Source organism: Mercenaria mercenaria, chromosome 19 (assembly GCF_021730395.1).
Source record: "Mercenaria mercenaria strain notata chromosome 19, MADL_Memer_1, whole genome shotgun sequence".
Taxonomy (NCBI): Eukaryota; Metazoa; Mollusca; class Bivalvia; order Venerida; family Veneridae; genus Mercenaria; species Mercenaria mercenaria.
The window spans coordinates 29080983-29153071 of record NC_069379.1 but is presented as its reverse complement, the minus strand read 5'-3'; the positions used below and the strand labels follow the sequence as shown (position 1 = coordinate 29153071).

The 72089-nt window shown below is 34.5% G+C and overlaps 3 protein-coding genes and 2 long non-coding RNA genes across 5 annotated transcripts; 1 reads left to right on the top strand and 4 right to left on the bottom strand.

Annotated features, from left to right (window-relative positions):
* Positions 1-19482: 19482 nt before the first annotated feature.
* Positions 19483-24504, bottom strand: LOC123542733 (uncharacterized). The gene is made up of 3 exons (XM_045328716.2): positions 24345-24504; positions 22258-22380; positions 19483-20721 (listed from the first exon to the last, which is right to left on the bottom strand). The coding sequence occupies exons 1-3, from the start codon at positions 24391-24393 to the stop codon at positions 20540-20542; spliced, it is 354 nt and encodes a 117-aa protein (XP_045184651.2). The 5' UTR covers positions 24394-24504; the 3' UTR covers positions 19483-20539.
* A 5966-nt stretch (positions 24505-30470) lies between these two features.
* On the bottom strand, positions 30471-33699 carry LOC123542219 (uncharacterized). Its single transcript, XM_045327934.2, has 3 exons — positions 33541-33699; positions 31938-32066; positions 30471-31314 (listed from the first exon to the last, which is right to left on the bottom strand). The coding sequence occupies exons 1-3, from the start codon at positions 33578-33580 to the stop codon at positions 31133-31135; spliced, it is 351 nt and encodes a 116-aa protein (XP_045183869.2). The 5' UTR covers positions 33581-33699; the 3' UTR covers positions 30471-31132.
* A 2192-nt stretch (positions 33700-35891) lies between these two features.
* Positions 35892-46834, bottom strand: LOC123542627 (uncharacterized). The gene is made up of 6 exons (XR_008368669.1): positions 45940-46834; positions 45533-45588; positions 44983-45105; positions 43605-43775; positions 43326-43496; positions 35892-36777 (listed from the first exon to the last, which is right to left on the bottom strand). It is a non-coding gene; the product is annotated as an uncharacterized LOC123542627 (long non-coding RNA).
* A 12470-nt stretch (positions 46835-59304) lies between these two features.
* LOC128551125 (uncharacterized) lies at positions 59305-64980 on the top strand. Its single transcript, XR_008368632.1, has 2 exons — positions 59305-59734; positions 61352-64980. It is a non-coding gene; the product is annotated as an uncharacterized LOC128551125 (long non-coding RNA).
* Positions 64981-65195: 215 nt separating this feature from the next.
* Positions 65196-68167, bottom strand: LOC123542629 (complement C1q tumor necrosis factor-related protein 2-like). Its single transcript, XM_053531562.1, has 2 exons — positions 67812-68167; positions 65196-65758 (listed from the first exon to the last, which is right to left on the bottom strand). The coding sequence occupies exons 1-2, from the start codon at positions 68134-68136 to the stop codon at positions 65346-65348; spliced, it is 738 nt and encodes a 245-aa protein (XP_053387537.1). The 5' UTR covers positions 68137-68167; the 3' UTR covers positions 65196-65345.
* Positions 68168-72089: the final 3922 nt, after the last annotated feature.

Genomic DNA, 72089 nt, shown 5'->3' with positions numbered 1-72089 from the left:
AATTCAGGTTGGAATCTGGTTCATGTGAGGTCAAAGATTAGGTCACTAGGTCAAATAAAACGAAAAGCTAGTTATCTTTCCAGAGGCCACATTTATGACCGTATCTTATTGGAACTTGATCTGAATATTAAATCTTGATGATCTTAAGGTCAAGTTACAATCTGGGTCAGGTGGGGTCAAAACAAGGTCATCAGGTCAAATTAAAGGTAATATTTGTTGATAACCTAGAGGCCACATTTATGATTGTACATTTGTATCTTCATGAGTTTCGATCAGAATGTTAATGTTTATGATCTTTAGGTCAAGTTCAAATCTTGGTCATGTGGGGTCAAAAGCTAGGTCACTAAGTCAAATCAAAAGAAATGCTAGTTAACACTCTTGAGGTCAGATTTATGATCATATCTTAATGAAACATGGTCAGAATGTTCATCTTAATGATCTGATCTTTATGTCAATAGGTCAGATGAGCAAAACACGGTCTTCAGGGCCCTCTTGTTTAACAGAAATTTCAGCTTTCTCAATCTTTTATATAGTATTAAAGCAGTGTTGCTTCAGCTGTTTACCTCACTGAGAAAAAAAACCCACTAGATTTCCTGACAGACCCGGTGGCTCAAATCTGGGGAAAGGGCAGTATGTTCTCTGTGATTATCAACAAACGGCAATACATGTAAGGTGTTTTGTCCTCCACTCTGGCTCATGTGGGAAATTTTCACCTTTTTAAGGCAAACAAGTCAGAAGTTGTGAAGAAATAAAGAAAATTGCTGGTCGGTATATAAGAGTCAATTAGAAGCTATTTACAAATTTTTGAGTTCTTCTACACTTACGAAAAGTATTCCAGACATGATCAGTATTCGTAGTGAGGACATTTGTGACATATATATATATATCTGTAAAGCTCAGACAGATGTTACATGTAACATTAAATATTGACCCCGTAAAAATTGACCCCATTGATCAAATTTAATGTTGAAATGTTGGTGGGGGTCACTTCTCAATGTTTAAAAAGGACTTTTTGATCAAAATTCAATGTTGAAAGGTTGACAGGGTCAATTCTTAACGTTGAAAAGGGACCCATTGGATCTATATTCAACGGGGTATGTTACAGAGGCATTGCATCTAGCTTTTAGCTCAACTGTTGCTAAAAAGTATCTTATTTTGTTTGGCAAATTGGTATTGTGGCGGTACTGATCACTTTCAATAATAACTCTATTTAACAAGTTGATTCAGTTGATGTCTTTCTCTATTTTGGTATTTTGATTGATTTACAAAATAGTTTAAATAAGAAATGTAATTTTACAACAAAAACCGTCTCAAAACTTTGATATTCATGCATGGAGTGTTAAATTGGGCAGACTTTGATTTATCATGAAATATTTTAGTTTGCACATGAAAGAAATCAAATGCAATTTGCTTTTAAGTGTATTTATCAAGTTTGTTCGACAGAAAGAAATAGTTTGTCTTAGTAAGCAGACAAAAACAGATTTTAGAAATGTTTGGTTAAATATTGATAAAGCTTTGTCACTTTATATCAGCCAGGATATATTCCCTCCATTCAGGGTATATTCCCTCCGGTGTGTACAATAAAATGTAGTGATTGACGGCTAGATTCCCCCCCCCCACCCCCCAAACAAAGGATGTAAATATATTCAGTTTTATCGCGAGTGTTTATATTAGAATTAATCATTTAGTTTTTTTTTCTTACTTTTTTGCGCAAAATGTCTGTATATATAATTACTTGTAGCAGTATGTGATGTAGATCATACATTTTAAACATAAAAGCTCCATTTTAAACATACCGGTAAATCATTTGAATATTATTATGTTAGGCAGAATTATCAAAAGGAAAAAACATTCCATGATGCAAATGACACTGAAGCCGCGAAAGAACACGAAGAAAATATTAAGTTCTTGGAAGGACTGAAGTCGTATTCCGCTTTTGTAAATCAATAGTTTTAACAAAAAGAGACAGAAAGCAAAAAAAAAAAAAAAAAGCATTCATCCTTCCACAATTGCCGCTATATAATCAGTAATCGCATGCCAGATATTGAGTGAAATAATTGGATGGATTTCCGAAATTCAACCGGGGTCTGATCAAAACAAACTTGCAAATCAAAACAATGCCTATCTAGTTTCTCTACGAAAATGAAAGCACAGTGCGTAAATTTGCCTATTGTTTCAAAATACACTACAAAGAACACAACGAGTAAAGTACATTGTATGTAAATTGTTTCATCCCAAACGCAAATTTATTAACTATAATGAATTTAGGTATGATATAGTAATTGATTTTCTAATATAAATAGACGAAGGATAGGACCTGTTATTGCTAAAGAAAAGGGAAAAAATATAAACAATACAGAAATAAAACCACAATTAAAGAAAAATGTGACAGCTTTAAAACACGCTTGTTACAATGTGTTGCAATAATTTGGTTATTTGCGATACAGTCAGTCATGCGCGTATTTGATAAATCACACGGTTGGTAGTATGCACAAAACGACGACCTTTTCCGACTTTTGTTCTACCTGTACTTCATACACATTAGTGACATTAATTAAAACGCCCTGGGCTTAAGGTAGTGAACCTGTAATGACACTCGGCAATTTCCGAGTTTTCTTGTAATGCATTTCGGCATACCTCGGACGTAAATGTGGCTTAACGCGCAGATGATTTTCCGTAAAAAAACGGAAAATGCCGGAGTCACACACGGAGAATACGTTATTTACCGATTGCTATTATCTGTTCCTTTACCTTAAAGTCAATAAAACTGTTTTATGGTTAAACATTTTATCATTCCCTCAAGGACGTGAATATTATCATACAATCTTGCAGAAATTGTAAACAAACGTGACAAATAATGATCTGGTATCCTCCAGTTTCTCCAGTTTTATACTATCTTACGATATTTCGTATCAGCAATATAATTAGATTTTAAAGTGTTTGTACAAATATAAACGATTTAGTTATGGTTTAAAAATCAAAGAATATTAACATATTGAAATATGGGACACTTCTTTTACTGCCTAAGCCTTCAGTGTATCAAAGTCATGTGATAGAAGGTGAACTTCATTTTAACGATACTTTTTGCTTATATCTCATATAAACAAATAGATATCACAAGGTTTGTTTGTTAAAATGAGGTAATAGGTTGCAAATATATTAGGCCCAGCACAAAATATTTGATACACTCCTTAGTAAACATAAATTACTCCATAACTGGATGATAAAAACTGAAGGGTGTAGAAAAAGGTTGTCCCGGTTAAGCAAACAGCTGATTATTTTACTAAGAAGTAAAATACAGGCCCGTACTATTTACAAAAAAACTACCTATGATTGAGCATTGGGTTTACAGCTTGATCAGTTAATATGAATGTATGATATTCGGTGCAAAATTAGCCTTATAGAAACATTTTTGGAAGAAATGATATTTTTCACATATTGGTAGGCTACTTGCAGATTTAAAAACACATGTATGCTGCCATATATCTAAATTTTTTGTTTGTTTTTGTTTTGTTTTACAGAACAGTAGTAGAATAGTAGTTGAAGTTGTATTGTACAAATGATAATACAGGTCGGCCATAAAATGTGGGTGTTGGGATCAATTAAAGATGACATATTTGTTTATATTCAATAGTTGAAAATTTTGAACATTGTTTAAAGAATAAATTGTATTTTCTGCAATAAAAAATCTGAAATTAACAAAATTTCTGTACCAGCAAGAAAACAACATATCAGAACGTAGAATGACTGGAAAATTTTACATTTGCCACTTTCTGTTTTTGGCTATGCGGATCTACTTTTCATATTGGAATGAATGTTCCATGCTCCATTTATATATTCGTTCCAAAGACATTTTTACAAAATACATTAAATGCAGCCTTGACATAACTCAATTTGATTTTGCAAGCCTGGCTGCACATAACCTTGTGATTACAACACTCTACCTTTAAAATAAAAAAAAGACATTTGTGTCTCTTAATCGCACCAGTGAGACAGCTCATTTTCGTACACTTTGTAAGATAGTTTTTGTTTGTTTTATAGTTAAAACAACATGCCTGCACCTATACATCAAATGCCATTTAAAAAAAAAAACACGTTTAGTAGAAAAAATAAAACAATTCCATTAATTTGAAATTTAATGGATATGATATTTTTACAGATTGTCTCATCTTCTTTCAGCCAACTTTTCAGTCGTGTGTATGGCAAGTCAATTGTCCAATAATTACGTGAACCGAAGTTCACGATCGAAAAACTAGGATTAACGATCGATAAACTAGGTTTTTCGAACGTAAAACTAGGTTTTTCAAATACTAACCTATATTTTCGAATGAAAACATCAGATACCGGGCGTAAACCCAGGTTTACGTTCGATAAACTAGGTTTCTCGATTAAACTATGAATTTCGGTCGTTATCCTATGTTTACGACCGTAAACTTGGGTTTACGAACGTGAACCTACGTTTACGAGCGTAAACTATGGTTTACGACGTTATCCTATGTTTTCGCTCGTAAAAATAGGTTAGTATTTGAAAAACCTAGTTTATCGAACGTAAACCTAAGTTCACGCTCGTAAACCCAAGTTCACGTTCGTAAACATAGGTTCACGCTCGAAAATATAGGTTCAGGTCCGTAAACTATGGTTCACGGTCGTAAACATAGGTTCACGTCCGTAAACATAGGTTCATGTCTGTAAACCCATGTTCACGACCGAAATTCATTATTGATTCTATAATCCTAATATATCGACCGTAAACCATGGTTTACGTTTGATAAACTAGGTTTCTCGATTGAACTATGAGTTTCGGTCGTTATCCTATATTTACGATCGTTATCCTATGTTTACGCCCGTAAACCCCGGTTCACGCTCGTAAACCATAGTTTACGAACGTGAACCTATGTTTACGACCGTGAACTGGGGTTTACAATCGTGAACCTACATTTACGAGCGTGAACTATGGTTCACGGCGTTATCCTGTGTTTTCGCTCGAAAATATAGGTACGTATTTGAAAAACCTAGTTTTACGTTCGAAAAACCTAGTTTATCGATCGTTAATCCTAGTTTTTCGGCCGTGAACTACGGTTCACGTAATTATTGGACAATTGGCTTGCCATATGTGTGTCTTAAATTATCAAATGTTACATGAAAAACTAGGCTGATTTGATAAATAGATACAGTCAAGACCTTACTGCACCACTACACTATAAAAAATACCGTAAAATATTACGGGAAAAGTCCCGGCAGCTGGTTTCCAGGACAGTTCCGTAAATTTACGGGCCGACTGTAACAGTATTAACCATAAAATAACGGGAATACTGTAGTTACTGCGGTACACAAAAGTTACAGTCTCCCCATAAAAATACGGTCCTGTCCTGGAAACCAGCTGCCGGGACTTTGCCCGTAAATATCTAAAATAACGGTTTTCGTAGTAACTGAGATATAGTGAAAATGTATCAAAATTAACCTGAATGTCTAAGTAAAAGGGGACATTATTCATGAAATTTTGGTACCAGAGTTATGGACCTTGTGTCATATGATGTGTGTGATAAGGTGGAACAACTATTTTAAGTTTGATTCAAATCCATGAAGTAATAACTGAGATAATGTGAAAGTGCATCAAAACTTCAACCTGAAATTCTAAGTAAAAAGGGAAGATAATTCGTGAAATTTTTGTGCAAGAGTTATGGCCTTTTTGATCATATGATGTGAGTGATGATGTTGAATAACTGTTTTATGTTTGAAACAAATCTATTTAGTAATAACTGAGATAATAGTGAAAGTGCATTAAGTAAAAGTATTCTAAGTAAAAGGGACCATTATTCATGAAATATTGATATCAGAGTTACGGACCTTGTGTTATATGATGTGGGTGATAAGGTGGAACAACTATTTTAAGTTTAAATCAAGTCCATTTAGTAATACTTTAACCTGAAATTCTAAGTAAAAAGGGGGACGATGAGGAATGACTATTTTAAGATTGAAACAAATCCATCATTTTTTTTTTGTATTGAGTAGTATTGGTTTAATTTATCATTACTGTAACAGTAAAAGGTCATGTGAACATAACTTTTGAACAAATTTGCTGTCTGTTTGTTGTTGTTTTGTTTTTTCTGACAGTACAATTCTTCAAAGGCTGCCTCCAACTTATTAACGCACATACTCTGCAATATTAGGAATTCCCTCATGGGCAAGTACTACGGTTGTTTTCTTTCACAGTAGCTACGCGTAGCCGACCTTCCAGCATGGTTACGAATGTATTTGTAACGAACCCGAGTCCACATTTACCCACGTTACTCATTCAAACACTGCAGGTTTTGATGTAAATATTGAACGCGACTGTTTTAGACAATCAAAATCCAGACAGATGCACTAGTATGTATGTCTTAAAATAGTTTCTTCCATTTATACGTACAACTTTCAAACTCAAATCACAAAGATGGCAACCGCGCTATCCCAGAATACACGCCGTTCCAACGTAATCATACCGTAATCATATACTACGGCCGGTACCCGTTAACTGTTTAACCGTAAAAACCATTACATTTTATGGTATTTTTTACAGTGTACGTTATCATTGTCAAAAGCTGTGACAGGCTAATGCCAAATTCTTACATTATTTAAACTTTCTGTAGTAGCAATTCCTTACCTTACCAGTATTCTTCGAGTTCTTTCCAGAATGAGCGTGTTATTTGCAAGTAACTTAACACAGGAATCGATCAGAGATCTGGGACGAATGACCCTAAACATACAACACGCACATTTTACTTTTTACCGGTAAAATATTAATACTGTTGACGCATTCCACTTTAAGAGGCAACCAATGTCTTAATTAGTATTGTTATATGTTTTATTTAGAAATATGCTTACTAAATATCTCGAGTGTGTGTGCGTGGGTGGGGGGGGGGTTGTAAACGCAGCCAACTGGGTAATTATGTATGAATACACACCAACGTACTGGGGATAAGCCTCAAACCGGGGAATTCCCCAGTTCATTTTAACAATACCACGTTATTTCTGACCTTCAAATTAGTCATCTCTCGAAATTTGAGCTTATTCTGATTCCCCGGTACGCCGGTTCTGGTCATATACATATCTCACACACAATCTGAATTTTACAACAGTGTGTATCTTTCGTCATTTACTGCAGTTCCCCAGTTTACCTGTATACAACTCGTAGTACATACACACAAAGGTTTAAACTATTTTCACTAATTTAACATATGTTTTCGTCATTATAAGCTCATGAGTGAAAAGATTATGTTGATTAATTCATCAATTACCAATTAAATATCCTTTTACGTTCACAAGACAATATTATATATTTATGTTACCGCATATCTTTTCCGGCTTATTGTGTTATGCGGTTTTATTTCTGTATTAATGACTTGATTTGACAATATTAATGTAAAACTGAGAATATTATAATACACAGGAACACTTCTCAAAGTATACATTTTATATATACAATTTATGTATATTCATCGCATTTAACAAACTTTCAACTTCAAGCGCGGTGCTGAAATATACTAATTCCTTTTGAATTACCGTGCTGCATTTGAAAAAAATAAATGTAGTATTACCTCCAAAGATGTTCATATAATCAGCTCATAATGCAATTACCTATGTAAATTCAACAGTAATTAGTACTGCAAAGCCAGATAATTTTAACACAGTTTCATTATTTGTAAAAAAAACAAAACAACATTTGTACATTAACTGATTGATATTATTTACTACAGATCAAAGAAAAGCATAAGAGGATCTGACTCCAGTACGTTTAAAATACTGATTAAGAACACGTGAAAATTATAAAACCTATACCATACAGTACGACGTTGCCCCAGAGTGGGACCTGTACACAAATGGAAGAAGAAGAAGAGTAGGTAGCTAACTCATGCAATTATCTTAACACAGGATTTCTATGCTATTTGCGCGCTGATTTTGTTCAACAATCGCAATGTGTTGAAATCTATGATGTAAAAATGTTTCAACAAAGCATATATGCTCTTATACATGTTTGAAATTATTGTATTGTACGACGATTCTAGATAGGTATAAGTGTAGATATGGCATACAGTTATCTAAACGTGATGTTGTTTTTTTTTCAACTTCAGAGCCGTAAAAGTTAAATTTGATCAAATCTGCGTTTAAAGAAATTTTGTTTGACGGAAGGGGACGACCTCACTCAATTGCTAATCATGTTAATTCGGTAATATATCACACCGTTTGTGTATTATGGTAGCATTAAATTTTGGTAGTTTAGGGGAAAGAAGAGCAACAAAAAAGATTGTTGATTGAACTGACAGTGATGATGAAACCGAAAAGAGAACAATATACAGATGAGTTTCCTAGGTGTCAGAAAATGCAAAATGCAATGTATTGAATGAATGCCGATATTTTTTATTTCTCATTACACAAGTAAAGTCGTTAATGGGAACATAAAAACAGAGACATTTTATTGCCGGGCCCGTAAAAAAATGTTGTAAAAGTTTTTTATTGAACCGCCTCGGTAGCCTAGTGGTAGAGCGTCCGCTTCGAGTGCGGGAGGTCGTCAGTTCGATCCCCGGCTGCGTCATACCAAAGCCGTAAAAAATAGTACTAGCAGCTTCCTCGCTTGGCGCTCAGAATTAAGAGGGTAGTGCTAGGACTGGTCAGCCCGATATCAGTATAATGTGACTGGGTGGGGTTCATGTCACGTGTCTACTGCGTGATATTCCAGTGAGGCAGCACTATAAAGTTGGACATTGTGCTCACTGCTACAAGTAGACACCGTCATTTATATGACCGAACATTGTTGAAAAAGACGTTAAACCCGAATACACATACACAACAGATAGCTTGCAGAGAGAATGATAACAACATTATTCAGTTTTACATAATATTATTCAGTTACGTGGACAAAATTCAGGCGAAAACATCTTGGCATATACTTTAAATATGATTTTAATTGGAATACTGATATTAAACAAGTTTGCAAAACGTAGCATCATATATTTGATGATTGTACAGAATCAGAGGCTTTGTTTTATAAAGCATATATTTAAACGAACCTGGATTACTGGATAAAACGTCTATAATTAACACAAACAAAATTACATGACTTCAAAAACGGGTCTGTAGCACTGTTTTTGGTACTGAATTTTAAGGTTTTGATCAAGATTTGATAAGCGTCCTTTTTCCTGAAGGCATGTTTTATGTTTAAAGTGTCGACTGGTTTTCATACTTATTATATAAATGAATCAGCAAAAGCACACATCCTGAACTGCGTATATCAAATGCGAACTGTAAACTATTTAAAGATAGTCTTATATTCCAGGCAAATTGTATTGAATTGTTTGCCGGTAGAAATCAAAACCTTATTTTCATTACAATGTTTTAAATTTAACTGTATAAAATTGATCGATGGATGAATGGATTTTAATGCTAACTCCATTTCATATCTCTTGTTTTATGCATATATAATTTCTTTGATTTCTGTTAAATATTTGTTACTATATTATATACTATGTTTATTTCCGTCTCTTCTCTATATGTACAAATCATAATACAAAACAATAAAACCATTCCTAAAACACAGTATATAGCCGCATTTTATAAAATAGATACAAGAGACTGGAATAAGTGCACACCAACACAATTACAAATATACTCTTAAAATAGCACATGTAAGAAACTTTTAAAATAACATAAAATTAACATGGAAAACATTCACAAGCACTTACAGAAGTCAAATGGTAAAGAATACTTATATTAAGTTGAAGCCACTGGTTTCCATGTTAATCCTATACAATAAGAAATTTACATAGAAAAAAATACATATGACGCTTTAAAATGTTAAGGCAGGTTCTTGGCAGACAACCTTATCATATTTAGATTAGTAAACAGGAATATTAGCTTATCATGTTTAGACATATTTGTAAAATTTCTATCAATGCTTACAGCTTTGTTAAACTGTTTACTGCGATCAAATTACTCTTCATTCTAATCCAAAGCGGGGCCCCAAAAGAAGAATAGATTAGCTAAATGGGACCGCTATAAATTGAGAATTTACTGACTTACTTACTTACGTAACTGACCAACACAGTTTAACTGACCAGCACAGATCAAGATATTCCCCTTTTCGCCTAGACAATAACCCGGCATCTATTAGGAGTGCAAGTGCATTTATCATTAGTTTTGACAGTGCATATATATGCTTTACTGGTATATACAGCATTGAAATACTCGTTTTTGTTCTCGGAAAAATAAATGTAATATAATCATTAGGATATGAAAGTATATATTAAAACAACAATAATACCAAATGCATTTAAAATACCTATTCCTGATCTATGGTGGCTGATTTCTGCCATTTCGTGTTGGCGTGTTGGCGGGGCGAAACACGAAAACACGTGTTTTCAAAAAGTATTTCAAACATTTAAAGGTAGACACGCCCTGACCCACCTACACAACTCGGCTCGCCGATGCCGCCTTCATTCTTTAACTGTTGCCACTCCCCGCACCCCAATGAAATATTTCTAGAGACGGGTCATACATACACTTCGTATGCTTAAAACGATAACTGACATCTGACGTATTGATGTACTGTTTTATAATCTCAAATCTCTTAATGCAGCTTTAAGGAATATAATTTGTAAACTATCCCTATAATATATTTAGAAACTCAGCACACAAAATGTCTGCTAGTTTGTTTCAAAGAAGATAATTATTGCAAAACTTGAAAACAATATATTAGACCCTATGACAAAGAAACTATTCACTACTCATGTGCATGAGGGTTGTGCACAACATTTCATTACTTCATGGTCAGAATTTATTAAATCAAGTATGTTTTATGTCTGCTTGGTTGCGCAAGGTGGGCGTACTTTCAGTGTTGCGGATTCCATTCAATGTAAACTCCGATTAAGCAAGTATAATGGGACATGAGGGGTGTTATATATTTCAATACCACCCATTATTAGACTTAATTAATTCGAGTCTGGTATTATTTTCTTTGCTTGCAAAGGTTCTTCTAAAATATTTCATTCAACCGGGATTACAGCATATATTTGTTTTAATTTATATCAACATCTCATTGCATGTATACTCAAGATCCATTACATGATACAGCTATTGCAGGCTTTGAATAGTCTGCAAGACACTTAGGCTATAGAAACTGGTAAATATGAATTAAAATTAATAAAATTTCATCCGGGTAGACGCATTTGCACAATAGAGATTCTCTTCAGCGTTTATCCGTATATAATATTTCTAAATTTCATACGTCAGTAAAATATTGTGATTTGTATGGGAAAACAAAATAAAATATGTTCTAAAGGTCGTTTGCAACCGAGTGGGTAGATGCGTTTTACAAAAGTTTCTGTTTTCAATGAAGTGAACAAAAAGAGTTAATGATCTCGGATTCTGTTTTCAATAAAGTGAACAAAAAGAGTTAATGATCCCGGATTCTGTTTTCAATGAAGTGAACAAAAAGAGTTAATGATCCCGGATACAGAGTTTATAACTTGACAATTATCAACACATTTCGAAAATGATTGTCGATGGCGGATATATGCTTAAAGGGTACATTCATGAGAAATAAACCTCGCTGTGTGAAATAGTTTCGCTGTTTTAGTATTTAGTCTCACAAAAGTTTTCCTGACAAATGCAAAATTGTGACAGGAGACCATGTATTTTAGTTCTAGTACGTTAGAAATGCAATTACAAAGAAAAAATATGAAATTTGAATTGAGACTACTCATCATGGGTTAAACAATAAAACATAAGACTTTTTGTTTTCAACGTTGCGATATATTTTTAATGACCTAAGTTATGTTTTCAGATTTTTTCAGTTCAGTTGATTTGTGTATGTTCGCGGTCCTTTTTTTTTTATAAAAATACGGCTTTAGATTTTTCAGATAAATCATTATACACAAAACACATTCTAGCAAAACATATTGATTTCTACTTTAGAAATATGTATTGTTTGACAACTTGCACTCATTGTTATAACCAGGTTACGCCTGTTTACACCTAGCTTTGGATTCGTCTTACGCCTGTTGATGAAAACGTGGCAATTAAAACGGCTTAGTCATTGTTACTCCTATGGTCCCGAATTAAACGAAATTTACCAAATATTCAAATTAAAATGTTTAATAATATCTAAAATTAATTCAGTATCTAAACGTGGAGTCGGTATACCAGTGCACACCACAATAAAATATACATATAATAACATATAAACCTCTACGGACAAAAGGCACGCTGAAAATGGGAACATCGTTTAGAAATGGTCAGAAACCTTGAACAGTGAACAACCTCACACTTAAGGAGCTAATAATCAAGAAACACATTAACAAAGCGGTAAACAAAAAAAAAAACCAAAAAAAAAAAAAAACAAGTGGGCACAAAGAACAAACAAGTTGGGCACCGTCTTGCTTTGCTTTGCGTGTTTCGTGCGTGCGTACGTACATGTATATTTGTATGCGTGGACCTTTTAGTGCAAGAATTTTGCACCTCCTGTAAAAAGGATGAAGCCTCGGTGCCAATACACCTTTTAAATTCTTAAGTTAACATTAGCTGTCTCAGCATGGGTCATTTGTTTTTATTTGCCTCAGGAACACGCTCATGACCTTTCAAGATTACTTCTTTGACATCATAATTTGAGCTTTGAACTACAGACTGCACGGCCTTTGCAAGTGATAACTCTTTGTCATAGAAGACTCCAATTTTCCCATTGTCATATAGGATTTTTAGCTAATTTTTAAAAACGCATAACAGTGTGAGGAAATAAATAACGGTGACTACCGGAAATCGCTGCTAAAATTTCATATTCAATATGTATCGAACTCGAGTGAGAGCTAATTATACATAAACTATTTACAAAAATAAACGCAATAAAGGCAACTATATGACAACTAATCATAACTTTTAGCAGCAAATACCTTACCAGCAATTACGTACCTTATACGCTGGTACTGTATTACAGTTTATAATAGTACATGTATATTGATAACCGGACCTCAAGCCTGCCCAGTACGGGTTGTTTAGAGGTCCGGTAATCGGACCTCTAGACTCCGGGTCTAGAGGTAGCCACTTGTGGATAGAGATGGGCATTTTTGAGGGGGTTTCTTACTTAGTCTAGTCACCCTGTATTCAGTTTGACAGAAAAAAAAGCAATTATAATCTACAAACCTTTTAAACTCTTGTACTACTTCATGGCTTCTGACAAGTCGGTCAAAATGTTTGCACATCCGGGCTTAGTCTAAATAATGAGACCTCGGGTAGACTGATTTTACATTTTAATATTTCGCGCTGTCTACCTAGCGGATGTGGATATCGACCAGTCAAAAAGTATAACGATATTCAACTCGCGAGTACAATTTATTTGGAAAAATCCGGGATAGGCTACAGTCACTCTGTTGACATTTCTAATCAACGCGTCCATCCGGACAATGGCGCTGTCTAAAACATCTTGAGACTGTGACACTTCTAGTGACCTGTTGATCGATCCCATACAACTCGAACTCGCTCATGGAAGTTTCCGATGTCCATTACTTTAATTTGTCATTATTTGATATTAGCTGGCTAGCTTGGGGTTTTTTTTGTTTGTTTTTTTTCAGTCTATCGCAAATCGCGCTCAAATGAATAACAAGCTTTCTCATCGGTTGATAGAAAAACAATACCCTACCATAATATACTGCAATCGGTTAAAGCCGGGTAAACCGCATAATGCGGGTAGTATTTCACGCACAAAAGGTTCAAAACTGTTCCAGCGCATCTTGCGTTGAAGGCACCGCATATTGCGGTTTATATACCGCATGATGCGCTTTTAAACCGCAGAATGCGGTTTTTGAGAGTTTTGGACCAGTTCGTATCCTCTATTTACTAGCTAGTTCCTCGTTTCAACTATACACACGCACCCGTTTAGTTATACACTTGTACCTCACTAATTCCCCGTTTTGTTGAAACACACAGTTCCACATTTCGCCGATACACAAACACCCGGTTTGTTACACATTTACCTCAGTTGGTTTAAACACAAAATTCCCCGTTTTGAATGTGAAAAAAATTCATTGCTTAACAATTGAAGATAGCTTTAATCTAAAGCCTCGGATAATTTAAAAATAATAAGAATAAGAGTTGATAGAAATATGAAGTTCCCAGTTGGTAGGTTTATAACTTAAATCCCCAATTGGTAGCGTTTACATGTATGTGTGTGTGTGTGTGTGTGTGTGTGTGTGTGGAGGTAAGGGGAGTGGGTATGAAGGGTTCTCATTCGAAGAGTTTTACTGCAAGCTGAAACAAACCAACGTTTACAGGTAAGAAGGCTTGATAAAATATTTTCGAATCAAGATATGAAATATGTTATACGAGTTCAGGGATATTGCTCTAAGTTAACCAAAAGTGTTTCCGGTTTACGCACAATTTTCATCTTTTCTTTCAGGTACTCAAAACATGGAGATAAAGAAAAAATTCGAATATGGCAATGAAAATAGTTTTATGCTTGCTTTAATTATAATTATGATAGTAGCTACCCAGATTATAAGGATCTCACAAAAACTGCATGCCTGTGTAAGACAGGGTTGTCCCAAACCTAAGGGGCAGCGTAGAAGTTAGATTTCTATCCACGCTGTACCGAGATTTGAGAAATCACCTTCCTTAGGCAGTCATTTTAGATCATTTTCTTTCATTAACACGCTGTTTTCAACGCATTTAATGCGCGTTTACTTATAGGCACATCTTGGCACGTGGTGTTTACTTGGTGCTGTTGGAATTGATGGCCATTCATTGTATGTCTTACCTCTTTATCTAATTATATTGGATAAAACTATCATGATAAGAAATTGCATATTGGTTTCTATCTTGGTCATATCGGATTAACCTAGTGGCCTACCCCTCAGTTTTTATCATAAAAAGTCACCTTTTACCTTGTTGATGACAGAAATAATGGGCATGGCGATGACGGTGAGAAATATTTTAACGTTATGTTTGGGGAAGCAGAATTGCTGAAAACACCAGAAACACAGCCATAAGAGGACACTAACACGACAAATACTTATGTCGAGGCGGCAAGATAATCCATCGACTTTCTGCAGTTAAATTGCCAACAAAATTCTAAACATATATGTACTGGACAACACAGTATTTGTTGAAGGAATTCGGTTGGAAGTTTTTGGTTTTTAAAAGTTAACCGTATTATTATTGTCGTCCATGTACCACAAGTTTGCATAGAAAGGCATTTTGCAGCAGAAGTTTGCATTTCGAAGGAAATGTAATGTAAAGACGGAAAGTGAATGGCCGCAAAAGTGTCTGTCCAGGTATTCTAGTACGTACTGTGAATGTTCAAATACTTCTGTTTTTATGTAAGAATTATAGGACCACATTCGTAACAGATCGCATTTGTAACAGATTCGTACGTATGCGATCGCATTCGTAACAGGTAAATTGTGTTACGAATGTGTTTGTCCAACATGAGGGTTGACATGAGAAGCACATATGTATCCTGTTGAGTTTTACTGCAAATGTTCAATCAATTGGTTGTCATCGCAACATCATTAAATGACTGCCATAAGCACGATCACAAGTTAGCGTCGTCGTCGTCGTCGACGTCAATGACATCATCAAATTATTTGAGCCGCATCATGAGAAAATGGGCCTTCGGGAATCATCGAGGCTTTGCGACCAGTGTTGGCCCAGATCAGCCTGCGCATCCGCGCAGTCTAGTCAGGGCCCACACCGTTCGCTGTTATTTCAAAGAAGGCTTATTCTACCTGAATATGAAATTTTCTGATCCTTTTTCAGATACAAAAATGCACAGGTCAGCCTAAATATACACTTTCCGGAAATTCACGAACATGTCTGAATGCCAATTTTCCTGTGACGTGGCTCAATATTTATTATCATTTCTGCATCCGCTGCCACTACCACTATAATATGATTACAACTTCAGCTACTTCTACTGTTACTTCGACTAGCTAAAATGTAGACCCACATGCTCAGGTCACTGGTTCGAACCCGGTGGCGACATACATTTGTAGCTATCTTTCGTCATCCAGAGCTTTTTCAAGTTGGGTGACAAACACGAAGTTGCCATGTCCTGGGACAAATTATATACAACTTTTCATGGACGGAGTCGTTAGCCTTAAGTCTAGGAGGGCCCGATCTTGTGATGCGAACTAATGTCAATGAGATTTTAAGAAAATACACCTTATTTTTTGATTACCCTCACACCACTGAGTCCGCCTGTGAGGTTATAGGCCTTCTTTTAATATAATCCCGCCGTGAAATTGCGGAGTTTGTGCGTTGGTGCAGTTATATTAATGTTCTTGTCCTTGGTATAACTTGCCCATGCATTGTCAAATTTTCTTATTATTTGATACAAAAGATCAGCATGGATAGAAGGTGTGTTGCGATCATAATCCATGTTGCTATATCCAACAGTGGCGTAGCGTGATCAGTTTAGATGTTACTCAAGGGAGTAGTGTGGGGAGAGGAATCCCCTCTTCCGGCGGGGTCCGGGGAGCCTCCCCCGCCGAAATTTTAGAGCAAATAAAGAGAAATGGTGGTTTCTGGTGACTTTTCTCATCAAAACTATGCTTCCTCAGTTTTGAACGCAATATTCACACATTGCCTTTATTATCGTTCCGTGAACTTAGATTTTATATTTCAACCTAAACATCTGTCACAAGACTTTTGTCTCGTATCATTATTTACTTGATTTCCAAGGATGTAAGTTTCGAAAATCAATGTTCATGGCAATGACGATTGTTGTATTAAATGCAACTTGTAAACATGCAACAGATGGCTAAAATAACCTTGGTCTAGAAATCAATATAATGCTTACAACATTTTTCTTTAACTGCAATATCTAAAAGAGAATTTACCGTAAGTGCTGGTTATAAGCGTGTATTACATATGTGTATCCTAGGTTTAAAGAAATCGAGGTATTACCGTATTTCAAAGGTATTGAAGTATGGGATGTATAACTATTTCTTGCGTTAAATAATTTAATTGATGTATTTTTTTTTTCGGCAATAAAACTTGGTTTCTCTATACTCCCCCTTCCTACGACGGAGTTAAGTAGGTTTGAGTAGGTGCTTCGCAGCATAATGACCCGGAAAGTATATTCATAACGTAGAAATTAATGAACTGACAGTTTGTATGACTGATATTGAGTGTTATACTATGGCAATGCTGACAACAAAGCCTAAATGTTAATTTATGACTTTGTTCTTTTTGCTTCCATTGACGCTTTGATTATGGGATAGATAATTTATTTTTGAGCGTAGCGATTAAGGTAATAATCAACAAATAATCAAAGCCTTCGAGTGGTTTATCGTCTATTTTACCTAGGCTCAGAGTTCAGATGCGTAGGAATTGAACCACGAGGGCGTTAGCCAGAGTGGTTAAATACTGAAGCATCTGAACCGTGGTAGATTAGACGATAAATCGCAACATTTCCTTCATTGTTTAACTGGAAATCAAATCCAGCCATGTTAGAATGCTTGGGAATTCATAATTGTTACAGCCACAGTTGTTTATTCTTCTGAATTTTACTAGTGATGGACAATTGCTATTAAGCAAATTGTTCTTATGATCAATAGCAGCTATAGTATATATGCATCTGAAATCATATGTGTATTTAGAACTTTAAATATATTTAGTTTTAAATAAGTATTTACAATAACAAGTGCAAGCGGAGCAAGAAACAACAAAATTTAGAAATTTTGATAAAAGAGCAACAGCAGTCTGCCGTCACAAAAAAAATTATAACGAAGTCAAGGACCAAGACAACAGCATACTCATATGCTTTGACATTGTCCCTACTTCCATACCTCCTCCTGATCAGTTTTTTATTGCTTCTATGGAGTTTTTCGCCTTTTTATTTTTATTTTTTGGATCTTAAAGATACTCAGGTGAGTAACCGAGTATGGCACGCTACGCGCATGTCCAAGATCAAGGTCACAGCTCCCCACTGAACTTAGATTTGTTTTGTTATTTGTTGTAATATATATGTTTGTGTCCGGATCATAACTCGCTTTAGTCAGATTTCCAAATACTTTGGTACAAATAATCGCCATATATTGACAATCTGTACTAATCATAAACCAAGTCACCAGTGCAAGGGTCAAGGTCACGGTACTTAGTTCAACGTTGATGTATTTCGTACGATTAAAATTGGAACTAAGACAACTTATTGAATAGTTGAATAGGTATTAAAACTTATGTCTTCCGATAGTTTGTAGATATTGCCTTTGCTATTGCTTTTGCTGGTACATGTAGTATCGTGCTACTATGAATAGACCAGTCATGATAACGGTATTCTTGCCAATTTAATTGCCAGATAACGACCCAGTACCAAGATATTAACCTGACCGGAAATATATCTCTTATTAACAAGAGGGCGTCATGGCCCACTATCGCTCACATGAGTAATATTACACTATGCATGTTATTAAATCTGCGATTTTTGCCATTTTAGGGTCCATAACTCTAAGACAAATAGCGTGATATGGCTACTTTTCGCGGGAAAAAAACAAGATCTTAATGATATATAACTTCAATGCTAGTTTGGTCAAAATCAAATAATAAATGTGATCTCTGTCATGTTTACAATGCTAAAATCAGCAAATTTTGTCATTTTAGGGGCCATAACTCCAGGACAAATGGTGCTATATAGCTGGTTTTTGCAAGGAACCGACATGTTATAGATGTATAACTTCTATACAAGTTTGGTCAAAATGAAATAATAAACATGGACTCTATTTTGTTCACAAGACTAAAATAAGCGCGATATGGCTGTTTTAAAAGGAGGCGAGGTCCTATATAAGTTTAATAAAAATCAAATAATAAATGTAGTCTCCATTGCGTTGACAAGGATAAAATCAGCATTTATTTTTTGCCAATTCAGGGGCCGTAACTCCAAGTCAAATGGTGCAATACGGTTGTTTTTGAAAGGAACCGAGATCTTATAGATATATAAGTTGTGAGCAAGTTTAGTCAAAATAAACAAAAAATGTGGTCTCTATCGCGTTCACAAGGCTAAAATCAGTAATTATTGCCATCTCAGGGGCCACAACTCCAAGACGAATAAGGTGGTATAGCTGGTTTTCGAAAGGAATCGAGATATCATATCTATGTAAGTTCTGTGCAAGTTTTGTCAAAATCAAATAATAAATGTTGTCTCTATCGTATTCACAAGAAAAATGTGAACAGACGGACGGTCGGACGACGGACGACGTACAAAGGGTGATCACAGTAGCAGTTTTAGAAAGTCTCTATCGTATTCACAAGAAAAATGTGAACAGACGGACGGTCGGACGACGGACGACGTACAAAGGGTGATCACAGTAGCAGTTTTAGAAAGTGTTGTGATAAACGTATTCTGGTTGTGATTACGACAATTCGGTCGAATGTCGGTACTTAGTGCCAACATGCAAAACTTGCATTTTGTTGCGTAAATACTCTATCTACAAACTAAATGGAAAATGACAAACAAAAACAAAACTTTATAGAAAAGATTTAATTGTTTATAACAATCATTAGAAGAATTGATAGGTGGCAAAAAGCGAAAAGAGATTAAAGCTCTGTATATTAAGGGATATAAGTATCGATGTTTTATGTACATGACCAAATACAAAGTGTAAATATCAAAATCAATAAATGGATTTCTTAAGAAAATGTTCCGACGACTTCTTGTTCAATAGAGGGCCACTATCACTTAATCCAGAAAATATCATTGTGAAGAAATATTTATAAGCTAATCTTTTGACCGAAAAATATTGAACTTTATACTATTAACAATACGTGAACGAACAATGGTGATGCTAAACAGAATGATTGTGTAATGGTACATGCTTTGATATATAGGTAGCTCTGCACGTTTGGATCGAACTTTTTTCTACAATGTAGAATTTGATTAAACTCTAATTTTTCAAATCTTCAGAATATACCTAGAAAATTCAGCAAATAAAAAGATAGGGTCGTTCGCTTGATTTTTTGCTACACTGATTTGAAAAATACGGACCTCATGCTATACTTCATTATGGACGTCTATGGGAAAATAATAACTTTCATAACATTTTTGCGAATATAATGTTTTCCTCAATGTAGATTTTGATGAAACTTCTCACAGTTCTGAATAAAGACCAGGCCCGTAATTTGGTGAAATAAAATGTTTAGTCCGTATGCTAATTTTTAAGACATTTGACCATGATTAAAGTGAACCGGACATTTCACGTTAATTTTAAGATTTTATTTTGAATTATTCAACGTGTCATATGTTTTAATACCATATTTTGACTTTCGAAATATAGCAACAGTGCCATTAAAATAAATTTACTCAAAGGTTGCGATTAAATCATATTAAAATGATTTTCATTTCCGTACGCCGAATCCAGGCTTTATTCTACGTTTCCCGGATAAATGACGTTTCGCCATCACTTCAGGTTTATTAAACGTGCAAAACTACCTTAAAGCAGATACAAACAATTCTATTCATTATATAATCATTGTATACTTGTTCTGTGCATATTGATATACTGTTTATAAGGTTAAAGAATCAGAAGACGTATTTATAGACACTCATGACGACACACACAATGGTTACAAGTATGCTGACTCGGGACAGGTATCGCTCCGATGCTCCATTACAAAGTTCTCCTGTACAGTAGCAAACGTTTGCGCCAGAAATTTCTTCGCAAGAGTTTTTTTCTAAGGCAGGTAGACAGTTTCTTACTGCCGCTAAGAAAAAGATAAATAAACGATAGTAAATGGCCTTATACAATTTCATACAAGGAGCACTTAACTATGATGACACATAAACAAAATATAGAATTATTCAATGAAAACATCTAGTTATAAAAAGTAGCTCTAAAGGGATTACAATAGATATTCAATTTACACACTTGTGTATCATTTAATAAGTGTTTAACAGACATGTAGGACTTTAATCATTGGTCAAACCTACAATAGTGTGTGACTTGACAAACCAAGTAAGTAGGTTTGTAATCTTCTTTGAACATTTGCTTGCTTTTGCTGCGGGTCACCAAAAGGCGGTCTAAGCCACTTAGTTACCAGCCATTGCATATACAACAAAAGAAGCTGTACCGGAAAAATATTATAGACGGGTTGCTCCAAAAATCCAACAAGTACATTATGCAAAATACAGAAAGGGGGGTGGGGGGTAGGAAGGGGTAGGGGTATAAGAAATAGGGGGTGAGGTTGGGGCTGGATAAGCGGGGAAGTGGAACAGCGATGAATATCCAATGTCTGGTAACTTTCCAAATTCAGCCCAAAGTGGAAAATTATAATGGCTAAAACATGTTGTGTTTTTAGGGTAATGAGATAGCATTTGTTTGAGGGAATCATTAAAACGGTCCTTATAAATAAAAAAAAAATACTTTCAAATAAAATTTTGCAGTTTGATTTGTAATACCCTTTTTTCCGTTTCTATCGATATTTATACACTAAAATATGTACTTATATATTAAAACTATACTCAGAAATTGTTCATGTTTCAGTTGAAAATTATAGTGATATGTTAAATTAGTGTAATGGAACCATGGAAATGTAAATTTAACACTGGTCTGTTAACGGAACATAAAAAGGGGTAATACTGTAATTATTTCAAGCGTCAAGAAGTGATATTTCTTTAAATAAATGCAAATAAAACAATCATTCTTCTTACTTTATAAATAAAATGTCTTGAAGCTAAATTAAACAAGAAAGGTACTTTAAATATCTCCGTTGCAATAGTAACTTTAAAAGTTATGATAGGTAGATGTTTTGATAATAAAAAGAATGACATTGAAGCCGTCAAAGAAACCCTTGATCATACATTTAAAAATGAGAGAAAGTACCTTCAAAACACAAGCCCCACGGCATATACATATTAAGCTTACATTATTAAATTTCTAATGAAATATTTGTCTCAGTCGTGTTCTCTTTGCTGTAAGAGGATATTACAGTGTAGGGTGATAATTTTTATATTGACTGTACACCCGTATATTTTCGCTTATAAGACGTATTGTTGGACTCATATTTACAGTTCAGAGAGTCGGGAGCATCTTATAAGCGTTTACTACAAGGAAATTAAAAGAAAAGGAACAGATTGCATGTCCGGCGTCTTACAATCGAGTGCGTCCTATAAGCGAAAATACACGGTACTGCATAATTCCAAATCTTCAACTGTAGTAAATAACTTCCAGGAATTAATAAAGTATGGAATTTTCATCACATCTAAATTATCAAATACGATTTTTTTTCCGAGTAACTTACTTCCGTCCTTTTCAGTTTTCATACACGACCCACTGCAATCAACTTTGGACACGCCATCGGCACTAAACGGGTCGTCACAACCAGTGAGACAACTATAGCACTGCAAAGCTGACACTTGCTGGACTAGAATTGAAAGAAGGATCCTTGAATATATTTCGCTAAGCTTCAATTTATATACTATTAGTCGGATAAAACGCTCATTCAAAGCTTATGTTGTATTGTTATATGTCGTGCCGATTTTAAATAAAACTAATACCATTTTATCTTTTTATCTTATCTCATTTTATGTTATTTTATCTCGCATATTTCTTCCATAATTAATGACAGATTGACCTTGAGAATAGTCATGCAGAAGCTAGAAGTATATAATAAGATCAATTTAATAAATTTCGCCGACACAGACCAAAATAAAAATAAAACGTAACGTAAACGTTATTAAATCAATACATACTACATTGTATATTTATCTTTGTTGGGTTTAACGTCGCACCGATATATAACGACTTTCCAGCTTTGACGGTGGAGAAAGACTTTTAATTATTTCATCACGGGCGGATACCTGGGTAGAATCACCAACATTTCCTTAAGCCAGCTGGACGTCTTCATAATATGAAAAATTAAACGTCCCGGGTACGGCTCCAACCCACATCGATGAGGCCTCAACAACGGAGGCCAAAGTGTACGTAAAGATGTATAATTCATGAAACGCATGTACTAAAAAAATTCTAATCTGCTTGTCTGTGTTAAAACAGACTACGTGCGTTGACGTCATGTTTTTGTTGCGACCAAGAAAGAGCGCTTCTGTACTTATTTTACTGTTTTAGATTAAGGGCATATAAGAATCGAAATAGTTTATAGCAAGACCGCGTCCTCGAAAAATTAATACGGAAGACGTACAACCGCCCATCGTGCATTAATAGTGGTAAAACTCTTTTGCTTTAAATTATTTCTTAATTCAGCGTGGACGACACAAGCATAGAAAGGCACATTGTTCGGTTTCGTTTCGAATATTCTCGTTAAGCTTTCAAAGATACATAAATACCGACAAGCGTTTGTAAAAGTAATGATCACATGACGTAAAAACCATTAACGATTAGGCGATATTTTACATATACATGTCTCATAATCGACCTCTTCCTGCCTGCACAAATGTTGTTACTGAGAATATCATGCAAAAAAAAAAATGAACAACAACAATAAAAACAAACTAACAAAAATACACGCAGCAGGAAAAGATGAAATTAGCGCTATTTCTGGAGAGTACTGTATATGGATTCGAAGTTCCGGATCATTTAAAAAATGTTTAGTTACTTGGTTTGTTGATAGTTTGCGCATAGCCTCATCTTTGTACTTGTTGATCAGCAGTCCATACAAAGTAATAAATCTCAAGTTACGCTATTTTTTTATTTTCTTAAACTGATATAATGCCTCGTATGATGCGGTGAAAATTTTAGTTATAACTTCTGGTGCTCTGAGATCATAGAGTTCGTTTAACGTCTGTACAACACATGAGCCGTGCCACGAGAAAACCAACATAGTGGCTTTGCGACCAGTATGGATCCGCGCAGTCTGGTCAGGATCCATGCTGTTCGCTAACAGTTTCTGTAATTGCAAAAGGCTATGAAAGCGAACAGCATGGATCCTGATCAGACTGCGAGGATCCATACTGGTCGCAAAGCCACTGTGTTGGTTTTCACATGGCGCGGCTCATATACAAGCTGAAGCTTGTGACAGATATGCATTTTTCTTTACCTCTCTTGATTGGACTTAAACTGGGCTTGTTTTTATAACGTTTTTTTTTCATTACGTTCCATGTTTTAAAGGGTTAACCGATATAATTAAACGCTGTACAAGTTAAACTGCTTTGCTTGAGGCTTGACTGTGATCAGATCCTTTACGAAGCTGAAAATTTAAATGTTCTACATTATGCAGGCAACAAGATTATACGAACGAAATAAATACAGGATTCCGGCTAATGAGCTTATATTTTTTTAACCTGTGTTTGATTAGACGCTTATTAATTTCAGTAGTTGAAAAAACTTAAAGTTAAAACGTCTACGATTATTAAATGGAAAATAATCACTTACCAGAAAATATGAGCAAGCAAACTCCAAGACTTAGTACAATTTTCATCATTTTTACTAGCGTTTTATTTAATATAAAAAAGCGATGTTTATGCACCAGAATCCGCCGCAGTAATAACGATAGCGTTAGTAATTTTGTAGGTTGGCCGGGTGGGAGACACTCATGCAGAAAAATACCAGATCACAATACATTAGATACTGATGCTCTTGCATACCTGACTGAACATGACCCTGTATTTTAGCAGTTAAAAATGAATAAATTTTGCTACAAACCAAACAACCTAGACATGTACACTTGTAACAGATGAAAGACACACAAACATTAAAAACTATACAAGTTATCATTTAATTATAAAAGCTATGAATTCAATGAGACAATATAGGGTTATATCAATATAACTTTATCATATGAATTACCGGGCTGAAAATAAATCTCCTTATCTCCACCATTTGGTACTGGGCCGATATTTTTCAATGAAAGTCTATATTTGGTTTGCTGTAATATTATCAGATATGCATAGATTACAAGGAAACTTGCAAGAAGCTTAAATCACGATCCTTCAAAAGCTCAGCAGCATGAATATGCTATAGACAAAGTTGTAGCCAATTAAATATTGTAGTTCCAAAGTCTAGGTACCAGACTTAAACGGCCTTTGACTTTAGAGTATTTCTGAATTTTGTATGGATTGGTTTTACGAATATTTTGTGCCATTGGATAAAAGATAGTAAAGTTTTTAGCTATTTCTGACAACATTTCCGTGCATTGGTTAAATACTGTTCTTTTTTGTGAAGTCACCTTGCTTGATGTTACCTAGGAAACTGACAATTATTTATTATTACAAGTTAGGTCACTAGGTTGGTAATACGATTTCATCTCCGCTGCAGTAGCCCCCCTTTGTATAAACTTCCTCATAAACGTTTAAACGTAAGAGGCCTTTGGCTAATACATACATGTATGATTAAAAGTGAGCGTAGAAAGGAATTTAACTGACTATTTGATGTAGGGAGTTATTGGGTGTTGGTCACTGGTCTTACTATTTGCATTTCTGGCTATAGCAGAAACCTTTTTAGATTTAAGTTAGTAAAAACAGAAAGGTGTGATCAGTATGAATAACCCTTAGTAACACAAATGCAATATACTAAGATATTTTGTATGGTGATAATACTATGAAAAAAAAATAGAGATGTCAACGTTCCTATATTCCATCAGAACTCATATGAGCCGCGCCATGGGAAAACCAACATAGTGGGTTTGCGACCAGCATGGATCCAGACCAGCCTGCGCATCCGCGCAGTCTGGTCAGGATCCATGCTGTTCGCTAACAATTTCTCTAATTCCAATAGGCTTTGAAAGCGAACAGCATGGATCCTGACCAGGCTGCGCGGATGCGCAGGCTGGTCTGGATCCATGCTGGTCGCAAACCCACTATGTTGGTTTTCTCATGGCACGGCTCATATGTAAGAGGTACAGATTTACCACTAAAGTTTTGACGCGGTTTGTTATAATTTACTAATTATGTTGGGTCCGGCCACACATTTACTCAAGAGACAATCACATTATAGACATGTTTTATATAGGAATGATTGGCATTGTTAACAAAACAGCGATTCTGGACTACATGTGAGATTTTATTTTGCTTACATTTATTCTGCACTCATTACATAATGATGCAGCAGAAGCGAATGTTGTCAAACACTAAGTATGTTAGGGTTGCAATTAATAGTACTTATGGCTCCTTTTAAAATTCATCAATCCATAGATTATGCTATTTTTGACCAATATATATAGTTTGATAAACACTTTTTTTGCTATGCTAATGTCAACATTTGAAGAAAAATAATAAGTAAATTAATTTCAAAAGTCATGTAATAAAACACTTATCGAAAGGTTTGCCGGTCAATAGGCAACATTTCGGAACTCAGGCAATAGTTTTGACCAATAAGTCATTCAATATGTTTATATTGAAAACTTAATTTATATTCGAAAACATTTTGAAACATTTCACATAGCATATATTACATCAACATATTTCAATTATGTGTAGTATTTGCTACGAATAAGAATAGCCGAATTATTTTTAAAAAAAAGTATATTTCGCTAGGCTTTATAATAATCTTATAATTATAATTGTTATGATTCTCATTAAACCTTTGCACCAGGCTTTGCATTTCCAAAAGATCTTCTCAGAAACTTTATTTGTATCAGGTTAAAGTTTTGGTCTTGTATTTATTATTAAAAGCATTTTTGAAAGATTTCCTCGGGTTACTTGGTACAAAGCGCACATCTCTTTGACGGTACCAAAATGACATCAAGTAAAAGAGGCGAGGCCGGAGTCAATTCGATCAACTTTGCGAATGTATAATGTAAGACTACTGCAAATCAAAAATGTCATTTTGTATCACTTGGTTTAACGAAAAAAAATGAACCAACCTGCTGGACACTTTTCACCCTGCAAAAGAAACATCAAGTGCATTGACTGCCCCTTCTTTAAACAGGAAGCCGTGGCATTACCTTTAATTTCTTACTCGTTAAAATGTCGCTATAAAGAATGCTGGGTTCTCAAGTTACAGTATCAAGGAGTTGAAAGTGTGAATTCTTTTAGAGAAAACACTAAAACAAATAAACACGTTAGCTTCATCAGAGAATTCGTAACTGTTTAATTAAACGTATAAAACTTATAAATCGAAAGCCAGAAAAAAGGTAGAAAACGCACATATACACTACAAAAAAATATGAATCAGCAATGATACACAATAAATGCTTCGATTGTACATTTACCGAGATATAATTATAGTTCTTATTGCCGTACAGTCAGGGAGTGTTATTTTTTCTTTGATTTATTACTGTAAACGCAAATATTTTCGCGGGGTCAAAATTTCACGAATTTGAAATTTTGAGTATGTTCGCGAGGTTTAATATTCGCGAAACTGTAAAAATGGTATCCTGCTTGAATTAGAATTATACTAATGGGAAATATTTACGCGAGGATTAATTTTCACGAGATGTAGGGCCTCGCGAATATGGCGAAAATTAAACCCTCGCGAAAAATTCTACTTTTACAGTACAAGCTGTGTTATTGGAGATACAGCAATGTCATATTTCAGTCGATATCCCGCACATTATTTGCATAGATATTTGTAAAGATAAGCCCTAGGCTGAAAAATGAGTAACCACTGCTTTGTACTTTTGCAGCCTTATCACAAATTACATTAAGGGCATGAATGCATTTGAGCCGCGCCATGACAAAACAATCATAGAGCGTTTGCGACCAGCATGGGTCCAGACCTGCCTGCACATCCGCGCAGCCTGGTCAGGATCCATTCGGTTTGCTTTCAAAGCCTATTGCAATTAGAGAAACCGTTAGTGAACAGCATGGATCCTGACCAGACTGCGCTGATGGTCGCAAACGCACTGTTGGTTTTCGCATGGTGCAGCTCAAAATACCTTTAGGGCATGAATACATCTGTCCATTTGTACTTCTATATTTCATTACAGTCATGGATGAAATGCAAAATGATTTAAGAAAGAAATGAGCCGTGCCATGAGGAAACTAACAAAGTAGGTTTGCGACCAGCATGGATCCAGACCAGCCTGCGCATCTGCGCAGTCTGGTCAGGATCCATGCTGTTCGCTTTTAAAGCCTATTGGAATTAGAGAAACTGTTAGCGAACAGTTGGTCGCAAACCCACTATGTTGGTTTTCTCATGGCACGGCTCAAATATTCCCAAATGTATACTCGAAATTATAGTAATGGATTTGTCGCTTGGTGATGTAGTTCCTTTGTCTCCGCTAGAAAATAAAACAGCACAGCTACGTTATTTTAGAGAAGGAAACGTTTTCTTTGGTGACAAATAATAATACACTGAACCTGGTTCGACAAATTGAATGGCATTCTCACAGTCATGTTAATGAAAACAAATAAATGTTCACAAAACTTATCGGATGTGTGCAAACTTACATGTCATTGCTCAATAGCTCATTTACAATTTTAAAATTAATGTTTATCCCTTACTTGCGTACTTCCGCTACAGTCCAGTATGAAAAATGCTTATGTGGCGAAATTGGGTTGGTTCCTTCCTCCCACGTTAGCTTTGATTTCCATATAAAGCTTCGAAATTCAGATGATATGTTTTGAATTTTGTAATTTAAAAATAGATAAGCGTTTTGCCATTTTCAAATCCCCGAAATCCATTACCCGACTCTAATAAACATGTCACTGGAATTATTTTGCTGGTATGATATCTTTTAAAGGAATTTTTGCAGGTAAGGAACTTTTTCGCATGCCATCTAATCTTCGATAATCATTTGTCTGTTGGATCCAATATGATGTAACAAGTTTTGTTTAGATATAATTGATTTGTTATTATAAATGTGTTCGTTTTTCTCGGTTTTGGAAAGTGTCAGTGGTGGTAAGGGTGGGGAGGATGACACCAACTCAATTACAGGTTCAGTGGCTTTCAGCTTTTTGTGGTAAAGGAAAATCCTAGGTGCCCAATGTAAGTATTTTTTCAATATGGGCGTGTACCTGGGTAGAACTTCCGACGGTACAAATAACCGGATTTATTTTAGCATAGTTTTTATAAACATGACAAATCTCTAGATACTTACTTTTTTGCAAAATCATAAATCGATCGTTGGATAAAATTGCGTACCTCAAATGATTAAAATTCATTTAAAAAATATAGAAGATGTAGAAACTATCAAAATATTGTCACTTCTGCATTTTAAAATGTACTGACTGTCTACTTTAGAAAATAAACATTTTCTTTTTTAAATATGACCTAAGTAAACCTCATCATTTGCACAAGTTTTTCTTATGTGATGACTTTATAAACACCCCTGAGGCAAACAATGACATATTGTAACTCAACAGCAATTCATTATGTTTCCGTTTGTATGCAAAATAAAACGTTTTAGTCATGGCTTTAATTATTCAACTGAATACAAATTAGATCTAGCTGTAATGTAGGTTACAATTTAAAGTGTAGGGCGTTAAAAGTGATCTAAACCGTCTAATATACTACCTATGAGAGCATCACTTATTCATAAACGGTTTTTAGACAAGCAAGAAACCTAGACCGCTGAAAATGAGACCTATCTATGTCATAAGTACTACAAAAATTATTCATGCATTCAAGTGATGTCAAATGATTGAAATTTGATATTGAGGCCGGAATATTGATTTAATTTTCTACCGATTGTGTCTGAAATCTTTCGTCCTCCGCCTCTAATTCATTCGTGTTGGGAAGTTTACAGTTACATGCGGAGAACAGGTTTGTACTAGTACGGAATCCAGAACACGGGCAAGGTTAACTGTTTGAAGTTATATGACTGAAATACTGTCGAAAAACCGCATAAGATCCAAAACAAACACACAAAATTCAACATTATTTTCGTACAAAAGTGCCCGATATCGTTTGTCATTTTGAATGAAATTGCTGACAAAGCGCATCATAGAAATAGTTATAGCAATGATGTTCCATTTGTATCCGAATGGATTATTGACCGCTTAAAAAACATCATTTGCTTTAACTACTAAAGTTAACTAACGTGTACAAAAGTAACAAGAGCTGTCGGAGAAGAGCAACGCTCGTCTACTCAACATCCTTGACAATTAAATGAATATATACCATTGCCAGTAGCGGGTGCGGAGATACCAGCTTATATACAAACATTTACCAAAAAACTAAGTCGGAAAAAGGTCATTATTATTTTGTACAAATGCAAAGAAGAGATATATGAAATCTGTACACTACAAATCAGCTCATGACAGTGAACAAGTGCTTGAACTTTCAATCCATTTCCATCGGTTGGTACTAAGATACCAGCTTACATACAAAACGTTTACCAAAATTTTCTAACACGGAAAAGGGGCAAAAATTTGTACAAAAATGTAAAATAAAGTTATGAAACCTTTTTAATGTGAATCATTTTATCACAGTGAATACGTGTGTGAAGTTTTAATCAATTACCACATGTGGTAACTAACATGATACCAGCTTTCATACAAAAGCTAAATCAGGAAGTGGACGCAGACGCAGGATAAGTCTAATAGCGCTATCATTGAAAAGATGGGTTAAAAATCGCAAACCTAAGTACATCTGTCTACACAATATGGTTAAACGAGGAAATTTGGAAAGATTTATTTATTTCAAACACTCAGTCTTTCATTATATTGATAGGTGATAAAGCACAGCATAATGTGAAAGATGTGTATGCCTGTATAAAGCGATAAGAATGTCAAGTATGCTTGTAGCAAGACTATACAAATGGTAAAAACAATGTTGTAAGTAATATATTAACTTAACAAAACAACTTTCGATGCGTGAATCAAATACAAATTCCTTTTGTGTAACTGACAGCTGTCCTTTGAAAATGTTGTGGCAAGCCTTTTTTACATGTACGGTAATGTTATGTCTGTTTAAATTGAAGTGAGATTACCGAAATATGGTTATTTGTTTTTGGTATGATGCATTATTCACATAAAATGCTTCAGTTTTAAAGAAAAATAAAATAAATTTCTTTGAGATGTTATGTTACACAAAACAATAATAAGTTATAAACATGTTTCAAAACAGAACATAGAATATGCTTGACATTAAATAATATTAAGTTTGAAAGCATTTAACAAATCATAGCGGCATACACTTTAGAATAATAAGATATCATTTTAATGGTAAATGTTCGTTAAATCTTTATTTTAAATTCACATATACACGACAATCGGCCACAATGATCACGTTGTAGACAGATCTGTACTGATTTGTTTATTGTTGGAGAGTTTATGTTTTTAGAAGATATGTTTAAAGACACTCATACAGACACACACAATGGTTACAACAATGCTGACACGAGACAGGTATCGCTCTGATGCTCCATTACAAAGTTCTCCTGTGCAGAGACAGACGTTCCCACCAGCTGCTTCTTCACAGCCGTTCTTCTTCACACCAGGAAGGCAGTTTCTCATTGCTTCTGGAAATGTCAGAAATAATAGACGGTTTGACATACTGGATTTTATAGATATCCGACTGATTCTAGAAAACCATTTATTGCCACTGTAGCTCTATATAATACATAAGTTTATATTTTTAGGAAGGTAAAGATTTTCTAAATTTTAATCTCTTACGATGATTCGATACGTTAGCCAATAAAGAAGTGAAAGAGTATATCTTTAACGTTCAAGAATGCTGGCGGCCAGTGATTTTGCCTTTACGAACAGTGCAGACCAAGGTCAACCTGCACATCCGAGCAGTCTCATCATGGTCTGCACTGTTTGCTATTCAGTTAGTTAATTTCCAGTAAACACCCTTTCAAATAATAAATGGTATTGCCCAAATTAAATGATGAACCAGCCCATTATAGAAATTTAGCAGGGTAAAGGTTAAGATTTTCTTTCTTCCATTTTCTTCTTATTTGATGATTTCATATAAAATCTGGAATGTAGATAAAATCTGGAAAGTAGACTCCGAGAACAAGGCAAACAGTGAAAATTGCAGACTAGGTTTGATTGAGTCTGTTCATGAACAGTAATGGAAAATGCAAAACTGCCCACGCCCCCAGCACCATATAAACCTCTTTATCTTGTATTTACTCACTTCCATCTTTTTCCGTTTTCATACATGACCCGCTACAATCAGTTTTTGACACACCATTGGCACTGAATGGGTCGTCGCAACCAGTGAGACAACTGTAGCACTCCAAAGCTGACACCTGCTGAACTGCAACTAAAATTGAAAAATAATATTACTTTCGAAACAGCACATGTAAATCAATAAAATAGAAACAAACTTTTTTTTTTTTTTGTTTCTGTTGGTTTACGTTTAAATAATTAAAAAGGTCATATTGCATCTTTCTTGCTTTTCACGGTGAAGGAACTGAGATCCAAGGTGATCCGTCCAGCATTTTCATTTCAGGCACGGGCGTGTACCGCGTTATAACCATCGATCTTCTTCAAGCCCGTGGGATGACATGAAAGATTAATTCTACACCCAAGCAAGGTTTCGAACCTACAGGTTGAGATATAAGTTATTCGATTTCGATAACTATGACCAATCGGCCAAGGAGGCCCAGTTCATAATGAGCATGGATCCAAAATCTATAAAATGATTTCTGTGAAAATAGAGTATTATACATCTGTCTGGTTGAATGCATGGCTTAATGGTCTCTTCAGAATAATATATTCTAGAGAGCATTTTTCCTCTATATGCCATTTAGAAAATTATGAAGGCATCTTTGAAAAAAATATAAGAAACATGGATCGGATAAGCCTACATAAAAGTACTATATTTTGGTGTCTGTCATGCTAGTTTATTGACTGAATCACATTTGAATAGTCATCTCTCATTTGTAAGATATTTGACTGGATCACTTCTTATAACGAAAGCCTAAGTATGAAAAAATCCATTACAGCGACCTTTCCTACTTTAATTGAACAATGTGAAATACATTTATTATGGTCTATGAGGCGCAAACACTTAAAACAACTAATCGAAACACAAAGTATTACAGAATTTATGACACAACGGAAAACAAGTTCTTATGTGTGGCGAAAACAGATGAAAACAGCGGAGATAAATCTAATTCCACCATATTTCTTAAATAAATGTTCAGTATTTTGGAATAAAGATACTGCATCGGACAAGATCCGAATGAATATAAATAAATTCACAGTATCCTATTAATATATATTGAATTTATAGTCCTATCATTAAATATAACTCATTATCATAGGTAAACTAAATGTATTATTTGTCCTTAAACGTTGATGCATTGTCATACACTTTAAGGGGGAAAAAGCGCATCATGATGATTAGACTTAATCAATCGTCTTGTTCAAAATAAGCTATTTTTTGTAAAACCATTTTCAATGTTTATTCTTATGTAAACATATTTGTGCCATTAAAAAAATGGACGAAATTTCGTCGTGTTTGTCCACTCGTTATAGTCAGTCAAATGCACTATTCCAGTACTACCCATATTTTATCGTCTGTCATTGGCTAAATATTCCATACGTATCAAATATCATGTCCACCTTGCTGCTTTGTATAATTGACTAGTCAACAAATATCGGAATACGAAACAAAACATATTTGTGTTTTGAATGTCAACTTTGAAATGATTATGGTATGCATAAATGTTTCAATTAAATACGTTTGCCAATGAAATCTAAGACTATTAATTATTAAAAGAATTTCTTACCAGTCAATACAAACAAGCAAAGTCCTAGTGCAATATTCATCTTTCTTTGTTCCAAGCGATAATCTTATTAACAAAAATACGATGTTAATTTCCAAAAAGCCGACACACTTATGGCCGTTGCGTTTATTATTGTGAAGATTTATAAGATGAGGGATAATTCATGCGTATAATTACAGCGTCCGCATAGTTAAGTAAAAACAATAAAATAGATAGGAAAGTCTCATTTTTACGTGGTAAATATTTAATCAAACATTCTGTGGTAAACACATCCTTGAATAAACTGAAAACAAACATGACAAATAAGGCAAAAATGAGCTATCATTAAAATAATGTGTTTAACCCGGATAACCGATCAGCTTACGCGAAAAACCCACCTTCCATTTTTCTCCGAAGAAGAAATATTGCAAAATGAGGATTACATATTTCTGACTCATACAGAATATTGTAGCGATATTAGGTCAGTGGAATTCCTTCGATCCCATACGAGAAATTTCATTGCGGACCTCCAAGTCGAAGACTATAATATCAACCGGTATTTTATAACCACTCCGCGCGTCTCCGAGTCTGTAATAAGAACAAGATATTTCGAGTGACGCATGATGACATCATAAAACTTTAAGGCAGTATGTCCAAATGAGGAGGAAGTTTTTTTTTTATTATGATAAGTTTGTTTACTTTTAATTTCTTGAGATTTCTTTATGTATATTATTGAAATAATTTCCGACAGCGGGAATTAAACAAAAGCTACTTTTTTTGTACAACGAACACTAGATGATAAAGGGTTCTTTTTAAACGTGACTTCAAACAACCTTATATTCAAATACAATAGTAAACAGGTTTTGGAATTAACAGATAAAGATGACTGACAAGTCAGACATAAGCACTTAGTAAACTATTGTATGGTCCCCGAATATATAATGTTTCACGGACACAAGAGGCGCCACAGAGTTTATCTATAGGGCGTGGAAGAACGGGACTTACATGTAAACACATTCAAGGGAGAGTTATGTTTCTTGCATGTTAAACTTAATAAAAATCTATACAGTACTTAAAATGTTACAAATGTATAATATTAAATGTAAAAGGGGGAAATAAATCACTAACTTATATTTTAGGAGAGTTTGCTCGTCATCTCGTTGCTGCTTTTTGTAATTCAGGAACCTTAGAATCCACTTCTGTAGCTGCATATGGATTTGTTAAAGTGCACAGATCTTTAAGGGCACACTGCAGGGTTCTTTTTCATGATAATTATCATAAGTAAATAAACATGTGAGTTAAATAATAGTACTTAATTATGTTTTGTTATAACTGTGGTATAAGGAGAAGGAAACGAGCGTTTATATAGAGAAGCGTGTTTATACTTGGGTATGCAGTATATATGTACATATCAGGAATATGAAAAAAACTGAAATAATCGTTTTTTGCAAACAGGAGAGTGTGTGCATTTATAGTACCGGGAACGTTTATTTTGATGCATATGGTAGACTTCGAGTCTGCTGTTATTCTTTTTTGATTGCATTCTATGCTTCCAAGGGATCTTTTTAGAGATTTTATTAACTATCACAACAGCAATCGTTAGTGCCGTGCGGCGGCTGTAAAAGTCTCCCCGTACTTTGGTACTTATATTCAGTGTTGTTATATTTTCTGGTCCTTTGCGATCATGGAGTCCATTCGATAGATGTGTAAGAGAGTTCCGCTTCCGGTGCTAGGGGGGCGTGAGAGGTGTTGTACATTTTATTACCTCTCATGATCAGACTCAATCAAACCGAGTCTGCTATTATTCTTTTTTGATTGCATTCTATGCTTCAAGGGGATCTCTTTTACAGATTTTATTGCATATCCTGATAATATAAAGTGTAGTTCATGCATTTACAATGTATTGACGTGAACCTTTTTTATTTTTGTCAATAAAAGGAGGGGATGGCGGAGATGTACAAAATTGATCATGATGTGGGGAGTGTTTATACTGGAGTATGTTGTAATAAACGTGCATGTATTGTCGTGCAATACATACTTTGGTAAACAGTAGTACATGCATTATTGACAATATGAAAAACAATACATTTTGCAATAAGGATTGGGCATCGTCTACACTGGGATTTGCGGTTGTACTTGTATAACCTAACAACATAAATTTGCGGTATACAGTAATACACGTTGCAAAAAAGCCGTGGTTTTATGACTGAGAAGTATGGTTAGTTTTATCAGCTGTATACTGTAGTAAATGTATATCCTTACGATATACAATGCTGTTTATGGTAGTAAAAGTATGTAAGCATTATATATATTTTTTTTCTTGCAAAGAGGAGGGATAAGGGTTTCGTTTATTAGGGGGGGGGGGGGGGGGGGGGCAAAGAGGGGTGTTTTCTACTGAGGCATATGCATAGTCCATGCATATATTGAATATATGCATAAGTTCACTTTGTAACACAGCAGTTCTGTTGCTTGGACTAGGACTCTTGAAAACTGTTACAGCAGTAATTATTTAATGAAAAACAAATCAGTTTTTGTACAATAAATAAATAATAAGTCTTGCAAAACCTGTTTAACTTACTAGAAAAAAGATATATTAAAAAAAAGTTTGGTCCTAGTGGGGCTTGAACGTACGCCCTCCTGATAAATTAGTCAAAGTAGATTTATGGTAGGAATTAAATACTCTTCAAAAAGGAGGTACACTATTACGAGTTCATTACCTAAAGTATGAAATACATTTACAAGACTACATGGGAAGTGTCTTTTAGGCCCCGTGGCACCAGAAATATGCAACAGTACCAGTATAATCGGATTGTGCCGATACAAACATAAACACTGATGTGATGCCCTTCAATGGTTTCACAAACGTATAAAATATAGATTTCATGTTCAATATTCACAGTACATTTGAATGCATCCTGAATATTAAATGAGGCGATCAACAACATGCTTGACTATGTGTCAAAAGAAACATAATACTTTATCTAAAATGTCACATACAATGAAAAAAATATGTTTGGAAATACGTGCTACAAATCAAATAAAAACAAAACTATCTGACACCCTAAATCTATGTGTTCATCCAGTTAGGTTTAGCTTTAGCTCTTTTAGGACTATTGGGCTGCTGGAGTTGCGCAACTGGGGATTTATTTCGTCTGACGTATTTGGGTTTAAGTATCCTCACTGGTGATGTGGGGACTTCTTAACTCTTCAGAATTGCACCCAGGATTTTGAGTAGCTTTCCTTAGTATCTCTTCATGTTCACTGAAACGAGAAACAAAATTGCAAAGTTCACATTTTGGACCTTTACGGAGAATACAGAGGAACGGTAAAAGAAGATCCATATGAAGTTACTAAGGGAACTAACACAATACCCATTCTTTACAGGAAATATTGGAAAATAAGGGGTTGTTCTAAAATAATATAGACATCTTTTTCTCAACGACCGATCAACTTATTATTTTCCCTATTACTAACATTCATGACTTAACGTCTATCATAAAAAGGGATAAATATTCAACATGGAAAATTCGTAACCTCCTTAAACCGCAGCTCATGGCACACGACCAGCACACACACACATACGCACATGCAAACACACGCAAACTCACGTGCACGCACTCAAACACAGAAAAACAAAGCAAACACAGTGGGACAGCCTTGGAACGGTTTGTAGCAAAAACCACCGCTATAGAGCTTGAATTGGTTTGTGATGCACATAGCCTCATTCTTACCCCACTATGTTCCAAGTAAATAAAAGTTATCATTATCAGGTGAATCCCTAACACACGCAAATGCAACAGAAGGCAAGGAATGTAGAACACAAACCTGTTCTTGTAAATTAAAAAAAAACCTAAAATGATAAACTTAATGCCTTTTCTGAGGCCATAGCATCAAGGGAAACACCTGTAAAGACCTGACGAAACAGGCAAAAAACAGATGTCAAAACAGCTCAGTCCCAGTAGTGGGATTACCTATCAAAGAGTCCTCTTCCGGTTCTGCCAGACAAAAGCAAAGAGGAAAGCGTAGTGTCCCGACAGTAAAAGGGTTGAACACTAAATACTAGCCCTGTTTCAATTTCCTTTTTTAAAATAAAACGTTTCTTATGTTTATCAAATACAGTTGAAAATTACAATGTCCCAAACTCTTACAAGGTTTGTTAACAGTATCCCCATATTCAGACATTCTCGCAAGTATCTTTGAAATACTTTTTAATTTTAAAACGAAATCTGAATAACGATAGTAAAATTAAGCAAAGTATTTACGTTATTTATGAAAACGATAACCTTGCTGAAGAGGCTTATTTGCAATATATTTATTTCTTTGTGCTCTCGAAAATCGATTTCAATGAGAAATAAACTTTCCATAAGATGTTGCCTGGGGCATAGGCATTCGGCACTTTCATTTGGTCAATACTGATGCTATATATAATAAAAAAAGACCTTCGTTTCACTCTCTGTCATTTTCCCGCCAAAACAGATACGGCCAAATGACTGCATGCCAACAAAACCCTAGGCATGTATCTTACAGGTCCCGTGTAGAAAATATCGCACATTTCTTTGAAATCAGCTTTTGAAATTGAAAAATATGACAACTGCGTAACTAATAAACGGTCGTGACTATGCGAATGTCACGAGTAAACAGCCACTTAAAAGCTTCTACATTAAAAGTACAACCACTTACGTGTCAGTTATAACAAATAATTATAATTTACAAAAGCTTCTCTTGCTTTAACGAATGTATTTTTAAATTGTTTCAATTTTTGTTCACTTTCATTTTGCCGATCGCTGACACATTAGAGTTACTCCCCTTAGATATTTAAACAAAAAAAAAACAACACCTTCTGATTGTCACAAAATAAAGCAAATTGAACAATATTTACAATCATCATGTATAACAGCGTCAAATTTCGTTCGTAAGGCACATGTCAGGTAAGAAAAGCTTTTGTAAATTATATGTATTTGTTATATTTTATTTGCAGATATTTCAAAATGGGTGTTTTGTCGTGGCATTTGCATAGCCATGATAATTACTATCAGTAACATTTGTCAAAGGTTTGAATATTGCGGAATATACTAGAATGTTTTATTGAATATATTGTTTTTATTACCTCCCTTTATGGCTCTAACTATAACAGTTCATGTGAAATATTAAAAGTAGTGCTTTTCTAGTCATGTGTGTATGCATAACGTCTGTTTGAAAAGCTGTTTAATCTGTTTTTAAGGACGTATGCTATTTCTTCAAACTATGGATATTAAAGAAAAAAAAATGCAATAAAAATCATAGGTCACCGGTACTGAAAAAGAGTTATCTGCCCTTGAAAACGGCATTTCCCCCAAAAATGACGTTTTCAAGGGCAGATAACTCTTTTTCAATACCGGTGACCTCTGATTTTTTATTGCATGTTTTTGTTTCTTAGGTGATTGTCCTTCAATATCCAAAGTTTGAAGAAATTCTATTATTGGGAACATTTTCGCCCATCTCATTTACAGGGAATTCTAGCGTACGCCCTTAAGATAAACATTTTAAGCATTATGGACCTTTAAATGATCCTTTCTTAACCTTGAAACCAGATTTTCATTTTCTACGACTATCTCATCTATTGACAATCATATTTCTCCATCATTCCTACTATGCCGCTATCCAGCACCCATCATGCCTTTGCATATATATATTTTTTTTTTGCAATTACAATACTACCTTATGAACGTGACTAAATGACTTTTATCACTTTTTTGAGTAGGAATTACCGACTCGAATTCTACGACTATTCCATGTATTGAAAATCATGTAATCACCAACCCATATTTATAGCAATCTCGGTTTTTTAATTAAATTTAACCTTTCTACGATTATTCACTGTACAGATAATCGTCGTATTACCACCCTGTACCTATTGACCATATCGACATTAAGGATAAATCCCGTTTTCAGGTACTTCCGTAAATAGGGTCAGAGGGGCTGGCGAGATTAACCGATATAAAGACCGTGTACAATATTAGCGATTATTTTTGCCAGAAGATAAGGATTAAAGAAAGTTCTTACTTTCTCACAATGGAAATACTATTCTACGACTTCGGCAATATTTTTTGTTTGCAAAAATAATCTGTTTACCTTCAAAAATGCGAATAATTTCACACCTTCGGTATCGAGCCAGGGAAGCGGCAGTGTAGAATGAAAGATAAAATTTCAAAAATAAAGTAAACTTTGAGGATATTTTTGCTACATCTTAATTACAACAATGTTTAATGATAATCTGCAATACTTTTTTATTTATAACATGTGAAAATTTTACTTACATTCTAAATTCGTAAAAAATATGGAGAGCAGACGTTGCGAAACTATTAGATCCTTGTACACATAAAATATTTACCATTACGCCCATTTTAAGACAAGGTTTGATAGTTGTATTCCTTTTTAGAATATTTTAGTCTTTCCGATAAATACAAGAAGGGAGGGTCATTAACTTGAGTCAACTCGAACAAATTCCTTTCTTAAAGCTTTAAAAGCAAAACCAAAGTGGGAGGGTCATATTTAAGAAATTTCTATGCTGTTCTGATCGGTGTGCAAAACTATATATGTCATCCAAATTTCAAGGATGCATCTTAAAAAACAAAAAAGTAGGTTAGTAGGTCAAGGTCACAGTCAAGTGACCCATAATTACTTGGGGTCACCAGGTAATTATAATCAAATGTCTAGGAAATAGGATCACTTAATATTTAAAGTATATTTTTATATAACTCATATACAAGTGACCCCCGGTGGGGCTTTTCTCACCCCAGGGGCATGATTTGAACACTCCTGTTAGAGAACCACTAGGCAATGCTACAAACCAAATATAAAAGGCTTAAACCTTGAACTTTCAAACAAGAAGATCTTTAAATATTTTTCCTAGTTAAGTCTATGTAAAAATTAGGCCCCACGGGACAGAGCCTCTTTTCACCCCAAGGGCATAATCTTAACAATCATGGTAGAGGACAACTGTAAAATACAGCAAATGTCAAAAGCCTAGATCTTGCAGTTTCGAGCAAGAAGATTTTTATTCATTTTTTCCTAGATACGTCTATGTTAAACATGGGTCACCCTGGTAGGGGCATCTTTTCATCTCAGAGACATAATCTGTATAAATCTGGTAAAGACCTATCAGGCAATGCTACATACCAAATATCAAAAGCCTATGCCTTGCAGTTTCAGACAAAAATATTTGAAGTTTTTTTCCTTAGATAAATCGCTCAAAAACTTGGTACCACCGGGGCGGGCCGCTTTTTACCCTAGGGGCATAATTTGAACAATCTTAGTAGAGGACTACAAGACAATGCTACATTCAAAATTTCAAAGGCCTAGGTCTTATGGCTTCAGACAAGAGGATTTTTAAAGCTTTTACCTATACAAGCCCATATAAACCGTATGATCCCTGGAGCGGGGCCATTATGGCTTGGTAAAGGACTATTATATGATGCTACACCAAATATCAAAGTCCTAGTCTCTGTGGTTTTGGACAAGAAGATTTTCAAAGTTCTTCATTTCAATTTCCATGGCAACCAGAGCTCCATATGGAATTGAATCTCTATATCAATTTTAAAGAAGACAATCCAAGCAAGATCCCTGTGAAGTTTTATCAAAATTGACAATGTTTTTCAGAGGGAGATGTTGTTTAAAGGAAATTTTGGACGGAAGCCGGACGGTTGGCGATCACAATAGCTCATCCTGAGCCTATGGCTCAGGTGGATCAGGTGGGCTAAAAAGATCAGTATATATTGTATATGTTCAAACTGATGGTGCAATTTGAACTATATTTTTTAAAGGGCAATTTTCCTAATTATATGTAGATCAAAGTTTAGCATTTGTCGTTATGTGGATAACCATCAGAGAGGTACACAATTATATAACAATGCTTTTGTGAACGTAGTTTAATGTTTTCTAAGAAATAGTCTGTGATAAGCAAAAGCTTATCTAACAAAAAGCTACACATATTTTTACACTCTGGAAAGAATGACTTCTCTGATTTTACAATTTGGTATACATGTTCATACATGTATTTTGGAGAGAAACTGGCTAATAGTTCAGAATTCAAAATGAACTTTAACTTGAGATAGATGATACATTGTATATTGTTGATTCAAATACATCGTAAGAACTGCAATAAAAAGCAGTCAAGAAAAATAGCTCCAGTCCATAGAAGGTTATTCTGAAGACTACTATTGATGAAATATTAGTTTGAAGCATTGAGCAATTTCCCGATCTCTGAAGTTTTTTAGCTCACAATTCAAATCATTTGAAAATCATTGGTTTACGAATTAGTAAGGAAAGGAAGCCAAAGGAAATTATATGTATGAGGTAGATGCGTCTCACCAGATCTACGGTTTGGAGTTAACATATGACTCTACTTTTTACCAGGTATTGTTTTACTTATTCTTTATTTTTTATACCCCCACAAAACGAAGTTTGGAGGGGTATATAGGAGTGAGCTTGTCTGTCTGTCGGTCGGTCGGTCTGTCGGTCCGTTGGTTTTATGGTTTCCGGATGATAACTCTTGAAAGATTTGACCGATTTAAATACATTTTGGTACACATATGTAACATTAGAACATACAGGTCAAGTTTGACTTTGTGGTCAGTAGGTCAAAGGTGAAGGTCACAGTGACCCTGAACAGTTAAATGGTTTCCGGATGATAACTTGAGAACGCTTGGTCCTAGAATCATATATGTTGTACACAGATATATAGTCATTAAATGCAGGTCAAGTTTGACTTTGAGGTCAGTAGGTCATAGGTCAAGGTCACAGTGACTTGGAACAGTTAAATGGTTTCCGAATGATAAGTTGAGAACGCTTAGACCTAGGATCATATATTTTAGTACATAGAAGTATCATAATAAAATGCAGTAAAAATTCGACTTTGAGGTCAGTAGGTTAAAGGTCAAGGTCACAGTGACTCAGATTAGTTAATTGGTTTCCGGATAGTAACTTCAGAACGCTTGGGTCTAGGTTCATAATTTTTTGTACACAGATGCATCATAATAAAATGCAGGTCAAGTTTGATTTTGAGGTCAGTAGGTCAAAGGTCAAGGTCATAATGACTCAGAAAAGATAAACGGTTTCTGGATGATAACTTGAGAACATTTGGGTCTAGAATAATATTTTTTGTACAAGGGTGTAACATGATAAAATACAGGTCAAGGATCATTTTGAGGTTAGTAGGTCAAGGGTTAAGGTCACAATGACACAATATTGTTAGACGGTTTCCGGATGATAACTTGAGAATGCCCGAGCCTAGGATCATGAAATTTGTAAGGGGGTTTGATTATGACCAGCAGATGATCCCTTTTGATTTTTGCGGTCAAAGAGTCACAAGTCAAGATCACAGTGACATTTAAAACGGTTTTCGGACAATAAATTGATAACAATTTGGAATAGGATAACAAAACTTATTAGGGAGGTTGGTCATGACGAGCAGATAACTCTTATTGATTACGAGTTCCAAAGGTCAAAGGTCAGAGTGACCTGCAACATTGATACTTTGCCTGGACAATAACTTGAGAACGCTTAGGCCGAGGATCATGCAACTTTATAGGGATGTTGACCATGACTAGCAGATGACTTGTATTGATTTTGAGGTCAGTAGTTTAAATGTAAAGCAAGTTTGACTACATATTGGCTTAGTTTTCTGACAAGGCCATAATGTGTGGGTATAACTTTTACTCCTGTGACAACTCTAGCTTGGTGTTGCTGTTGGTGCAGTTTTTGAACTGTTTCATGTCATATTTGTTTTCTACCACTTTTTTTGTTCTGTGCATTAGATGACAGTCCCTCACCTGAACATGCTGTTGACACACATATTCTATCATCTCTAGACTCTCCAAAACAATGATCGCCGTTATATGTCGGGTATGGATTAGAACATGATCGGTCTCTTCGCTGCATCCCCACTCCACATGTGACTGAACAGGACCCCCATGTTGACCACAGGCTCCAACTGCCGTGAACTGAAATGATGTTGCAATTTTAGTGACCTACTTATACTAGAAGTAACCACTGTATAATAAATGTTTTAGAATTAATTTTAAAAAATCAGCTTGAAACACGTTTCTTACCTGGACATGCATCCCTCTGACAGATTTTAGTTTCAGTTTAACTGCCAATACAGTCAAGTCCATCATTAGCAGGTGCTGGATTTGTACAATAACGTGATCTTGACTGAGATCCAATGTCACATGTGTCGTCACAGCTTGACCAGACAGACCAGTCTGCCACGTCTCCATCAACTACGTAGAAAGAAGGATGTATGTTCATATGCTAGGCAAACTTTATGATATACAGACTGAGTTAACTAGCTGCCTTGCTTTCACATATTCTAGTTTAATGAGATTTAGTTCATGCCATGACATTCTCATTATTTGTGTACATGCCTAAGACTATGTTTATCGAAGATGCTCTACATGACGACTATTACGCTTTTACTACATGACGAAACATCAGTCAGCACGGTAACAAATTTATGTTCATAAACAAAGGAGGACATTATCTTTGCACTATGAATCTATAAAACGTCTTGTAATAGAAAGAGCAATGAAACTCGACGGTAAACAATTTGTACGAGGGGGCGTAGCCCCCGAGTATAAATCGTATACCCGAGAGTTTTTATGTTCTTTCTGTTTTGTATCATAGCCATCCATATATGGTAGTTCAGTAGGCGTTCCACATTGCCATACAGCAGTTCAGTGAGTACTTAAAATCCCAGCTTTACAATGTGTAAACCTCAGGTAACATAAACCAATGCGAGCGCAAAAAATCAATAAAATGCACTTCACTGTCTGCTATTAAGAGACATGCCCATTCACGCTGGCATACTTTCCTATCCAACAGTGCGGTAACTAGCGTGCGGGTATATAATACCCGCACACTTTTAGTTGCCGCACCCTGCGCTCAGTGTATACGATTTACCTGCACCAAATTTGTTAAGAAAAACGCGCTGGCTAAAGAAACATAATGAAGGAATAGAACATATTATAAATATGAGTTATTTGAGCGTTAGGATATGTAATAGAAAGAACATTGAAACTAGAGGGTAAACGATTTGTACGAGGGGGCGTAGTCCCCGAGTATAATCGTTTACCCGAGAGTTTTAATGTTCTTTCTGTTTTGTATCATAGCCATCCATATATGGTAGTTGTAGGCGTTCCACATTGCCATATACAGCAGTTCAGTGAGTACTTAAAATCCTTGCTTTACAAATGTGTAAAGCCCAAGTAAAATAAACCAATGCTAGAGCAGAAAATCAATAAAATACACTTCGCTGTCTACTGTTCCAGACATGCTGGCATACTTTCCTATCCAACAATGCGGTAACTAGCGCGCGGGTATTAAATACCTGCACACTTTAGTTACCGCACCCTGTACTCCGTGTATACGAATTACCTGCATCAAATTTGTTAAGAAAAAACACCGAGCTATGATACAATATCTACTTACCTAAGCCACAAAGATTACAAAAGTTTGGGCACACTAAACTGGCTTGATGTTTGTCTTGACAAATATGAAAAAGGGAATTCATTTTTGCGCAGTCCACTGTTTCGTCATCTATGCAACTGCTTGCTGAAATAAAAAATAGATTTTGTCTCTATGACATATAAGATAAAGCCAACAAAAACATGAACGATAAAGATCATGTTTTCAATTTTTAAAGTCAGAAACTTGATTTTTAACTACAAAAAATCTAAATTTTCTCTCTTTTTTTCTATCGTTGTTGAAATAGCATATGACGTTATGAAATTTCGCATGGATTCTGTATCGATTGACAGCGCAGCAAAATTTCACTTAAATTTGCTATGAACAAAACTAAAAGCAAAATGAGTTTCTGTTGGTCTAAATTCTATACTTTAAACGTTTATACTTGTAGATACGGGCTCTGGCTATCGACGATGTTACCTGAGCTGTCAAATGGTTGTTAATCATTAACAAACCAAGAAATCTAGGTTTTCATATTTTAAAAAAGTATAAAATAAAACCGTAAACAATTTACCTGATTGTAAATACAGCCCATTTTTACACACCACCATGTTCTTCCAGGAAACAAACCTAAAACATCCAATCATGTGCAAATAAAAATCAAATAAATGATATTGTCAACTAGAGCTTCTAAGTTAGAAAGCAAATATACTTTATTCTTATCGAATCAAAAATATTATGTTATTATTAAAAGAATTGTATGAGCTGAACAATCGTACAAAACTCTATATTTCATTTCAGTCATGATATTTTTGCATTCAGACAAATGTATTGTCTGTGGTTTTGATCGTTGACTGGTGTCGATGTTATATAAGGAGGCCTAGGGGTTTTTATCAGACAGAGAAGCTAAATGTTGCAAGTACATGGTCTAATGTTCAACTTTGTTGGAATTTACCATTCATTGATAGTCAAGAATAGTACCTGTCTATTGGAACAAGAGATTGTCGTATTGCATGTTAGTGGGTCATCAATATTCTGACAAGAAAAGCAACGAAGTGCCTCTGAAATGTAAAAGAGTTTTAGGAGTATTTAATTAATCAAAGGCCAGACATTGTTCATATTAATACTGCAACTTTGTCTTTGAGAACTTTAGGATTCATTTTCAAATTTACTATATCGCCTTTCCAATACAACGTTTAGATTAATACGATCAAGTCATGTGCAATAAACCATATGAAGATTTTATAAAAAACAAATTGTTATTCGTTCATGATAAATGCTGACCTAACATGAAGTAAATGGTCACGAAGGACAACGTTATCTTGTTGCAACACAAGCTGAAACAATGTTTTGATCCATATTTAAATGTAACCTAGTGCTAACAGGGCAAAAAGTCATATTGACGTATTCATTTGGCAATGAGTTTTGATAAGAAAAGGACCAAATTTAAAGGTCCGTGTACGAACTCAGCAATACAATACGCAATCCTTGTTAGATGTGCTGATAGTCTAAGTAAATTGCTTCTTCAAAATATAAGAAGCAAAATGCCATACTTATTTTTGAACCTTAAGTTCATTCTGTACCTACTGACGTTTAAACATTATAACAGAATCGTGTTGCTTAATGTTCGTACTTTTGGAATGTTGTAGTTTTGCCCTGCCAGTATGTCAAGCAGTCATCATGTAGTTTATTTTATCAATTGATCATTAAGCATATAACGGAAAACTATTTATAGGACCTTTTTTATTATGTATATACTGGAAAATAATGTTTCACTTACCAGTTTGAACAACAGAACAATAGAACACCAAAAGAAAAATCACAAACATTGCAAGAAAAAAATAAGACGACAGGAGATATAACTTAATATATTTAGGTATATATTGATAATTTACTGTGTTTACACAACCTGTTAAACGAATAAATGTCTTGCTTGAAATTGGAGAAAAAATGTCACTGACGACACATCAAAACAGAAGAGCTTATATCCTAGGTATACTATGAGAACCACGGTCACGACCAAGAAAATAGACTATCCCACCCGAATCGCATCAACAACATGCAGTTCGCCAAATGGGTACTGCGAATATTTAACAATTTAAAATTCATCTTCCGTCGTGCACCTGTCACTTTTTCTCAATTTTTAAAAGTGCCTAAAGAAGATATAGTATTTCATCTGTCTATTGAACAAATTAATTGAAATGATATAAGCTATTGTTATTTACATTTTTCTTTTTTATTTATTTAAATATACCAGGCAGAATTACGATTTTATTATTTAATATAATTCATTTAATAATTTTCCTATAATATTTTTAATGTAAAGAAGGGATTTTACTTACCATATCCTCTCATCTTGTTACACCAGCAAAGAGCTGACATGTCGTCCTGGTGTACTTATATCTTGTGCCTGCCTTACCTAGTAACTAGATAACCTGACCTTAGTCTGCAGAACATCTGTTAAACGCTTAATTTTCACACTAGTGTAACACTGAACTAGATGGCAAATTGTCTTTATAAAAAATAGAATAGTTATTTAAATTGTACATGTTAAAGCTAATGCAACTTCATTTACTTTTGCACGATAACAATCTATACTTATTACATTATCTTTCTACATTAAGTTAAGCATCAAAACTGTTATCTGTTATCATTCAATCAGTTTTATTTTAAAATGTTATCAATTGTATGATGTAAGTCAATGTAATTTCTGTAATATAAACTTCAAAATTAATATCTTTGTTCTTTTGGTAAATCGTAGAGAAGAAATGGAATGATGTCCCTGTTAATCACTATTAAAGAGAACTTTCTAAGACTACAACAACACAAAAGATATACTAGCAAACGAAATTGCTCATCGTATGTTTTTGAGGTTATATAATAACTTGAATAGTCAAAACATTCTGTTTTGTTATATACTATTTTCCCCTAGTTTGCGTCCAGTACCAAAATGTAAAACAAATTTTCTTCCACCGATCACAACAACCACCCACCAACAACCACTGTGAATGAAGCAATAAGGCGCTTGAACCAAGCAACAAACTAACAGTACTACAATAATACTAATTAAAATTAGTGGGCCGATGGTCTAGTGGTAACACGCTTGACTGTCAATCCAGAGATCCGGGGTTAGAATCCCGGCCAAGGCACTGGAAATTTCTGAGATGCTCTTGAGTGTATTTAACCTAACTAGAGGCTGGTTCTGGTTCTGGTTCTTCCCAGAAAAGACGGCTTCGCGTGTATCGTTGCTATACACCGGGCACATTAAAGAACCAGACTGTCTATTCGCAAAGAGCTAGGCTAAGTTAGCCGGACAGGCCTGTATCTATAAAGGGTTTATCTCTATCTGTTCTGGGGGCTTTATCTCACTCTGTCCCTCTGGTCGGATCGTTCTGTGTCTTTACCAGTAGAAGATGAATTTCGCGCCCTGTCTGGCTGCGTTTGATATATGTAAAGCACCTTTGAACGTGTTTATCATGAAAAGGGCGCTATATAAATCTGGTATAACAATAATAATAAATTAATAAAATCATATAATACAAGGAATTCAGAAGCGCAAAATAATGTTTTCACACAGTGTTTGAAACGTAAATTGTTAACCAATATGTAATTAACGAAGATAAGATAAGTTGAAACAATACCTCCTTACACAGGAAAGTGGATGGCGACAAGGTTAAAGTGAAAGATAACTATTATCTATATTACATCGGAATGATAACTGAGTTGCGTACCTTGCAACATGAAAATAATTTACTGCATTTCTGAAATCTGAATCTGTTAACCGGTATAAATTTTTCTAATAACCGGACATTGAATAACAGAACATTAGTTGCTTTTTTCTAAAGCAAGGAATTGACTGACGTATAAAATACTTTTTATTCAAATTTCCGTATTCGACAGGTTCAAATATAATACCAGTAACTGACTCGGCTGTTTATACCAATCAATAAGAATGCTTTTATTGAAAGTTTTACAATATGAATGACGATACCAATGCATTTGAAATCAAGCAATTTTCCTATGTCTTCTTAAAGCCTTTTGTCAAAACACTCTTTTATGCCCCCAATTGGGGGGAGGGTGGGGGGAGGTGTGGATATAGATTTGCCTCGTCCGTCCGTCCGTCCAAGAATGTTGTGTCGCGCCTAGCTCCAAAAGTATTTGAGTAGAGTCACAAAACTTTACAGGAATTGTTGGTCAGCTTGTGTAGTTGTGCACCTGCGGTTTCGCCTCTGGATTCATTCAGTCATGTAGGAGTTATGGCCCCTGACTTAGTAAAAATATGGTCATTTTAATGTTGTGTCGCGCGTAACTCCAACAGTATTTGACCTAGAATCACCAAAGTTTACAGGAATGTTGGTCAGCATGTACAGTTGTGCACCTGGGGTTTTGCGTCCGGATTAGTTCAGTATTGTAGGAGTTATGACCCCTGACTTAGTTAAAAATTGGTCATTTTAATGTTGTGTCAGGCGTAGCTCCAAAAGTATTTGACCTAGAGTCACCAAACGTTACAGAAATGTTGGTCAGCATGTGCAGTTGTGCACCTGGGGTTTCGCGTCCGGATTCATTCAGTCGTGTAGGAGTTGTGGCCCCTGACTTAGTTAAAAATTGGTCATTTTAATGTTGTGTCGCGCATAGCTCCAAAAGTATTTGACCAAGAGTCACCAAAGTTTACAGGAATGTTGGTCGGCATGTGAAGTTGTGCACCTGGGTTTTCGTCCGGATTCATTCAGTATTGTAGGAGTTATGGCCCTTGACCTAGGAAACAAAATTGTGTCCTTTGTCATGTCGTGGGGGCATCTGTGTCCCATGGACACATTTCTATTTAATAAACACCTTTAATATGCTTGATATGTAAGAACCTAATTCTAATCATGCCATAAGGTACAGTTAAATGAACCTGGTATCTTGGAACATTTTTGTTCGGATTTTAAACGGTCATATGACAAAAATGTGTTGCCACAAACCAGGTCATTTGAAGTTTATTTGTGCGTTCAACATGATCGAGAGGTCACGTCTTATGAGATACCACTTATAATAAGATGCCACTGTTTAGGTTCCTTTTTTGTTTTAATTGGACAAATTATACTGGGTATAGGGACCATTTGTGTAAATATACCACATTTAGTCCCTCCCTTTGTTGTTTCTTAATACAACTTGTAATGCACACACACACACACACACACACGCACACGCACACACGCACACACACACGCACACACTCGCACGTACTCACGCACGCGCATATAATCCATATTATATTACAGAACGAGGTATACAATTATGGGCCATCATTGAGATAGTGTATTGGGTTTTTTGCCAAGATATCTCATACGAGGATTGTTTACATACGAATGCATCTAGAACGTTATCCCCACTGGCACCAGAACAGAACAAATGCTTCTGTACATGTGATACCTTACCCTTAGGTATTCTATAAGAACCATGGTCATGAAGGGGAACATTTACTAACCCGTTTCAATCGCGCATTTCATACTAGACCTTTACAACGGACACGGACTTGTAAATGTAAATGTAGACGTACTATGTACTTTGGTTAAAATCCGGGGGATTTCTCAAAACATAAAATTCGAAACTAGTCAGCTTCAGTAAACAGCGGCGTCGCAAATAAAGTCACAAATTGGGTCTTTATATAAGCATGTTATATACCATATTTGGTGGATAATATGTCATTCCAGGCCGAAGTTGTTGGCAGAAAACTGTTTTTCATCTATTTTTATTAACTATGTAGTTGAAATTACCTCGAGCGGCCCCAAATATAATCCTAGCCTTTCTATCCCAGTAAGCTTCGTGGTAATATTTCAATCTTATTGCGGGTTATTGAACTGATTTTTCACACCATGATTATATTATACTGTGTTCTAGTCAACTTAATTGAATAAACTTCTTGATTGAATAAACTTCTATTCTGTTCTATTTTAAATATTGGCGACATTGACATTGACTTAGGCGGTCCCACTAGCTTCTACAGAAGCTTGCTATGTACAGAGTTTGGCGACAATTTGTCAATTCGAACTTAAGCTATAGACTGGACACTATCTGCTCTGCTTGACGATCCGATTATTGAGCGATTTTTCTTCTACTTTTAGTGTGACATTTTGACCTTTGCAGCATTTACCCTAATGCCATCAACACTGCCAAAACAAAGCAAAGTTCCGATCGGGATTTTAACCACAACTCTCAAAAATTCCTAAATGTAAAAATGTATTCTTAGATCGCTGCACACAGTGGAGTTTTTCAAGAACAGCACATTTAGTAATGAACCTTCTGGCCGCAAACACAATTCGAGACTTGGTTTTTCTTGAAGCTACCTGTGGGCAAGGTTTCACTCTAATATAAATTCATTGAGAGAGACACATTTTTAAAAAATGTTTTTAGCAATAGTGATATTGCCATTGACTCTAGCGCCCCAAACACAATCCCAAGCTAAATTTGCTATATACTACTTATCGTGAAAATTTGCCAATCTGAAAAGTTGTTGACCAGAACTACCTTATTCCAAGCATGTAATAACCAGGCATTTTCTATAGCGGAACTATTTCTGAATTATTGTACGACATGCATTTACTGGGATAAACATAGTTTCATTTAAGTGCATTTTAATATGTAATTATATAAAAATGGCTTAAATTATTGGAGTGCAAGAAAAGGGATAAAATAAAAATTGAGAGATTGGTACCATTTTATAACTATGACTATTATCACTAATAACGTCACAAGATTTTATAAAAGTGCATAGTCCATAGTGCAAATATAGTACTGTTTTCCTATAAACTAAACAGATTAAATCCACGAAGACATAGCTGGACTGAAGTTCGTAACTGGTTTGCAAAAACGTTACGATTTATAATGAATATTTTGTTAATTATAAGAACGAGGAAGAAACACTGGCCTTATTTCTTTAAAGATAAAATGCTCGTCACGAGCCTCGCGTTTTATTATATTAATTGAATAGTTGAATAAATTCAGTAAAAAAACTCACTTATGTAAGATCATCTATGTATTTCACCAACATCTGTAAAATTCAAGTATTAAAACCGTCGACATTTTTCTTTCAGATAATTCACTCATATGAACGTTTATTAAAATTATGTAATTCTGTATTATGTTGAAAGAATATACAGAATTTGAAATTTCCACCGTTTCATTGAAATCAATGATAAATAGAATGACAAGTTGGTTGCTTCAATGAATTCTTAAAAGTTTGTGATTTTGAGCAGTGTAGTTTATAAAACTTCTAGAGTGTATGTTTCATTAAATGGTAATGCATGAAACATCGCTATAGCTAGCAAACTACAGGGACCCACGCATATATTTTCTAATTAATGTTGATCTGAAAGCGACACATGATAAGTAGAGTACATTAGCAATTTTGAAGTTACGTTCAAAATGTTGAATTATATTTTACTCGTCCATAATACTTCAAACCGCCGACCTGTGTAGATCTAATTATTTTACGAATCTGTAGGGACTATACTCTCGTCTCTTATTAATATTCAATAAAGAAATTGTCAATATAGTTATGATATCCCCATTTTTCAAAGTGATGTTGTTAAAAGAACAATAAAATGCATAGAAACTCATTTTAGTAAGATATTTAGCTTCCTCTGTTTTTCTTCGAAAAATACTCAGCATTCGATATACTTTAAAACTTTTGTTATGTGATAGCTCTTCCTTCCACATTCCCATGTAAATAATGGAAAGTTTATCCATTGTGGATGTTTTTTTTTTATTATATAACAAAAAACACGGTTTTTTAGTGTTATACAGTATTTCGCATATAAATGACGTCATCAGTGACGCCACAACTAGAAACGCTAATAACGTTATTTCCAAATACTTGCTTGTAGATGTATAAGCATTATTTATCTATCAAAATACTTTATTACAGAAAACCATACCTAGCCCTTGGAGAGAAATTTACATTCTTAATTCTAATATGCACATTTTAATAGAAAAAAAAATGAAAATGTGAAATAGCTTCCTTTTGCACTGCGCCCTTAATTTATCTTCAATAACAACTTGAACAGGTAAAAGTTTAGAGATGACCCCTCAAATTTGACTGAAGTACAGAGTAATGTACGTTAACATTTCCATGTCCGTGTCCGTGATAAAGGCCTACTAAAAACATACGCAGTTCGGTAAATGTGTATCATGGATATCAAACAAGCGATCATTTATTTTCCATTGTGTCCCGGTCACATTTCTTCAATACATTTTATCTTAGAAAAACAATGCTTAGTTTATAGTTACTTCAACGTTACACAAAATACTTGCTTGAACTTCCCTGGTGAAGTTCCGTTCTAGATTACAGAACCATTCCGATTGGCTGTTGTGAAAATGTATGTCAATCGTCATTTTACTACACGTGTCCGCTAAAATGTGAAAATGCAGCATAAATGTGCAAAATGAATAAAATAAACAGAACAGATGAAGACAAATGTACGATTTCAAATTAAAGATCATATACAAGATGAATTTCATTCATCATTTCCAGTTTTAGTGTAAAATTGTATTATTTTTTTAATTCTGTTTTTGTTTGTTTACATTTCGCCAAACATGTGCACACTGCGGTGACCTCTAGACCGGATGTTCACTAGGGAAAGTCAAGCAAGTTTTTTCTGTAACGTTGACGAAAGCATAAAGTATGTTGATAATCTCAGCAATATGGAATATTGAGACAAGGTGACTGGTGCACGATGGAAGATAAATTATCGCTTGTTCAATATACTAGGTACCCATGCAACGAACTGCGCGTTTAAGTCGAGGAATTTACGATTGAAACGGGTTAGTATATTTTCCCGTTCATGACCATGGTTCTGATAGAATACCTAGGGGCAGGGTATTACATGTACAGAGGCATTTTCTTTCTGATCTGGCGCCAGTGGTTATTCCGCTCAATAATGCGAAAATCACGAGGAAATTTAGATTATTGGGCAGATAAATATGTTAGCTTTACATTGATACCACACCCATTAAAATCCGTTCACTTTAGCTGTGTCTATCGATCGCTAAACATTGCTTACTCGCGTATATTAATACAAAAATGGATGGAAGAAGATTAGTGTATGCCGTTGAAATACGGTCCTATATTAAGAATCGTTGTATTATTGGCATAGGGTGTACAGAGTACATGTACGTTAACATTTCCATGTCCGTGTCCGTGATAAAGGCCTACTAAAAACATACGCAGTTCGGTAAATGTGTATCATGGATATCAAACAAGCGATCATTTATTTTCCATTGTGTCCCGGTCACATTTCTTCAATACATCTTATCTTAGAAAAACAATGCTTAGTTTATAGTTACTTCAACGTTACACAAAATACTTGCTTGACCTTCCCTGGTGAAGTTCCGTCCTAGATTACAGAACCATTCTGATTGGCTGTTGTGAAAATGTATGTCAATCGTCATTTTACTACACGTATTCGCTAAAATGTAAAAATGCACGATGTGAACACTGCCGTGACCTCTAGACCGGATGTTCACTAGGGAAAGTCAAGCAAGGTTTTTCTGCAACGTTGACGAAAGCATAAAGTATGTTGATAATCTCAGCAATATGGAATATTGAGACAAGGTGACTGGTGCACGATGGAAGATAAATTATCGCTTGTTCAATATACTAGGTACCCATGCAACGAACTGCGCGTTTAAGGTGAGAAATTTACGATTGAAACGGGTTAGTATATTTTCCCGTTCATGACCATGGTTCTGATAGAATACCTAGGGGCAGGGTATTACATGTACAGAGGCATTTTCTTTCTGATCTGGCGCCAGTGGTTATTCCGCTCAATAATGCGAAAATCACGAGGAAATTTAGATTATTGGGCAGATAAATATGTTAGCTTTACATTGATACCACACCCATTAAAATCCGTTCACTTTAGCTGTGTCTATCGATCGCTAAACATTGCTTACTCGCGTATATTAATACAAAAATGGATGGAAGAAGATCAGTGTGTGCCGTTGAAATACGGTCCTATATTAAGAATCGTTGTATTCTTGGCATAGGGTGTAAAGAAATTTTTGATGAAATAATTTCTGTTTATGGACATAATGAAATGTATTTTTCGACAGTTATTCGTTGGTTCAAGAAATTTAAATGTGGGTTAGTTTCTGAATCAATAGAAAATGCACTACACGGCCGTCGGCCGAAAACAGCAACGTCTGCCAAGATGGTTGCTAGAGTAAAAGAAATAGTTGCTACTGATGCAAGATACACACTAGGCAAATAGTTAGTATGGTTGGCATCTCATTAGGAGCAGCTCATAATATTCTGAAACGTAATTTGAAAATGAGAAAGATCTGTGCTAGATGGATTCCCCATCTGTTGACAGATGATTAGAAAAAGCCACGCGTACAATGCGCAAAAGTGCTGCTTAAACAGTTTCCAAATTACAATGTACGGTCTTTTGAAAATGTTGTCACTGGTGACGTGACATGGGTTCACTTTTTTGAGCCTAAACGAAAGATTCAGAACAAAATATGGACAACAAAGTCTGGCAAAAGCGGACCATGAGTGTCAAGAAGGTAATGTATGCCATATTCTTCACAACTCAGGGTCCTGCCATTCAGGTTGCTGTACCTACAGGCAATCCGTAAATGCGAAGTTTTACTAGACTAAAGTTCTTCGAAATATTTCAAAACTCGAAGACCCGCAACTGGTTTGGCCAATGTCAGATTGCTCATCGCACAAAGCGTCTATTGTACAAGACTTTCTGAAGCAGGAAAATGTTGTTGTGCTCCCTCACCCTCCTTATTCGCCTGACCTAGCCCCGTGTGACTTCTTTTTGTTCCCAAGGCTCAAAAAATACCTTTCTGGTCGAAAATTTGTGCAGCGCAAACACCTCGGTTCTGCAATATTCCAGTGTCTTCATAGTACACCTAGAAAAGACTATGAAAATGCTTTCAAGGATTAGATAAGAAGACTGAAACTTTTCATATCTGTTGGAGGTGAATACTTCGAGGGGACCAAATAAAATTTTCATTGAAATCTGTCAATGATACATTTTTATATGCTTAGATGCATTCATATTTGAATAATACTCGTACACGTCTAGACTAAGTAAATCACTTGAAATCATTAAAATAACAAACTTTGTATTCTTGTATATTTTACAAACATGACAAAAGTTTGCATAATAATGCGGTCATGTCCAAATATGGTTAGTATACATATTTGCACAAAGTTGCATACGTAAGTATGCACATTTAATAACTGCAAAAATTACGAGGTACACTTTGCCAACTATAGACTCATTGAGGAAAACAAAAATTGTCACTATTAAGAGACACATGTCCCTGAAGATTGCTCCGACTCTAACATTAGTTTCTGAAGTACTAATTTGTACAAATTTATGTCACTAATTCGGGCATTGATAGTTTGATATTGCATGATGGCCAACTACATTGATTTGGAGATACAAACTTACATGTAAAAACTTTTGAAATATTGTGTTTAAAATCGGACCACTATTGAAAAAGATATGACAGTTTAAATTTTATGAAAATTTTTGTTTGTTTATGGCCTAATTTACACCCTGCTGCATTTTATTTAGCAGATAATCATTTATTTAGATTAATTTATATGTTTCTTAGATGTAAGATGTTAAACAGGGTGTTTTTTTTTCATTTAGCCGGAAAAAATATATAAATAATTTTACGCAAAAAAGTAAATACAATTCAAATGTTAATGTACAGTCTGCCATTTTGTTTTTTTTGTTGTCATGAAAACAAAATGGCCGCCAGTTTTATATATCTAAATGCTCATAAGTTTTCAGCCGATTTTGAAAATTCTTTCACTTCTATAAATCATTGAGAAATCCTAGCAGATGAAATTAACATATGAACATTATTTTTCATTCCCTGTAAATATTAGTTAATACTTTAAAATATTTTTTTTTTTGTTTTCATTCATTTTTTTTTCTGTAACAAAAATACAACATTTCTTCAATTGTATGATCATGCCATTTTTGGAGTAAAATTATCATTTAAGATTTCAATGCCAGTGTTCAAAATGTTATCATTTATGTGCTTTCTTTCTCATTTTTCCACAGCTCATTTTAGGTAAAATAGTTCTAAAAGAGGAAACATTTTACATTGAATTCAACTGGACTAGATATGGATTTTATTGTACAAACATCCAGTCGCACATCCAGCTTTTTATTGTCCCTTTATTCCGTCAACATGTCAACATCAAAGCTTGATCTATCAGCATTACAACGTGCAACCTCACGATGCACGTGTCACCAGAAACTATTTACAGACGAGCAATTTTGACGTTTTGCCTTGGTCGGTGTGCTGACTGAAATGCAATCCAATTGAACACACATGGATTACCATGGACGGCGGTTACATCCGCGTCAACCGCAGTCAGCCAACGTCCAAGAACTGATAGCAGCGTTCCATTAGTAGTTGACTAAAATTCCACGGTATCTAAGTAACTGTTGCGGGGCCATTTGCTGAGCTTGCCGGTAGAGGTTGTTTCACGCTCTACTGATTGCATGTGTTATTGACATTCCTTTGACCAGCCTATTGAAATTCAAGATTTGAACCAAAATGTTGACCATGGATTGCGTCAAATTAATCATCAATTCTTTTAAAGTTGCAGATTTGCAAATGGAATTGGAATAACGCTTAGCAATATAATTTACAACGAATTTGAAAGAGGCGTTTTCTTTTGTCGTCAGTTTATAAATGTGTAAAATAATTATGTCGGTGAGGTTCACATGAGGGTTTAGTACACCGGTCTTTGTCTCATTTATAAACTAGAACAGCAAACTAATAAATATTTTTTTAATGAAACTCAATAGCTTCTTCCTGATAACTATCATCTTTACTCAGATGTCAATTATGTTTTTTTGCATGCCTCATGGTGAACAAAACAAAGTTAGTTTATACAAAGCACGAAAATAAGATACAAGATGAACAATAAACCAAAGTATATAAATTTAATTTCTTTCATATTTCGTTTGTACGTCTGATTTCTAATGCATTGCCAACACTATTGGGCGATATATTTATGCAAAGAAGCATGGGTTACTTTATAAATATACTCTGCCTACAAATCACTTTTAATTAAAAGATTGTATTGACGTTTTATTACAACATCAAAGTATAAAAAATGACTTATTTTGCGAACTACACAATATACCAGGACTTTGTCAATCATTTTTGTACAAATCAAAGTTCATTTCTGTACTATATAGAAAACTTATTTCTCAATTACAATTAAGTTTGCTTCAATTTTGAATCCTCCTAAATAGCACATGTCACAGGTGGCCGGTAAAAAAATATGCTTAATGTATATGTTTTACGCTAATAACTCAGTTGTTAAGCCTCTAGATTTCCATCACACTGCATTTTAAGTTGAGCTGATTCTTCCTGATTACTATCTCTTTCTTCTTGTTGTTTTAACCAATTCAATGCAGACATGTTTACATAATGTTTTGTCACTAACTTGTCTACTGCACAAAAGAGAAAATATGTTAGATACTAACCTCGTACTAAAAGGTTGCAATGAGAAATATTCCATTGTTGTTTGTTTGCTTGTTTGTTTAAAAAAAATAACCCATTGTGCTTTGGTTGTTGAAATGTTGTGGCTTCTTCCTGATTGTTATCGCCGCTAACATGTTAAAAAATGTTCATAACAATAGGTGTACATGCAACATTTTCAACTGAAGTTGAAGATTTAAAATGAAATAAATTGATGGCAGCCCAATGTTGCAAATTCTGATTAATAATATCATCTAGGCTGAGCATTAAGGAAGGTAACGAATCAAGAATGACACTTAATGAATCGTTAAACAATTTGGTATTCTTTGCCAGTAGATATCGCTAAATGCGCGTATGGCTTCCGTAAGAACTGTCATTTCGCTTTCACTTACTTAACGCATCATATCATGCAAAATTTTTGAATACCATCATTTTTGTTTCCGGGATAAATTTTATCAGCACACCAATTCAAATATTGAAATTTACAAACACACACTTATTCATTACCAAACAAGTGCCTTTTCTATAAAGTGCAAATGTAACATTTGTTCTCACTATTCGAGACAAAGATAAATAGTTTTTAGATAGTAGAGGCTCTAATTTGTACAGTACTCTTAATAGCATTAACATTGTAAGGTGAAGTATAGTTGCAAAAGATTGATATGCATATATGTTTCACCTTTCAAAAGGTATGCAACAAGAAAAGATGATCGTTCTGATAAAGATAGAAGGCAAAATTAGTTCTTGATGTTTTGCAATTTCTATGAATACTCATACAATTAAACATATACATCAGAATATAAATTTCACTTTACAAATGTTGTGTTCGTCGTCAACAAGTAGTGATATTATGTTTTTTTTGCATAAGACTAAAATGAGTTTATTGTAATTTCTACTTTATCTTAAGGATGGGCCACAAGTTAAAAATCAAAAGTAAAATTCATCTGTATTATATTCTTCACAGGGTACTTTACTTCAACACCTTAATGTACAAAATAGGCAACTTAACGAATGATTTTAAAAAAGATAACGATACTGTCTATTGCTAGCAGATGGGCTATAATTGATAAGCTGAACGTCAGTTATTGGTTGAAACACTATCCGCTTCTTCACTTTTAAGAGGAACATAAAATGTTAGGGTAGATTTCATTCAGCTCAGACTTTAATTATCACGGTAAACAAACTCATGAAAATATGGCGGCACTATTTTATGCCAGTGCTAGCTTTATTTTTGCTGGACTAACACTCCAGTTAACTAGCGCAGGTAGGATTATATTTCTTTCTAAATTAGGAAATTTAGTACATAATCTATCATTCAGTTTAAAAAAAAATATGAAATGTCTTTTCCTATATGTACAAACAGATATTAAACACCAATCAATTGCTTATCAAATAGATGATTAAGGCAATTAATATCATTTAGTGGAGTAAACGTTTATGTCACACGCGACAGCGCGTGTAATTGTTGTAATATATCCTATACCAAATTTTAGTCGACATTAATACATATAGCTGTCTTTCACCTTTAAAATGTTTTAGATGCATGTCGCTTAGCAATTATATAGAGTTAAAGACACCAAATTTGTTTTGCAAGAGTTGTTAACGGCGGTTTGATGGTTAGTTTGTATTAAACCTGTCTTAGCGGTCACAAGTACATGTATAGGGCAGCATCATGCTTTAAACAGCCAGTCAGCAAACGTTACAAATTTGCATTTTGTTCTTATTTCAAATTATCTAATCTTTGGCATCCACCATCGCAAAAGCCATACTGTGCCGCACCCATGACTTGCTGCTGAAGACAAGTATAAATGTTTTTTATTCTATCGCAGCGAAGTTGCAGAAACCATTTCTTCTGTTATTATACAAAAGAAAAATATACGCAAAATATGCAGAAAAGGAGTAATATTGTGGCATACCGTTTGCAAAAAGCAAGCACCATTATAGTCTTGAATTTCTGAGAAATATGTCTAGTACTTTGTAAACGTTAATTTGTTTTGCGTAGTGAAAACCAGAAGCTGTCAACAATTTTTTAGGTGTGCAAGCGTTACAGCTATACATTATGTATTCCAGATATAATTTTATTTCCTGAGAAAGATAGCGCAGACCTTCTAGAAACTGTCAATAGATAGCCAGGTAACTTGCATGATGACACTACTCACACATTTCAAGCATATTTCTTCAAACTTATATTTTCTAAATAATTATGTTTTATATGTTGAGGAACATTTAGGGCTAAAACAAACTCAGATATCCGGGAAAAATTGAAAATATCGAGTTAGCGCTATCTTGAAACGAAATATCACTTTGAAATATCGATACAATAATAATATGATCGCAACACTATTTCCTGTATACGTTCGACGGTTGGGAAAATCTTTAGGGAAACATTGCTTTATCAAGATAATATATTAACTTTTGCGATAGGTACCTAGCTATCTCACGGCAGTAATGTGCCACTATACAAAAGTAATTAATATTCTTCGAATGAAATGATTTGATGCTTAAATGTTATTATAACAATAGCAAATATCAATTTATATAACAAAGGCAACATGTAGATAAACATTTCTTTAGTATTTGTTTTTATCTCTAACTGGAAAATTATCTCTGTTTTGAAAATATGTAAAATTGCAAATGTGTTATCTTTATACACCATAGATTTTCATGTTTTATTAAGTGGTGGTTCTTAATCTAATGGGAAAATATAAGCGGACATACCTTTTCCATCGAGAAATAAAAAAAAAATAGAATTCGGCTTAGAATATATACTGAAAACTAAAACAAATACATTTTGTATGTAGTCCTGTGTATAAAAAAGTTAGATAATTGAAATTAATTAAATGACCACGTTAATTCTGTATATAATTCTTTTTAATTTTAGATCACATTGCCTTTCATGCACATACAACATTAAGTGGCAGCTATCCTGAGGGAAAGGTTGTCAAATTTCCGAACGTTCTTCTTAATGACGGAAAAGGATACAAACCTGGCTCTGGCTATTTTACTGCACCCGTTTCTGGCGTCTACCAGTTCACAGCACATGTTTGCCATTCAGCAAAACGAACATATGGTAATTGCCATCATGAAAGGGACTCAACAAATTGCAGTCACCACGGGCTTTACAAATCATATCTCTGCATGTAATTCTGTTACTGCTGTTGCAAAAGTTCAAAAGCATGAAAATGTATATATTGTGTCAGCCTGGTACGGTAGTCACTTGCAGTCGAATGAACACCGGTGGCCCTCGTTTATGGGGTTTCTTTTATATAAAATATAAATCAATGTGTTCGACACAGGCAGTTTGAACTTGACGCAGCAATGTGTTGTACATATACAGACATTGGTAAAGAAATGATATATCTACGAAGAAAACTTCTCGTTTCTGAAGGAAAATATATTGTGAAGTCTTAAAGTGTGTATTGAACAGGAAATATAACGTTCAACTCCTCTTATTTCCTTACTTTAATACTGTTTATAAAGTATATTAAATGTCAGCAACCTATATCAGGGATATTTGATAGCATGTATGTTACCAGTATCAATATTTGATTACAGGTCTTTTACCAGTGAAGGATTTTCGTACTAAACATATTTTCTAAACCGTCCTTGATTAGAATTATTACACTGTTACATAAATAAGCTTCTAAAACATAAAACATGTCATACGTGTTACTTCCACACCACTCAGTTTAGAACATTGAGTAAAAATATTCAGTAATTAGACAATCACTCAGTTTACCTAAATGTGTGGAATTCAAATGATTCAGAGTTTGTTAAAGTTCCTGGTAACTTAGAATCTTGGAAAACACTCATTATTTCTACGATCTATTTCAGCTAAAACCGGTGCAAGCGGTGGGGGTGGGGGGCTGAAAAGGTGTTGCACAATTCCTTGCCTCTCGTGAACGGACTAAAGAAAACCGATTCATCTATAATGTTGCTTCATAGCGATGAAAGCTTCGAAAGGATCATTTCGCAAATTTCATTTGATATAATTTTTTTGAGAAGTATTAAAGTAAATTAGTTAATTCTAGAAATATACAGGTAAATGTTCTTTACAGATGTAATGTCACACGAGTTAACGTCCCGAATGAGAGTTAACGCAGCCAAGAAAAGTAATCTCCCTCGAATACCAATACGTTAAACCGTTGTATCAAGACGTTTTTTAAATTCGATATAACCAAACGATTAGGAAAACACTAACAAACAGCCAGTGTTAAGATGAAATGAATAACAAGGTCTGCTCTTATTCAGATTTAAAATAATCTACTGAATCAATAAAATTTTAATGGCTGCAATGACCTTTTTCCTTATCGTTTCAATAAAAAATAAACACCTTTGGAAATCAGAAAAAAAAAGATTTTTCAAAATGTTCTGCATATAAAGCAATGTTTAATGTCTTGTAAACTAGTCTCATGTTTCGTTACAGAATAATTACAGTAATACAACTCTCTGTATAAAGTTGTACACTTGATGTCTAGTGTGTTACTATCACCAAAAGCTTACAAAACACGTAATAACTTTTAAAAAGGTTTTATTAACATTTTCTTCCTTTTTTAACCAAACCAATGTCAATATATAGAAAAGAGCATTAACTATTATTGCTTACAATAATTTACAAAGGTACATTGCGTCATATACTCAAACAGACAAACAAAAAGTTTGGCTGCGTCTTTCAGATTACTATCTATCTACAGCATAGTAAACAAAACAGTCCAATACTTTGTCACTACAGCCGGGGTGGGGGTGGGGGGGGGCAGTTAGGTGTCTACGCAAAATGTTTCTTATATGTTTTTTTAAATTAATATTTTATGGCAATACATGTATACCTACTTTCATTAACAAGTGTTACTGATGCCAGGTTTGACTAACGTTTATAATTATTCACATTTAAAATGGGTGGGGTAATTTGATATGTGATCAGCCAGGAACACAATTTCCATTATTTTTTAAAAAATAGTTAAACTTTTTACCTAAAACTTTCATGAAAAAAATGATTATGCAATGGACATTTACACAATATGTGTTGCATTTTAAATTGCCTTGAATACTTTTTTCAATACAGAGCCACAAAGTGGCCTGATCAAATTTACTAATTTTCAATGGACGAACTTCACCAGAAAGTTAAAACATTTTTATTAAGTGAGATATTCAGGTGTTATTTTCTGCAGATATTGTAAACTAAACAAACATTTAAATGACTGTATATCAATACACTCTGATTAATATTGGAAGACTGGTACACTCTCAAACAAAAAGTGGATGGGGTAAATAAACATTCAAAGCAACCCTATAAAAACGGTTATTATGGTCATTGCTACAACAGAACACTGCTAGTTCTTTTTTAAAGACGCTATACTCAAACATATAGAGACGGACTAAAGTCTGTTAGCCTGCGGGTTTTGAAGAACGGTACGCCTGCCTACACATAGGCAATTCACCATGCATATGTCTGTTACAACGTGTGCACATGCAATATGAAAACAATTCTGGAAAATAAAATCCACAAGTATGCAAACTTCTTTATTTTATGTTTTCCAGTGAATTATAGAGTTTTCTCAGTAAAATAAAAGTGATAATCCACAGTTTTGAAACAGTAGATTATCATTTTTATTTTTCACTGTTTTTGCCGAACTAGTTCCGGTCCTCCGTCGCAATTGAAGTCAAATTGTATACCGAGCGTTATAAATACCGGGGACGATAATGAAGATGACGTCGTTAAATTGACGTCATTTGTGTTATGCTTTCTGTTGATATTTCCCGCGATTTTCGACATTTTATAAATTACGCAACAAAAGTAGAGTTTTACACATGAAATAAAAAGAAAATTTGTTCGTGTCAGTGAAATATCAATTTTATTTCACTCGTGAGCACCAAAAAATGTCATTTTCACTCATGGCTACGCCACTCGTGAAAATATCAGTTTTTGATGCTCACTTGTGAAATAAAATTGATATTTCACTGAAACAAACAAATATCCTCTATTTATTCAGTTTCGTGAATAGTCTAAACAAAATTAGAACCTTGAATATTAACAGCATGTGTCAACAATTTTGACAGATAAAACAAAGCTTTTAACGCTTTAAATATTCATTTAATGAAAGCCTCCTTTTTATACTTAGTCTAGTAATTGCAGCAATCTATCTAAACGTTTATTTTTGAATTTCTGTAGAAGCATATAGCGGATGTTAATATCTCCATTTACAGACAACGTTAATAAAGGGTAACTATAATATCAACTACACTTTGTGGAAGTTACGAGATATCTATTCATGAATTGCCAATAACAACGCTGAATTAGTAAATGAAAGAGCTATGACGTACACCACACAAACTGTCACAGGTTTAGCCGTCCAATTGCTCTACGGAAACTATTTCGTGTTAGTCTTTATAAAAGACATGCAATCAATTCTATGAATGAAATAAAATGAAAATGTAAATGTTTAAGCAGTTAGTACGTAAAACTGTTTTCGCCAACTGAAATATGCACTACGTCATACATTAGACCTTTACCATGTTTACAACAAAACAAGATATATTCTCTTTACGAACTTTCTTTCTGAACATACATTTCAATATCTTGACTGAGATGTTATTCTAAATATCAGATGTCTATGGTATTGAAACATTTTGTATTTTTTGTTTCCTAATAAATGCTCACATCGCAATTAAAAGGTTCTTCCAACATCTAGAATTCATACGAATATCTAAACTCGAACACAAATGCGTCAAAACATTAAGTTTAATCAAGATATAAAAACAAAACTTAGTAAAAAAAATGTTCACTTTTCCAATGGTATATTTATCTAGGAAAATTTGAAATATAAGTATTGTCAATTAGACACAAAAGTTAAACTTTGACCAGTGTGATTTGATTTTCAGTTATTCACAAGCACACCAGTGAAGGAAGGCCATCTGTATATTGTATCTGCGTACATCTCGCTAAGTCCATACGAACACTGAATAAACACTTTTTCGCCAGTTTTCATTATAACCGGGGCGCTTACAGAGCTACAACTATGTTTAAGGTCTTCATACTCAGTTGTAAGCGCAATTTTTTTGCCTTCATGGACGATTGAGACAACCATGTATTTTGCATTTTGATGGCAGATGTGTGCGCCGAAATAGTATAAGCCAGCAGTAGGTGCCGTGAAGTCTCCGGTGATATTGTCATATCCACCGCCTGCGTTTAGAAGGACATGAGGAAATATAATCTTCTGACTGTCATTGTAACTTCCGCCGGAGGTTGTATATGCGTTGAATGCAACCTTTTGCTTGCCGCCTAGTGTTCCTGAGGAAGAAAATTTTCAGATGTATGTTTTAACAAAAATAAGATATGCAAAGAAAAATTACGAAATACTAATAAAGGCTGAAATTATGTGCGTACATATGTATTGTGTAGTACCAGTATTATGTGATACATGAATAACAAATGGACAATATCAATATTAAAAAGTACAATACAGAATATTCATTATAGATTTTAAGGTATTCTGCCCGTCTTTAAGCTAAACTGAAACTGTTTTATTTGATTAAACGCTTATTTTTACGTAAAAGATATTCAATAGCGTTTTACAAGTACATAAAAACTACGTCTAAAAATTAAGAATTTTTAAATGACATATGAAATAAATGAGCATAAATGTGAATAAACTAATAATAAAAATAGTATTTAGTAAGCATTAAAAAAAAAGATCAAGTATCAGATAAAATTAATGAAATGTTAGAATATTAAGATACCGTAAGATAGCTGTTTTGTTAGTTAGTAAGTAAAAGTGAGTTATAATGGCATGTCCATAAGTTATTACAAACAACTGCAGTTTTGTTTTTGTGATAAAAGTGTTCATACTCGAAATTCAATGTATTTACACAGTAAAATCATCCAATTCATGTTACTACAATATCTTTAAAATCACAGTCACAGTCTCTAAAAGAGTGCAAAGTAATTTCCAAAATAATGAGATTTCAACTTCTTTTTGAAAACATCTAATGTGTCTGAGTTATTTCGAGAAGAATTCATTCCAGAGTTTAGGTCCAACAGTACCAAAACTTCTCTCAATAAACGTTTAGCGCTTGTAGAAAGGAACAACGAAACACCCAGTAACGGAATTTGAAGAACGCAAGTTCCTTGTCTGTGTTTGTTTTATGAGAAGTGCTGAAAGATATTCTGAATAATTTCCAACTGAACAATTATATATTTTGGTGAGCATTTTGAATGTGATTCTGGCTTTCACGGGTAGCCAGTGAAGATAATAGAGTGCTTGCTTGGAACTGTCATATTTTCTTCGATTTAGGACAAGTATTGCACACATGTTCTGAATTCGTTGCATTTTGTTTACCTCGCTTTGAGCAATACCATACAGAATGATATTGCAATAATCTAAATGGGATATCATCAATAACACCACAAGTGTTTCGGCAGCCACCTTGGTAAGATATTTCCGGATACATTTTATTCTGAAGTAGTTGAGCATTGCTTTTCTACACTTTCGTTTTACGTGCTCTTTTAGTTTTCATCCAGGTATGCACCAAGATATCTAATAAAGCTCACTGATTTCACTTCATCACCTACAACGAATATTTTGTCAGTTGCACACTTAGAGAGCTGTTGCCTACTCCAAATATGATGGACTCGGTTTTAAAAGTGTTCATTTTGAGTTTATTTTCATTTATCCATTCGAAGTAATTGCGTAACGTCATTTATCCGGAAAATGTAGAAAACAATCTGGGTTTGGTGTATTAAAATAAAAAGCTGATGACAAACGGTGATTAAATTTATTACAACGACCACCTATCTTTCTAAACTTATACCGTGGTACTAAAACATCTGACACATTGAATAGTTCCTAAAATGGACAAACGAACCTATACACTTTATTTCACCATATACATATCATAGGCCATATGATTATTAACCAATGTGAGAAGTTCCATTTAAATCTACAATGTAGAAAAAAATATTTTGGGGAAATGATACCAAGAATTTTGTACGAGGTTAAAAATAATAAGTCAGTGTATAAAAAAAAATGAGGCAACGACCCATTCTCATTTATTTGCCAAATTTTCCAAGTATATTTAGAAGTTTGAAAAAAAAAACAGTGTTTGTCCGAATTCTTCATTGTACTAAATTTTATCCGAACGTACAGAACCGCCTTAAGTACCAATAAGGAGGCTTATAAAAATTCAACTTAATAACATCTTCTGAAATAATCCATGATTAAAAATTCGGGGCAATTGAGTAGCGAATAATTCATCTTTTACACATTCATACTATCATTTCAAGAGCATATATACGATGAAAACGTTGAAAAAAATTCAATAACAAATCAAATACATATTCTTACCAACTAACTCCTCCAGACCACTAGTCGTGTTTGCTAGTTCATTACGTATCTCGTTGTAGTCCTCAAACATCCTCTGTAACTTTTCGTTTTGGGCAGAAAACGATTCTTGCATTTCTTCTCTACGATGCTCCAAGATAGACATGACATTCTCTTCGAATATTTTTCTTTCTTTGTCCCATTTCTTCATTCTAGCTTCCATTCTAACCATTGTCTCCAGCATTTCCTTGTCATATTTCAATTTTGAGAACACTGACTCATCTTCAAGAGCGTCCGAGAAACAACAAACGAATAGCAATATAAAATATGAAATGTAGAAAACAGCCATTGTTCATCACATAGACTGTAGAATAGAAAACAGTAAATGAAAAGTATCGGAGAGCAGCTGTAGTTATATACTTTTAAACAGGATGTGAATACTTATGAAAATAATTATGTAGTAAACCGCTCCTTTAGCTTGAATCATGACTGTTTTCTTTGAAACATTTTTTGTTTGTTTTGTTTTGGGTATAACGCCGTTTTTCAACAGAATTTCAGTCATGTAACGGCGGGCAGTTAACCTTATCTGTGTTTCTGGAGTTTGTACCAGTACAAACCTGTTCTCCGCAAGTTACTGCCAACTTCTCCATATGAATTATCAGAGGTGGAGGACTAATGATTTCAGAAACAATGTCTTTCACCAAATCGTCACGGAGAACATACGCCCCGCCCGAAGATCGAACTTGCGACCCCACGATCCGTAGACCAACGCTCTCCCTACTGAGCTAAGCGGGCGGGCTGCTTGAAACATGTTGACCGAGAAGTTTTACTTCATAACAAGAATTTTAGAGCATTGTAATTGTAACTGTTCAATTTCTACCATTTTATACAGCCTTTCAATAATGAAGTAAAACTATTCAATATTTTGTGCTATATTATGAATTGAGGAATAATGTTGCACACAAGAATTCATTTAAAAATAGTAAATACAGAGCAGCATTGTACAAAGTCAGCTACCGGAGAAATGAAATATGCTCGGTATACGTGGGCAAATGCTCTGCAACAATGTTGCAATAAACAGATCGGTCTTAAAACAAAGTTCTCTTTATATTAACCTTCACGCTAATAGTTGATATTGAAGTATATTGATGTATGAACTATATATACCACTAAATTAAGAAAATGTTCTGTAATTTGAGTTTCTGGGTTGTTTTATAGTTATAACTGACAAGATTTGAACGAATTGTTTTAAACGTTTTGTGTGTCAATTGGACATTGCGTTTATTTCACCATGAATAGATAACTGTACTTTAATTTCAGAACACGCTTGGCACATGAAAGCATAATACTTTGTCTTTTGAAGATTAATAATTGATATCGGATAAAAAAAATTTGGTAATACACTAAAGAGCATAAAGCTTTGCCTTTTGAACACTTTAAAATGTTTTCATTTGTTGGAACATTGGAAGTGTTTCAAGATATTCCTACTTCTTTAACAATTACTGGAATTAAGATACTTCGAGCCAGATAAGACTATAGAGAAAAAGCGAATACAAGCTTTAATCAATCATAGTGATTTATTCAATTAACTTTAAATTACAGAATGCAATTTTAAAGTTGAATCAATTCCTGAAAAAAATATTCACTATCAAGGCTCTGATCTAGATTTTGAAGTTTTGATAAACTTCTATAAAGATTAACCCCCACCCCCAAACAAGTATGCACTATATATCTATAATATTGTCGCAATACTTCTAGCAATTTGATGAAATAAAACCGTCTTAACTAAATCAATATTCTTTTAAAAATCCACTTGTAATTTGAGTGTAGCCGAATACATTTGTGTTGGGTTTAACGTTGTATTGATACAATTATAGGTCATACGTCGACTTTCCAGCTTTGGTGGTGTAGAAGACCCCTTGTGCCCTGCGTGCATAATTTCATCGCACGAAGGTACCTGTGTAGAACAAGCGACTTTCTGTAAGCCAGCTTGATGGCTTCCTCAAAAGATATGAAGAATTCAACGCCCCGAGGGAGACTTGAACCCACATCGGTGAGGGGGTAAGTGATCTGAAGTCAGTAGCCTTAACCACTTGGCCACAGTAGCTCAGGCCGATGATTTAGCTACAAATATAACCAGTTCAGGAAAGTATTTCCTTTCGTATGAAAATGAAATATTAGTAGAAATTTCTCGCAACTTCCATGTATGTCTGGAGTATCTATATTGAGTACATCTAGAGACGCAACACTTGATCTACAGTCGATATTTTTAACAAAGGTGCTTTACACTGGTAAAAAATGCAAATGCTGGTTTTACTCGTAATTAACTGTGTTCTTGTTCAAACGCGAATTTGGACCCTTGATATAATTCAAATAATTATACATATACAAGGAAAGTATAAAGGAAAGTATAAAAAACGAGGATTAGAAACGTTGCGTTTCTAGATGTACTGAGCATTTCAGTTCAAGCACAATTTCCTTTGTCAAATAAGTAACACATGTAACATTTCTTGAAGATTTTCATACGGTCATGTCCATGATGTCGGTATTATCAGAAATAATAACAAAAAAACAATCTACAGAATGAGACAAATTGGTGAAATTGTACAAAGTTAACATATTGATTACATAAAGACAGTTAACTTGGCCAATTAGGTTTATTCAACTTAAATATCAGGAATGATCTGGCAGTTGGTGAAAGGTACCTGATAGAAAATTGGAAATGATAACTTTCATGTAAGTCATCAAGCACCTTTCGAACACAAATTTGAAAAGGGGTATGTTTGCAAATTGATAAATCGAGCGACGAATAAGGTCATGCTGCAGAGTTAATATTTGTTTTGGCTTTGTCATTTAACAAACATAAAGAAATTCAGTCCATGAATGTTTCAATAATGTGTAATGTTGTCAGAACAGACTCAGTTTTTCGATTTAAGTTCTCGAATTGAAGGAACAACCTCCTGTCCAGCTACACACTCTGTCATATGTACTTATCTAGCATTAGGTTTAGCCGATACTGTTGGAAACTGTATAAATCTAAGTACGTTGAAATAAATGTATACAGCACTGAATTAGTCTACAGCACAGGCATGGCCGCCAATCGAACCTAAATATCTTGTACTTTAGTCCAACAGACTAACCACTATCACCCTAACCCACTTGATATTCAACAAACGATCACGTCTTTTAAGACAATACTTGCATTTTGCTGCCTTTTCTGTGTTATGAAAGAACAATTTGTGTTGTATTACGGAAACTGTTATGTTAAAAAACTAGAATTTACTTTTCCCTTAGGCTGTCGCTGAATGCAAGTTGTACTGTTGAAATTTCAATACAATATTCTTTCCGACAATGTTTGAAGAACAAAAGCTATCTTATATGTAATTGCATAAAACGCAACGAAAAAGGAAAAGAAAAAAAGAAAATTAATATATCCCAAAATGTTGATTATTTTACAACATTTTGTGTCGTTTTTGTTTTTCAGGACGTTCTTTGGTCTCACCTGAAACAGGAGTTAACATTTTGCATAAAGGTATCGGGGGTGCAACATTAATTGTCAATGGATATTGTGGTCACCTTTTATTCATTAATTTGAACACAATATGTATTAAAGCATTCAACTTTGTCTTTCTTTGTTACATATTAAAGCATTGCTTCATTCAAAATATTAAAGGCTTTGAAGTTTAAAACTAACAATGTATATAATCTTATGTCTCAAATGTACTAGACCATCTGCGCAAAAAGATTGTGTATCTGAAACTCAAGACCCTCTTCATGATGAGTGTCACTCAGACTAAGTTGTCAACGGTTTTCTAAAACATTTTAAAGAAGGTTTCTTGAGATATAAATAATGAACTCAAATGTTACAGCTATTTCAATGTAAACTTGGAAGCTTCCAGGGCCAATGTTCAATATTTTCATCACTTTTATTTCTATATTGGTTTTCTATTTTTAGCTCTTTGTCCGTCGTTAACAATTTGACTTTTAACACTCTAGAGGTCACAATTATAGCCCAATCTTAATGAAACTTTACCCTCAATAAAATTTTGGGTTCGAAATTGGGTCATCTGGGGTTAAAAACTAGGTCGCCAGTTCAAATCAAAAGAGAAGCTTGTTAACACTCTAGCGGTCACAATTTTAACCCAATCTTATTGGAACTTTGTCAGAATGTTGCTCTCAATAAAATCTTGAACAGGTTTGATATTGGGTCATCCAGATCAAATTAAAGGAAAAGCTTGCTAACACGCGAGAGGCCACATTTATGAATATGTCTTCATTCAACTTGGTCAGAATGTTAATCTT

Bases quoted from the DNA above. Each gene is read 5' to 3' on its own strand.
- LOC123542733 (XM_045328716.2), bottom strand. From the start codon at position 24,393: ATGATGAAAATTGTACTAAGTCTTGGAGTTTGCTTGCTCATATTTTCT. The intron at 22,381-24,344 runs GTAAGTGATTAT...TTTCAATTCTAG, and splicing joins TTGCTTGCTCATATTTTCTG to TCCAGCAAGTGTCAGCTTTG. The intron at 20,722-22,257 runs GTAAGTTACTCG...TCTTTTTCTTAG, and splicing joins GAAAACTGAAAAGGACGGAA to CGGCAGTAAGAAACTGTCTA.
- LOC123542219 (XM_045327934.2), bottom strand. From the start codon at position 33,580: ATGAATATTGCACTAGGACTTTGCTTGTTTGTATTGACTG. The intron at 32,067-33,540 runs GTAAGAAATTCT...TTTCAATTTTAG, and splicing joins TTGCTTGTTTGTATTGACTG to TTGCAGTTCAGCAGGTGTCA. The intron at 31,315-31,937 runs GTGAGTAAATAC...TGACATTTCCAG, and splicing joins GAAAACGGAAAAAGATGGAA to AAGCAATGAGAAACTGCCTT.
- LOC123542629 (XM_053531562.1), bottom strand. From the start codon at position 68,136: ATGGCTGTTTTCTACATTTCATATTTTATATTGCTATTCGTTTGTTGT. The intron at 65,759-67,811 runs GTAAGAATATGT...TTTCTTCCTCAG, and splicing joins TGGTCTGGAGGAGTTAGTTG to GAACACTAGGCGGCAAGCAA.